The sequence below is a fragment of the Neltuma alba genome, unplaced genomic scaffold (genome assembly GCF_004799145.2).
Source record: "Neltuma alba isolate B1F8T4 unplaced genomic scaffold, ASM479914v2 tig00002907_pilon, whole genome shotgun sequence".
In the NCBI taxonomy this organism is placed as follows: Eukaryota; Viridiplantae; Streptophyta; class Magnoliopsida; order Fabales; family Fabaceae; genus Neltuma; species Neltuma alba.
The window spans coordinates 89,902-161,990 of record NW_021633066.1 but is presented as its reverse complement, the minus strand read 5'-3'; the positions used below and the strand labels follow the sequence as shown (position 1 = coordinate 161,990).

The 72,089-nt window shown below is 31.2% G+C and overlaps 3 protein-coding genes across 6 annotated transcripts; all 3 read left to right on the top strand.

Moving 5' to 3' along the window:
• The first annotated feature begins 5,046 nt into the window (after positions 1–5,046).
• LOC114739767 (MADS-box transcription factor ANR1-like) lies at positions 5,047–10,907 on the top strand. Its single transcript, XM_028927844.1, has 4 exons — positions 5,047–5,228; positions 8,371–8,449; positions 10,183–10,244; positions 10,802–10,907. Exons 1-4 carry the CDS (start codon positions 5,047–5,049, stop codon positions 10,905–10,907), a joined length of 429 nt encoding a protein of 142 aa, XP_028783677.1.
• A 27,766-nt stretch (positions 10,908–38,673) lies between these two features.
• LOC114739773 (agamous-like MADS-box protein AGL21) lies at positions 38,674–47,147 on the top strand. Of its 4 annotated transcripts, XM_028927847.1 has the most exons (9): positions 38,674–38,684; positions 38,834–39,059; positions 43,922–44,003; positions 45,783–45,844; positions 45,958–46,057; positions 46,155–46,196; positions 46,284–46,367; positions 46,587–46,741; positions 47,116–47,147. In XM_028927847.1, the coding sequence occupies exons 2-9, from the start codon at positions 38,878–38,880 to the stop codon at positions 47,129–47,131; spliced, it is 723 nt and encodes a 240-aa protein (XP_028783680.1). In that variant the 5' UTR covers positions 38,674–38,684; positions 38,834–38,877; the 3' UTR covers positions 47,132–47,147. The 4 variants fall into 4 exon arrangements, 2 of the variants coding, with proteins under 2 accessions (XP_028783680.1, XP_028783681.1); XR_003739639.1 differs by lacking the exon at positions 47,116–47,147 and having other exon boundaries at positions 46,284–46,498; positions 46,587–46,647; XR_003739638.1 differs by lacking the exon at positions 47,116–47,147 and having other exon boundaries at positions 46,284–46,490; positions 46,587–46,639.
• A 10,229-nt stretch (positions 47,148–57,376) lies between these two features.
• Positions 57,377–61,870, top strand: LOC114739774 (agamous-like MADS-box protein AGL21). The gene is made up of 4 exons (XM_028927849.1): positions 57,377–57,558; positions 59,730–59,811; positions 61,554–61,615; positions 61,765–61,870. Exons 1-4 carry the CDS (start codon positions 57,377–57,379, stop codon positions 61,868–61,870), a joined length of 432 nt encoding a protein of 143 aa, XP_028783682.1.
• Positions 61,871–72,089: the final 10,219 nt, after the last annotated feature.

The following is a 72,089-nucleotide window of genomic DNA, read 5'->3' as shown; positions in this document are numbered from 1 at the left end:
ACTTCATGTTAAAACTCGAAAACAAATTAATTTGGGATATTCTATTCACCAAAAGTAACAATCAATTTGGGAGAATCTATATCCGTTCTTTTGAGCTGCTGATAGATCCGCATCTTCTGCCAAATGGTGTGCAAGTGTGTCGTGTAAGAGGCCAATCAATTCAGTTGGAAAAAATCGAAAAATTATAAGGAATATTTATAATTTTATTATTATGTGAAAAAAATAATAGAAATTCTGAAATATAACTGAAAACGATGACTCCAATTTGAAAGAGAAAAATTTGGTAATTAATTTCCCATTTTGCATTTATTTTCTTTAGTATACTTATATCATAACCGTCATCCTGAACACATATATCCCAAGGGCTTATTTGAATTAACATTGATAAAAGTTACTTTTATTATCCCAGCTGACTTTTGTTTATTGAAGTTGGGATAAAATTAAAGTCAATTAATATAATGTAATTTATATTTGAGCAGAATTTTTTATTAAAAAAATATTAGTTTAAACAGGAACTTGTTTGATTGCTATATTGAAAAGTTACTTTTAGAAGGTTCAAATCTGAAAATTGCTTCAATTTTAAAGTAGCATTGGGAAAAAAGTCAGTTGCCCTTATACCCCCCAAAAAAAAAAATCCCCCCCCCCCCAAAAAAAAGTGATAATAAGTATACTATTTTGTCCAACTAATTTTTTTTGCTCCCAATTAATTTATAAGACTTCCTAGAGACATTCACTTAATCTACGTACATATAAACCACATGATATATTATTGAAATCCTAGTCAAGCATATAAACATGTACGTTAGACTAGGAACTCTGTCAAATTAATATACATGCTTGAAACTATTAGACACATTCATAATAAAGCATATATATAGGCTTTAACTCACTATAGACATGATTAGCTATAACATGGAGTTCATCTATTATCAAAGTCACACTTACTCAAACTGTGGCCATTGGCTATTAGAGCACTTGAGGAATACTCCTCCGATTCTATTTATAAATCACTTCATACATATTTTATCAAAATTAAAAAATAACTCATTAATTTTGTCTTAAAATTTAATAATTTTTCAATGTCATCACTATTTAATATATCACTTTTTAAGAAAATATTACCTCCGGTCTTCAATATAAGAACTAGTTAACTAATTTGATTAAATTAAGAAAATGAGTTAAATTAGTTATTTGTTATAAATAGGTATTGTCTTTTCTGAAATATCTTTGTTAATCAAGTTTATTAGTTAGAATTTTCATTATTAATAGAACTATCTTAAGAAATTATTAATAAGTATAAGAGATAAAATAGATTGAGGTTTTATATTTAGGACTAAAATAGAAGTCACATAAGGTCTTATATTAAGGATCGGAGGTGGTAACAATTTACATAATAACAAATGAATAGTAAAATAACACGTTTATGTTAAAAATTTAAAGATGTACTATCTGCTTGAGTACTACTTTAAATATTAAACCAAAAATATTCTAAAAATGACTGTTTTAAACACATCGTGTGCAATAACTTTTCAGAGTAAGATGCATGCCAAATTTATTGCAGAAGATTCAACCTATATACTCCTTTGGCTCTATTTAGAGGGCAGAGAGAGATTTTTTTTGTCCTATTTATAAGTCACTTCATTAAATTTTTAGTATGAACATACTATTTCGTTCTTCATTTATTATAGTATAGATAGTTATGTTTTTTGAAAGATATATATATTAAATAAAAATAAAGTTAAAAAGTTGTTATATTTTAATAAAAAATTAATGCATTTTAAAGTTTTTTTTTTAATCTGTGTGAAATATATTAGAAATGCTTTATAAATAGAATCGGAGTATTAGAGAATGGCCGATGATTACAAGTTCCAACACCAGCTTTATGATTTTGAAAATAATATGGCAGGCTCGTCATTGGGAACGGGGTTGTGTAATTTAATGTCAATCTCCATAAACAGGCCACTAGCCCTGGCTCGGAAAAAGCTTCCATTTTCGGAAACCTCATTCAATCCGAAAACCAGTGCTCTATAATTTTATCCAAATGGTACAAACTCTTCCAATTCATGGCCAACCAGCGAAAGGAATCCTCCCTGCTTGTCCAATCGATGGGTAGGAGTGCTCATCCCCCAAACGGTAGTGTTTGGGGATGGGATCCGGATACCTATTTTTTCCCCCGTTTTTTCATTAATTTTATTTTTTGTTTATTTTGGTTAAAATATACTCCCCGCTGTCTTTATTATCAACTTCAAATAACTAATTTTAGGATAACCAACAATTTGTTAAAATTAATTAAGAGCAACAAATAGGTTAGAAATATAGTTTTGTTTTCAAACATGTCTTTATGATAAATGCGAAAAAATGAAAGAGAATATATGGAAAAATGTATTAAGAAAGTATGACAAATGAGAGAGAACAAATAATTAAGGATAAATTTGAAAAAAATATATTAAATGTTTAGACAAACCCAAATTAAAGCTTATAAAATGGACTACACCCCTCTTCAAATTTAAAGCTTATAAATAAGAATGGAGGAAGTATCTAGTACTACAGATTCTAGAGTATTTTTCCAATAACATCCACTGTCATAAATTTATTGAGTGCTGCTAAAAAAAATTTCAAAGTGTTGTATACAACATAACACAAATAAACAAAAAATAAAATTTAATTAAAAAAAAAAGGGTACCACCCTCATCCCCTAAATGCTGCACTGAGCATGTTCTGTTCATAGATTTATGTGTAGAGTATGTAGACCCGTGCGAAAAGTTACTTTCTCAAATTTACTCTGCGGAGTATGCGAAAAGTCACTTTCTCAAATTAACTCGCTTGATCAATACTTTGCCATTTTCATTTGTGCTGACTTAATCTTGAATGGCCTTATCTTTGCCCAAGGCTATTAGGACGGAATGATATAGGTAAAAACAAAAAAAAAAACACAAAATTTACAAAATTTAATATGGAACTGATATGATAGGGATAGGCTATGCCCATCTCATCCGGTTCCGAATACATTTACACTTGCGTATACGTTATACACACACTTATTGGTTTTTAATTGTTCAAAATATTGCTACAAGAGAGAACAAGAGACTTGGGGATTAAAAGAAGCATATAGAAGAAGGGATATGTTACCTCTGGTCCTAATTATAAAATCTAGTTGACTAATTTGAGGAGACTAATGAAGTAAGTTAAGTTAATTATTTGTAATAAATAAGTGTTGTCATTCCTAAAATATCCTTACTAATTAAGTGTATTGGCTAGAACTATCATTATTAAAAGGACTATCTTGGAAAACAATACATAAATATGAGAGACAAAATAGATTGGGGTCTTAAAATTAGGACTAAACTAAAAGTCAAACGGGGTCTTATATTAAGGACCAGAGATAGTATTAACATAAAAGTAGCATAAAGTCTTTGGCTTTCACTGCCAAAGCTCTTATTTTGTGCTTATTTAGCAAAGTTCATAATTACTTGAATAAAACCCCTTATACATTTCATGGTATAAAATTTATTTATTTATTTAAAATAACTTAAAATGAGCTAATGCTATGAGACAATGAGACCAACAAGCCTGGTTACTTTAGAGCCAAATCCTTAACCAACGCTTGTCCTCTACTTTCATAAGTCCACGTGTCACCTCCCCACTTGTCTACTAATCCAAAAATTCATCGCTCTCCAAGCTCCATCGACTCCTGGATCCCACATACGAACTCCCCACCCTCACATATTTCACGCGCCCCATACTTGCTCTCTCCATTCGACATCTGTCACTCAGTTGGCTTCAGTTCCTTCTTCGATGCTTCCCCTCAGCAACACTCGAGCGTTTAAGCCGCATACCTAATTAATTTGAATAATAAATTGCATTCACCATGGTGAAATATTTTTTCAGGTGTATTTAGTATTTTGAAATATTTTTTAGATGTATTTAGTACCGTAAAATATTTTTCGGTGCATCAGCACTTTAAAATTTTTTCAGATACATTCAGCACCAAAAATATTTTTTGATGAATCCAGTGCCAAGGCAAAAATAAATACTTCAAGGTGCTAAACACATCTTAAAAATACTTTGAGATGTTGGATGAACCACAAAATATTTCGGGGTGTTGAATGCAACTGAAAAAATATTTCGAGACATTCAGCATTTTGAAAACTTTTTTTAGGTCCGTCCAGCACCGTAAAGTATCTTTCGGTTCATCCAGCACTTTAGAGTTTTTTTTGGACGCATCCGGCATCAAGGCAAAAATAAATATTTCAGGATACTAGACGCACCTTAAAAATATCTTGGGATGCTTGATACACTACAAAAATATTTCGGGGTGTTAAATGTAGGTGAGAAAATATTTTGAGATATTGGATGCACCTTAACCAATTAATTAATATGATTTTTTTAAATACTTTAAGCAACTTCCTTAATTACCTTTCTTCCCTTCTTACTTGATTATTATTAGGGAATATTAATAGTTAGTTTGAAAAAAAATTGATAAATATGTAAAATAAGTCTTTCATATATGACCAATATCAACTTCTCAATTAAATTCCACGTTAAGTACTAAAGGAGTTTTTTTTTTTTTATCCACAAACCGGTTTTCTTGCTGCCCAACCCGGTTTTCCCTTTTCCCCACTAAAAAAATATTTAAAGCCCAGAATTATGAAAATCGAGACAAACAAAATAATGCTACTTCAGGCTTTCCGTATAAAGTGTTCGAACTTCAACATCATTCATAGAAAGCCTCTGTCACTCGGACCTTCCAAAAGAGAGAGGAAAGAAAAGAAGAAGAAAAAAAAATCCTCTTCTTCAACTTCTTCGGCCAACTCTTAACATTTTTTGCCGTAAATTTCCGCTTCTGAGGCATATATGCACTACTGATTAAGATTCTCCCTTGTTTTTATTTCTCCATGTTCTATCTATATGGTATCAGTACAATTTATTTTGATTCCGCTTCTGGAACGGTGTTTTTGATTGTGAATTTGTTCGACGAGATACAATATTTGCTGATTGTTTGTGTGGTTGATCTGAAAGGCGAAGGCCTTATAAAGAGAAATTAAAATGGGGAGAGGGAAGATTGTGATTAAGAGGATTGAAGATTCAGCAAGCAGGCAAGTGACTTTCTCTAAGAGAAGAAATGGATTGCTCAAGAAAGCAAGAGAGCTTTCGATCCTCTGCGACGCGCAAGTTGGCGTGATTGTGTTCTCCAGCACTGGCAGGCTCTATGAATATGGAAGCTCCAGGTATGCATATGTGTATGTGTGTATATATTCCTTGTTCCCAATTCGTTTACATTTCTTTGTTTTACCAGAAACTAGCGCATCTTTTGATCTGGCTTTGACTTCTTCATTTTTCTTTTTACTGTGTCAAGTTTTCTTGAAATTAAAATATATATATATGTATAAAACACCCACTTGAACATATATTATTCACCAAGAGTATCAAGCTGTGAGCTTGTAATTGATGTTTAGTAGTACGTTTGGCTATTAGTTTTCTCCTTCTAAATGCGTGACGGATATCAAAATTTCCATGCATGCAAGCTCTGATGAATATGTGATATATAAGAAACTCTTCGCCCTTCTGCTAGCTGAGATCTTTGTTCTTTTTGTTCATGTTCTTTTCTCTTATCTTTGTTTTTTGTGCCCTTTTGTGGGTCATTCTTAATTTGAGCCAATAATATGTTGATTAGATTGCCTGATTAACCCAATGATTGACAGTTACACACTTTCTAAAATTCAGATATAGAAGATGCTAGGCAGTGAATTCGATGAAGAGGAATATTTGAAAGTATTCTAAGAATATTATCTAACTCTATCGATGTTTTATAGCCGGCTCCAAACTTGGGAAAAGAAGGAGGGTCATGTTATTCTAAGAATTCTATCTAACTCTATCTATGTTTTATAGCGAGTCCCAAATCTGGGAAAAAGAGAAGGGTTATGTTAGACTCTCGAAGTAAAGCTCTGTTGAATCTTTCTATGACAGCGATCGATGAAAAAAATTGTGCTACTCTTAGAATTCAATCTAGAGTTACTGTTTTGCTATAAAAAAAAATCTAGAGTTACTGTTGTAAAGATATTTAAAGTTCGAAAAGAAGAAATTTTAACACAATAATTGAAGCATGTTTAAGGTCCAATCATCACCTCTTTTTCTCTCTTCTTCTTTCAAACATTACAATGAAAAATAAAATTCTAAGAGATTCAGACTAATTGAACTACATAAGATGAATATTAGATTGTACACTGTAGATGCCTTTTCCGTACCTAAGCAGATAGTCTCTAAGCATTGATACTATGATACTTTGAAAAGTTATGCATGCATAAGATACTTTTAGATTTCAAAAAATATATATCTTCTGGTGAACTGCTGAATAATTCATTGATTTTATATATACGTGCATAAGCGATTTTGCACACTATTATGATGATTCACTTATTTTGATTGGTTTATTAACTTGTGATAAATATTTGGTGATATTGGGATCCAATAGAACTAGGCAATTTGTAATGTTTATGTTATAGCATATTAGTAAGGACTGGGTTTGTATACAACTGAGAGGTGTATGTACTTGTGCTATGGCTTGACCGTCTATTTTGAATCTTCAAACTATATATTCTTTTGTTCTTAAATGTAGAAGTTAGTTAAGGAGTTGATTTTAGTCTTAAATATAAAACCTTAATTTATTTATCTATCAAATTTTTCTTTTTTCTTGTCAAACTCACTTATTTAATCTATAGAAGGATATGTAGTAGAATGTTCTGTAGGAGTATTTGAAGGAGATTATGTCATATTTGTTAGAATTAAATAATTTATTTAGCTTCTTTAATCTACCTAAATTAATTGAGTAACTCTTACATTAAGAATGAAAGAAGTAGTTTTTCCCCTTACATAGCATAACTAATATTTATTATATATAGTCGTTTTCAAATCTTTTGGGTTAACGAATGCTAAATAAAATTTTGAGAAAACAAAACTAAGTTTTGCAAATTTAAAATGGTAAAGTAACATCCAATTTAGCATTCTAATTTTATTTATGATGCATTCAGCACCCAGATGTCATTTTCCTGATACATCCAACATCCCCTAATGTAATCCAACACTCCAATCTTATTTATGATTTGGGATGGCAGATGCACTATAAATAAATATTAAAGTACTAGAAGCACCATAAAAATAACATCAAGGTGTTGCATACACCATAAATAGGATTAGTGTACTAAATACAATTGGAAAATAATATCAAGCTGCTGGATGCTACTTTAATCTAACCAATTTAAAACGAGTTTTAATAAAACACGCACAGACAAGTACTCGAACATGTTTTAATTCTTCATCGGTCGTAGTTCATTCAATTCTAATAAAAATACATGGTTTGGATGCTAAATTGATTAGTACTCTATTTTGGACAATTACCTGTTCGTCTTTAGAGCTGGACAAGAATTGAAAATATATAGTTGATAAGTAACTATTTCTTCCAAGTTAGGGGGGGATTGATTAAGGCTGAAGTATTTTTTTTTAAAGATTTTAATTAGCATGTTATGGTGCTTTTTAATTTTTTACAAGGATAATTATATGTTAACTCATGTAAGTTAAAATACAACACCACATATTTGTGTTTGTGTAAATTCCTGGTAATTAAATGATTAGAAATAAAAGCTTAATTTTGTTACCAAATTGTCAATAATAATGTAATATATAGAAATACTTTTTAAAGAATATTTAATGACATAATGAACATTTATAAATATCGCATCGTTAAAATATAGTCAAAACGTAAGGTTTCAAAATTCTCAATTAGTACAGTATAACCATTTTAAGTTCAAGTCATTTTTCTGCCCCTGCAAAAGATCAGACGAGTATCAGCTTTTCTGAAACATAAGTAACTACTGGATACCATTGAAGTATAAGTAAGTGCTGTAATGACTGTACTTATATTAATCTCATTGCAAATTTAAAAAAGATTCATAATCGCGCATTAGGTTCTGATATTTGATTGCTCTTTTAATCATGACATTGTTTTATGATTTAAACAATTACAAAATTATTTTCAACATTAAAATTTGGATGCTACAGATATGTGTGTAACAGAAAATGATTAAATAATATCAGAACAAATCACTACTCTGTGTGTGTGTGTGTGTGTGTGTTTCTTTTCAGTTAGCAGCTACTTGAAATTTGCATAGCTTGGTGTCAAAAGGATATATTTTTGGGGCTTGCATCCTCATCAATATAGAGATAAATTTTATATTATGTATTCAATCTACCATGTCCAAATAAAAGGTGGAATGCATGATAACTAAGGTTATTTGGTTTACATTAGATTAAAGAAAAAGGAGGATCCTTTTGTTTTTTCATTTTAATTACTAATTGACTCTTCGTTTATGGCAGCATGAGATCTATTATTGAGCGCTACAACCAAGTAAAAGTTGAACAACATCAGCATGTGAATCCTGATTCGGAAGTCAAGGTACAACACACCAAATGCCATCCTCCAAATAATTTACATTAATGTTTTTTTCATATAAATCATACCTTGCTACTAGGCATTAACAAAGCATGGTCCTGATATTGGGCTTGTTTGGATTGACATTGTGAAATGTGACTTTTTTCCAAAATGATTATAGCAAACTGAAGTTTGAGTTATAGTAAATTAGTGCAACGTGATTTGTGTTCGAATAGATTTTTATGGAAAAAAGTTAGTTTAGCAGAAATTTGTTTGAATGGATATATTGAAAGGCAATTTAAGAAGGTTCAAAGTTGAAAAAAAGCCAAAAGCCAGAGAAAGTTTGTTCCAATTTTAAAGTAGTTTTTGTGTAAAAAGTCAATTGCGCTCCAGAGATATGTCAAACATCATTTGTCATCCAACTAGCTTTTTATGATTCTAATGAGGCTTTCTAATGCTATCGCAAAAGATGAACTAACATACACTAGTTTTCCAAGTAGAATTATAAAACATCAGGAACACACTATAAGGAACAGGAGATTTGGTTATGTTATTATTCTGGGCTTAACTATGGTTGAATTAAAACTATATATGGTTAATTGTCTTCCCAATAGTTTAAGCCCTTTGGGGATACATATTTAATTTAGCTAAAACATTACATATATATAGTTGTAAACTTACGTCTCTGAATGATAGGGTCAAAGTGCTATACGTTGTGCAGTAAGTTGCGGCATACCTTCTTAACAGAACACTAGGTCCTTGCTAAAAACCCATATATAATCACCTTTTTGCCCATCAGTATTCTTGACGTACATGCATTCAATAAACCCAAAGAAAGCTCAAAATTCTAATCTATACAACTAGGCATAGGAATGCCCAATAAAAACTTTACTCTCATCAATAAGAGTTGGAATCTTCATTGAAGGATTAGACTCAAATTCCACTGCCAAAATCTTTTCTCCCACAGTGCTTTCTAGCTCATCATAGTCACCCCTTGTCTTTTCTAGGGTCTTAGGCACAATTCCACATCCTCATATTTTCCTCAAAATGATCCTCATGAACACACGAGAGAGGTCTGTCATGAGTTTCACATCGCTTAGTGTTGTCACTTTACTGATAAAAATGAAATCTGTTAAGCAAACCTTGGTCTTGAAAGAACTCCAAAGAGAGATTAGAGATATAGTTTAAGTCCAATAGAACAAGTTAAGGGCACTAACTTTCAAACCCACGGCTGTTTATAATTTCTGCTTCTGAGGCACATCATTGAACCCAACTAGCATATGCCAACCTCGACTATCCTGAAATCCCTAGGGATCATTCTTGCTTACTCCTTCTGCCACTAAACTTCCATTCTTGTTGATATAGGGCTTCGTCCATGCATCCTTACTATCTTCTCTTCAATACTTTTTGGATAGGTTTTTATACTTGAAAACTGATCATCTCATGTTATCCCAGAGACTTGTTCATGTTCATCAACATTCTTGACCATGCACTCCATTCTGGCCATATATGCCTCGAGATTCATGTTGCTTTGATTTCCAAAATGATGATCCTACGATATATATACTTGTATTATTTCCATAAAATAATCCCACAACTTAACTTTACCAAATGAACAGTACGCAAGAGTAGTCAAAGTTATTTGATACTTTGAATTCTTACATTTGCATTGCTCTTTATTTGATACAATATTTATATCTTATGTTTATTTGATATATATATATATATATATCTATCTCTGTGTTTGCACTTCGTAGCTTTGGCAGAGAGAAGTGATTGTATTGAGGCAACAACTGCAACATTTGCAGGAATGCCACAGGTAACTGTTTCTAATTAACCACTCAATAGCAAGATAACTGTATAATAAAAGCATCGCAAACATTGGAATAATAAGCATTGTTAAGTTTTAGGTGGCAAAACACATGATGACACGGAGGAAAAAGAAAAGGCACTACAACACAGTACTGCCTTTGAACTCATCCAATTTGTATGCTTTCTCAAAGCAAAAATCAAAAAAGAAAAAAGAAGCAATTATTTCTACTTTTTCTGATTATAATAAACTGCAGATATTTAGTAAACCACAACTTATCAATAAATGATTATTTTAACTGAAAAATTGCATGTGTTCCCGGTAAATACAGTAGTACTAAACACCATAGCCACTGGATAAGTAACAAAAGAAATCTTGTGTTCAATTTCATACATCAATATATATATTTGTTTACTATTATATCAATTATATCATGATGACTAAGAATTCAAAGCATCAATTAAAAAGGATTATAAAGGTCAACAATTCCATCTTTATTGGTTTAACTAAAAAATTATATTGTTTCAAAAGTATATATGATTGCCTTTTGGTAAACATGCACGTAGGCAACTCATGGGTGCACAACTTTCTGGTTTGGGCATTAACGAACTGCAAAATTTGGAGAATCAACTGGAGATGAGTTTGAAGGGTGTCCGAATAAAAAAGGTATGATGGATTGATTAAGACCATCTTCATTAGTTAATTTTACATGACAGGATTAATGATATATTATCATAAATTGATAACTGATTTATTTAATTTGCAGAATCAAATGTTAACTGATGAGATTGAAGAGCTGCAACAAAAGGTATATAAAGATAATTTTGTTTTTGCTCCTTCCATATTAGAAAGGTCTTCCCTACAAACCTTAGCCAAACCATTGAAATACTATTGCAGGGAAATCAAATCCGACAAGAAAATGTACAGCTCCATAAAAGGATACACCTTATTACTAAAGAAAATGTAGAATTACAGAAGGTAAGTTGGAAAAAGAAACATTCCATTCATATACCTTATCTTGTCCTCAACAAGCACAAAAGAGGGGAGAGGGCAATCATTAAATGACAAAACACTTTAAGGTTATCACCAAAAGCCTAAATAGAGGATTTTATCTTAATCAGATTCATGAAGCAAGGATCAATATGAATGAAGAAAATGGGAATTCCGATCCTCCATACAATACCATCAACAAATATGGTTTGCAAGCTCCAAACCATCCACAGCTGAACCAGCCACAAGCAAAAGCTATGGAACTGAGGTACTCCCTCTTATCCTTATTATAAGACCCATATTAGAAGAAATTTTTTGTTCTTTTTGTAAGATCATATGATAGTTTCAATGAGCACTAAAGATTTTTTTGTCCCACACATGTCCATAGTTAATGAGGATAGTAAGAGAGTAGAAACCAATATGATGTTAGAATTTATTATAGTTAATGAGGATAATACTGGAAATCATTTGAATTTTATGACAAATTTAATGTATTTGATTTTTTTTGAGTAGATGTAAATTGGTTAATTGTCTCTTATAATCAAGACTAGAGGGAGTATATCACTTCAAACTGAACATATATGGCTCCTTTTGCTCACAAGACAGAGATAGAACGTCTTTTTGTTCTCTTTATAAGTTACGTTGTTAAATTCATAATGTGACTTACTATTGTATTACTTATTGTGTAAATTGTTATTTTCTTGAGAAAAGTATATTTATCAAATAAAGTCAAGGTTAAAAAAATTGTTAAATTTTAAGAGAAATTTAATGAACTTCAATTTTTTAATAAAACACATTGAAAGTGGCTTGTATATATATTTTGAATGTGTGTTTTCTATATGTATTAATATTCTGTACTTGTGTTGTTTAGTCTTAAAAGCTATAACTAAAGACCCAAAATTCTGTGACAGGCTCCATCTGCTCTAGCAATAACTCTGACAACCTAAAACTGTCAAACAGCAGGCTGCCAACAACTCTCCTGTAGAAAGATAAAGTTTTATGTGAGGGGGGGTATATATTTCTCTTCAACAAGTTAGAACCAGAACAGCATATCAATGCTTACATAGTACGGCATGTTCCGTCGTTAATTAATAATTTCTGCCAGGATCGGACATATATATTGGATATTGTTGTAAATTCATATATAATATAAGAACTTTAACAAGGTAAGGTACGTTGCTTATTAATCAAACTAAACGCGTCTCATATGGTGATCAAGTGGACGGAGTTTGGCCAAAAAAACAAGGGCATGAATCTGAACTCAGAAATTTTACCTTCACTGAAACAACCATCAAAAGGGAACTGATCTCGCATGGTCCTTATCTGTTTATGTCTTTGCTTAATCTTTGATGAAGAGTTCAAACCGAAGAGTTCACATTTCTAATTGTCTTCAGTATATTTTTATATTCATCTTAACCTTTTAGAGTTCCAAAGTCTTGACTTAATGAATAGACTATATTCTAACGCCCCCCATGCTCAAAAATTAAAACAAGCATAATGATGCAGAAATCAAATCTCTTGCATGGATGGCAGAAAAGTATAGCATATACAAGAATGATGAGTCATACATCACAAACAAGTTATGCTTCATTAAAAAAAAAAAAATCAAAACTGCACCATGTAAACATTGAGCCCGTATTGCTATCTCTACCCATAAAATATCAAAATGTTAATGATTTTATGTAGAATATAATAATAAAAAAGAAACAGAAAGAAACATTTGAGAAATGACAGAAATTAAGGGGCAGCAATTATACTAGCTAACACCCTAGATCCTAAAATCATAATCTCTATACTCAAAGTATCACTACAAAAAAATAGTAAAATAATGACGAAGTCTAATGGTAGAATTTCATCGCTAATTAATTAGTGATAATCTTTTTAATAAGAGAATTTGTAAATTAAACTCCTAAACAAAATGCATGCTACAAAGAGAAGAAGACAGTCAAGAGGATCCCTCAGAAGAGCTCTTGCATCATTCTCCAACTCCTCTAAAATAACACTCATTTGAGGCATAAAACTTGACAGGCAAATTTATTACTCAATCTGGAAAGCAGAAATCAGAAGCCCTAATATATCACTCATTCTCTGATCTCCCGAAGCACCATGTTGTTTCAGCTGAGATTCCCTAAAGATCCAACCAGTTCACTGAGTTTCTTGAATCTTGTTTCTTTCTCAAAGATACATGCGCATATTCGCCTTGGCTTGCCTTATAATGTGATCATACAAGAATAGTACTAGTTGGCGATTATTTTGTCTTAAATATAAGACCAAAATCTACTTGTCTCCCAAATTTATTATTTTTACCTCCAAAGTATATGATTAGTTTAGGAAAACTAACACATTATTGCAAATAATCAACTTAGCTAATTTTCTTAATATCCGCGAGTTAGTTATCTAACTGTTACATTAAGTATCAGAAGTGATCTCAATGAAACTTAAGTACGTAATTATTGGATGAAACTACCAGAAAAAAGCCCATAGAGAATTAGAGGTTTTGTTAGATGCGACTCAAATTAATAATGAATTCTCTCTCTGATAAAATGCTAGAATTAAGACCACATTTTGACTTTTTTTGTTCTTTGTAAATACGAATCTGAGAGGTTGTATTCATAGTACATTATGAAAACAAGTTGTTAAGGGATTTTAAATAATCAACAAGCACTAAAAAAACATGATTTCATTGTTAATCTTCGCCAAAAGGCTATGGCCAAGGATAGGGGTATGTTCAAAATAAAGAAAAATAGAGAGAATGAAAATTGAAATCCATATTAAATTAATATAAATGAAAAATTTTAATTAGTTTTAAAAAAAACTAAAAATAGAAAATTGAATTATAAATTTAATTTCTAACATGTTGCTTAGTTAACTATTTGCTTCTATTCTATCACATGTGGGGAAAGTAAACGACAAAAGTGGTTTGGGGAACAGCAATGATTCTTAAATAGATACTCTTTGTAAGAAGACAATCATGCGCAATGGGCACCTCTCCTAATAAAAATTTAAATCTTTATTTACCATGTTGTGGGTATTAATTTCTTTTGCTAAACCCAATCCTATTGGTATATCTCAACTAATTTTTGTAAATTACTGTTGAGGTAAAAGTCAATTATTATAATGTAATATCATTTGGGTAGATTTTTATATTAAAAAAAGTTAGTTTGATAGAAATTTATTTTCAAGATGCGTCAATTAACAAGTCAGTTTCAAAATGTACACATATAAAGAAGAGTCAAAAGTCAAAGCAAAAAAAAAAAGAAAAAAAACCCCTCATTTTTGAAGTGACTTAAAACATCGTTTAACCCCAAAAACCATGTGTGTAGGTGCATAAGGTACCGTTTGGATGTTTGCCCAAACTATGGTTTGGAGGCCCAAACCATGGTTTGGGTAAAAAACTGCCCAAACAGTCATCCTAAAAACCAAACCATGGTTTTGGGTCAAAACCATAGTTTTGGAAAAAGTAAAAATTTTTTGCTTTTGGAGAAAAGAGAGAGAGTGTGAGAGCCTATAGGATATGTATCTTGTTATTTTTTTTATAAATATATTTTTTTATAAACATATTTAATCTTATATTTTATAAATATATATACATATTAATTATTTATTAATTATATTATCTTATGTATTATTAATTATGTTGGTAAAAAATATATTATTAACAATTTTATTCCTTCAAATTAAAATATATCATAAAATCTATTTTTCTGTAATTATCATATTAACTTATGTCTTTTTTTTTAGTAATTTGTGTATACAAAAAGTGCTTCTGATAATAACTATCCAAACACTCTCACTTTTCAAAATCACTCCAGAATTTATTCTTCACAGAATCTATTCTCCAGAATCACTTTTCCAAACCACAGTTTGGTTTCATCCAAACACACCCCTTAGACGTCATGTCTAGTAGCAGCAACCAGGTTATGTCTGTGCTGTGACTTTATATGAACCGTGTCAGAATGAGCATCAAATCAACCAAAAGTTCTCAGCTTCTTTCTTAAGTGCTTCAGTTCGACGTGATCTATCGCAGACAGTTTTGAATCAGACTCGAGGGCCTTATGAGTTGAGAAGGCGAAGGACCTAGCAACCTCTATTTGGTTACGGAAATCAGGTAATCTGATCCTTCGGAGGACAGATAAATATCACATTTATACTTCAAATTTCTATGAACTGAACCCAATTTGTGATGGGTTCGGCCCTGTCTTGGCCCAAAAGATACCAAGCTGTATTGGGCTCACCCAACTAAAGAGATTGTTTTTAGCCCTTTCAAGCTACCACATTGCGCTCTACACACACCAGATCATTTTTTTTTTTTTAAAGTTCTAGTGCTTAATATAGATTTATTTAAATTAGTTTTTATTCAAAAAAAATGTGCTAAATTTTCTAAAATAACCTCTTAAATCATTTTCATGAAAACTACATTTAATGCAAACATTTTTAACATATACAATTAATAGGGATGATTTGGGAAAAAATGATAATTATGAAGGGAAAAATGGATTAATCTATTATATTTACAGCCAAATTCAACTCATATCTAACTCTTATATTAGAAATGGGGTAGTCACTAATTAGGGATGAATACTAATTATAGCTGGGAAATAGTTTTGCCCAAACCTAATGGGCCCCTACAAGATGTCCATTTTCCTAATAGGATGCAGATTGTCAAGCCTGGACCTTATTATTGGGACAAATAAAAAAATTAAAATATTCTAATATTGTGCTGGGGGGGGGGCAATTCACGGCGCGGAAGCTGCTAGTTCAGTAGTACTAACATGCCATATTCATAGTCTAAAATCAACATTTACTCCTTTATCCTATTTATAAAGCATTTTCTATATATTTCATACAGATCAACAAAAATCTTAAATTGTATTAACTTTCTACTACAATATAACAACTTTCCAACTTTACTCCTATGTAATAAATACACTTTTCAAAAAAGATACTTATTCACACTCTAATAAATGAAGGATAAAATATTAGATCCATGCTAAAATTTAATAAAGTGACTTATAAATAAGATAAAAAAAAATTTCGCTCTTTATCTATGGGGTCAAAGGAGTAATTATCAAATGAGTGAGTTCCTGGATCCTTTGTTACAATTTCCCAGATGCAAGCATAAAAATATAGTTGAAGAAGAATTTGAAATAAATGAAATTTAATGCAAATAAGAAGACAAATACATTATGGGTCAAGTAGCTTAAGATAAACTTACTTTCTTAAACTATGTGAAACAGTTAAAATTTGCTTATGTTTACAGAACTCCATTTAATATTTCTCCAATTATTTCAAAAATATTTTATTGGAATCAAGAAAAATTTTAAATTAAAATTTATTAACTCTATTTTAAAATTAATAACTTTTTAGCTTTATTCCTATTTAATACATATATAGTCTATACTTTAATAGCTTGTTCGTATAAATACTAAATAAAGGATACAATTATATATCTATATGAAAAATGTAATAATGTGATTTATATATAGAAGGGCAGCAATGAAAACTATTCTCGGCCTTATAAATATGAGCAGAAGAATTTGTAGTTCAAATCACTAATCATTTGCTAAACCTTTAAATTAAGAGGAATCACTCAAAATAACAAGGAAATTCGGGCCATATTTGTGTCAGCCTGAGACGTGATGAATAAGTATATTCCCACAAAATATTCCAAAACAGCAACTATTCCTATCTAGCTATCTTTCTTTCTTTGTTTTTGTTCTCCCCCCCCCCACCCCACCTCAACTTCTATCTACCTGTCCAAGGTAGAGTGAGTTGAGTGCTTCGCTAATTTTGAAGCTACCAAAGTCTTAAGTATAACTAAAATCAATAGCATACTCTTTCCGGTCTTATTGTTTAGTGGCTTTTAACCAACTAACTGAAATCCAGTTAATTAAAAGCCATCTATCATTGAAATAAAATACTCCTTCCAGTCATATTTATAAGCTTTTAAGTTAGAGAGGGTATAGTCCATTTTATAAGTTTCAATTATGTTTGTTTTAACACTTAATATATTCTTTCTCAATTTTTTTAATTATTTATTTTCTCTCATTTGCCATACATTATCTTATCACATTTTTCTACATATTCTCTTTGATATTTTTTCTTATTTATTATAAGAGCATATTTGAAAATAAAAGTATATTTCTGGCATATTTATTGCTTTTAACTAATTATTCGTTACTTATAAATTAGTTATTTGAAGTTTATAATAAAAATCGGAGGAAGTATGACGTAACGAAGTCTAAAAAATCAAAAGATGAACAAGAAAAGAAAAGCACCACAAAGACACCAACTCAGCTGACTTCCACATGTTCTTCTTCAGCCAAAACACTATTATCAACATCACTATTCGGAAAATTTAACAAAAAGGTGGTGAACAAAGAATCCAATGTGAAGGGCACACTTTAAGGGTAGCTTTGTTAAACCGATCAGTAATCAAGTTAGCCTCTCTAAAAATTACAGTACTTGCATTACTTTTTGTTTCTAGTCCCTTGACAAACTCAATTATTTTTATATATTTTGATATCTTTTATGAGTTTTGTCAACTTAATTAGTCTTTTTGGCTTTAATTGATTGTTAATTAAGTTAATATGTTTTATTTTGAATCATTATTTTATAGGAGCAAAATTGTAATATTTTGGTTTAATTGCGACTAATTGATTTTTAAGGACAATTAATGCTACCTTATTCTTGAATTTTAATTGCCGGTTTTTGGAAGGCTTAAAAATAAAATAAAATAAAATAAAAGAGAATAAAAAAAAGAAAAAAATATAATGATAAAAAGAGGGAACGAAACGCAACATTTTGCTCCCCTTTCCCTAATATTCGACTATTCATATTTATTATCTTCACTGGACGCGAGGGGTGCTTGGCGGCTACATGTGCGGCACTATTCATCATCTTCTTCCTCTCTGCATTGCGCAACAAAACCAGAGGAGTGGCGACCAACAGAGACAGAACGAAGGACCAAAAAACAGTGAGCTCACGCCAAAATCATACCTCTAGATTCCATCTTCATTGTTCTTCATGGCTGTACTGAATTGGAATTTTGGTGGAGCTATAGTGATGGTTAGGATCAGCTAAATACTTCCAATTCTCTAGAACAATAGTTATGGCTTGAACTTAGAGCTTCAAAGGGGAGTTTCAGCTCTTCCAATCTTTACTTCTTTCATTATAATTGTGATTTCTAGGTCTTAGAATAAATTTTGCAATGTTTGAATGTGCTGTGATGATTTATATTTGTATTGAGATTGGTTGTAACTGCTGGAATCTTTAATTAGCATTTGACATTATGCTGTGATTAACTTTAATTTCCTTACATCATACTTGGTTAGATAATGTTTTGAAATTATGGTGAATATTCAGTGGTAATTCAAAGTGGCTTGGTTATTGGACTAAAAATATTAATTGTTTTTCTTTGATTCTCTTTAGCTAATTATGCTAAAACAGTTTAATTGTGAGTAATTAATATGCAAGGTAGCTTGGTATTGATTATTCTAATTAAACTAAGTCTAAGAGGTAACCCTCAGAGTCTTTTGAATTTAGCTAACTCTCAAATTAATTGAAGTAATGATAGATTTAATCATTGTGCTAGAGGATTGCTTTTTTATTTGCTGTAACTTGTTAATTCTCTTTATTTATTTCATTCATATCCATTTTATAAACTAAAAATCCAAAAATTATTTACTTATTTTGCATCCTTTTAAATTTTGCCAATTAGTTAGTTAAAAATAAAATCAATCCCTTTCCAAGTCAATTCTTTATTTTTGATACTTAGTTCGCTTAGGATTTCAAATAAAGGCTCCTCAAAGTGAAACGACCCTAGTTTTACACTATATTACATTGCTTGGATTTATTTTTTATTAGGAAACCCAAGGCGAACGACAAAGGCTCCCATCAAATGGCACTATTGCCAGGGAGCTAAGAAATTAGTTTCCTAGTAACTGAGTGTCAAATTTTGGTCGATTTGGTCCTTGAGTCTTTTAGTTTTTGCATTTTTAAATAGTTTGTATCTGTTTTTGGTTTTTCATAGTATTTATTTCATTTGCATAGAAAATTTTTCAAAAATATAACTAAATATCTTGATTTTTCATTCATTTGCATTTTAGTTAGTATTGCATATTTTGAGCATTTGGCATCATATAATTGCATTGAAAACTCAAAGAAAGAAGTATATAGGTTCTTTCATTTATTGTATTTTTCATTTTCATTTTCATTTTACCTTTTGCATTTTCTTGGTGATTCTTGGTTATCTTTGAAATTTTGAAAGTGATTTTGCTACCGGCGTTTGGTTGATTTCTTCATCCTTGTATGCTTGAGCTTATCATGTTTGTGAATTTATTACTATCACAAGGTTGATTTTGCTTTCCAAAAAAAAAAAGTTTTATTTTCAAAATTGCTGTCAAATTTTCAAATTTTTTGCCCAAAAAATTTTGAGCTTCGGTTTCCTAAAGGTTTTGGCTATTCTAAGCAAGACCAATAGCTTTGCTATTGGGTGTGGTAAATTTTGGCCGAATTCCTTCATTTTGGGTAGTTTTTCAATTTTTCTTTATTTTCTGGAAATTTTTGAGATTGTTCTGTTTTTGTGTTAGTTTTCTGATTTTTCTAGCTTTTTAGGATTGTTTTGAGTTTCTTAAGGTTGGTTTTTGTTGGGAATTGATTGTATGACTCATGGCTTGATTTAATAGCAATCATGATCTACCCTCGCATTCTCACTTTTATACAGGAAATAGTACATGGAATGAAGCACTTTCTAATTCAGCAAGAGATTGAAGAGTTGTTATAACAGTTGGACTCCTTCCAAGCTCAACTAGAGTCTCAAATGCCTAATCACCTCTTTACCCATGACCCTTCTTGGATGAACCATCCTCCACATCAATCACCTAACCCATCACTCCAACCTCACCAACCATACTTTAATCATATATCTCTACCATATACATACCACCAAGAACAATGTCCTTTTCCATATGAATACTACCACCAACCCTTGTCCCAGTCCAAGTACCATTCTCTTCTCTAATCTCATGAACATCAATTCAATGAACCTGACCCATTTCTTACTATTCCTAAGAAGGACTAGATACGATTTTTAAAAGAAGCTTATGACCACTTAAATTCATACTACCATGGATTACTTGAAGAAGCATGGATATCTGGAATCTCAAAGGAATCAAAGGAAGAGTTAGGAGAATGTAAGAGCGCATTGGAGAAGATCTTGAGTGATATAGCTCAAATTGAATCTGGGAATGGGAAGGATGAACCAAAGTGCCCAGATGTACTCATACAAGAAGCTGAGATGAAACAAGAGCATCTACAAACTCATAAGGACTTGTGCCCTACATCAGGTAATATTTATTCTCTTCTTGAGGAGATTGATCCTTATGCTATAACTACTATTCCTGTTGAAGTTATTGATGATGTGAGTGATGATGAGGTAGATGAGGAAATCATAGTTGAATCCCCTCAAATGTTTAAAAATAAAAATTCTCACTTGAACACTTCTAATAGTAATTGTTTAGTTGATGATGTTACTTGCATTGTCATTGCTTCATTATGTGAAGAACATGCTTCTCTTTCTAGTACTAAATTGGATGGTACAATTGATTCTGATTTGAACGAACCTCTATCTTGTTCTTGCAATGCCCACACTATATGCATGGATTGTATTGATAACAAGTATGATATACTTATTGGGTCGCAAAAATAGAACTTTGATAAAGTATGTGCATTGCTTTCTGGTACTAAATGCTGACAATATAAAGCATGATATTGATGTGAATTGCTTGGATGTTGATCTTGTGGAGAAATGTGAATTTAACCATAGCCTTGGAAATTATCTTTCTAAAAATCCTATTGAGTTGCATGCTTCTAATGTATTAGTAGGGAAAGATTCAAAAACTTTGAAAGACAAAATTGTAAATAAAAATGAATCTTTTCATATAATTCTTTCTTGTGACTTGCCTCCTGATTTAAGTAGTTATGTAAATAATAATACTGCATTGCATAATCATATCCTGCATGAATCTTCTTCTTCCACTCTTTTTTTTTCCACCCACCTCTTGTGTTAGCAAAAGTGATGTGATGTACTCCAACAACTGTTAATTGGATTCTTCATCTTCTGCTTTGCATACACAAGACATTTTTGAAAATATTCCTGATTATTTGATTTCTATAGAAAGGAATCCTATTGATTTTCTTGGGTGTGATATTGACTTGGAAGATTTTGCTACTCACATATACTTATGCTACTCTAGATCTCTCCAAGTTTTTCTTTTTGGACTAGATACTGCTGCTAGTTCAATGTTTCTTTTGCAGGAACCCTCACTACCAAGAAATGTCAATAGAGAAGTGAGCACACTAAAGAGATATATGTTTCTCATCCGAGATGAGAACTTCTCCTACAAGAGTTTGAAGAGATTTCATTATAAAGGTTGTCCCTTTCCTTTCTTAACTCTTATCCTTTGAATTGCTTGTTTGTTTTGTGAGATAAGTGGGGGGAGGGACATAGCCAATAGTAAAAGGTAACTTGTGTTTTGTTTTATTGTTTGTTGTTAGTTGTATGCAGTACTTTTCCTACCTTGTCCTTGCATATTTTGAGCTTCTAATTGTTCATATCTTTAGTCTAAGCTTACATTGAGGACAATGTATTGATCAAGTGTGGGGGAGGGATTGTTGTTGAGTTGTTGAGCTATTTAAGGGGGGGAAAAACTTTGCCTTTGGATTTGCTCCTGTTTTCTAAGTATTGCTGCTATAATTGCTCTCTTCTTTGCCTTATCGGTTGATTTCTGAATTGCATCGCTGAGAGTGATTCTTGCTACTGATGGTTTCTATGTCCTCCTGTTTTCATTTGCCTCAATGTTTTGCACTGCTGTATGGGCGATTTGTTGTTTTCTCTGTTGCTGACTTGACTTTTGTAATCTTTAGGTATCTCTTTTAAAATCCTTTTGCATAATGCTTGTGAATGTTGCACGGCTGAGTTTGATTGTATTTGATTTGAGTGATCTCTGTTCTTAGTTGATTAGCATAGTAGAATATCTTTGGTGCAGTGTTATTAACCTTGTTTTATAGCTTGATCCTTAAGGAGGAAACATCTTGGAGAAAGCCTTGATGGAAGGATTTTTGAGCCATGTATTCTTTCTCATCTTGTGTGATTTTCACCTAGTTTTGGTTAACCTCTAGAACTTGTCTAGATTCTTTTTCAGGGCTGCATTAATACTTAGATTTGTGAGGATGATAGGGGCATTTATTTCTAAACCTTTTACCTAAACACAAGCTATTTTATTTAACCTTTGTTCACCCTTTTGAGCTTTCACTTTCATTTCACCCATTGCTTTTTAGCAAATGTTTTGCATGAGTTACATTTGGTTTTTCATTTTGAAAAGTACATCATTAAAGTCTATATCTTTGCTTTCTTGGGTTTGGATGCCAAAAAAAAAGAGGAAAAAAAAAAGAATACAAAAGAAGAAAAAGAAATAGAAAAAGACAATAAAGAAAAGAAAATGTATAGAAAAAGCCAAAGAAAGAAAGTCATAGAAAAAGAAAATAAGCTGCAACAAAAGAATAAAATTTGAAATAAGGCATTCAATAGTGGTTTGAAGAGCAAGGATTTCTACTTCAAAAGTTTAAGATCTGCACATTGGTGTTGTTTCATGATTGTACTTTAGCTCACTTTGAGTTGATATTTTATTACTCATGCATTTCTCTTGTTAGTTTATTTCATTCATTTGGCCTTGCTTTCCAACATTACAACCCTTCAAATCCCCTTGATCATGAGTCTAAGGTATGTTAGTGGTGGAGACATTAGAATCTCTATAAGCTTATGTTAGGTGCTAATCCAGGTGGATTGAGTGAAATTTTTCCCATTTGAGAGATGAGTGAAACACTTGTACCCTATGTGAGCTCCATTATGTTTCTCTTCCTTTATCCTAATATGTTTCTTGTGTTAATTCCTCTACACTGAAGTATTCTATGATTATTGATTGATTGGGAATAAAGGTTGCTTGAGTTGATTGCAATGAAATAGTAACACTATCATTAAATACTTCCCTTCAAAAATGTCATTAAATACTTTCATATTGCAATGAAATATACTCCAAAGCCATTTTCAAAATATTAGTTGTGCTACTAAATATAAGAGTTATATAATTAATTTGGGAATTAGTTAAGTCGATTATTTGTGGTGACAAATATTAATGTGTATTGACTTTCTTATACTACTAACATTTTTATTTATGTGCTTTGGAATTACCTTTTAGCATGAACCATCTAATACTTTCATAATACAATCAATAGGGATTGTTTGGGAAAAAATTATAAAATCGAGAGACAAAATGGATTGAGAGATATTTAGGACCAAATGTAATGTCTAACTAATTAACTCTGATAATATTATGCACAGGGGGTACTAACTCATTAAATACTACACTAAACAATGAAAAATAACTTATTTTCAACAAACAAGCTGTTGGTTTGTATAAGGAGGACAATACAAGTTCAAATCCCCAGAAGTACACTTGCTAGGAAGGCTTTATTCTTAAACACTCCTGGCCAGATAGGAATTAGTGAAGATAACTGCCATTAATTTGTCACTTTGGGGTTACTCCAAAAATTAACCGAATTAATGCAATATAGTGCACAATCCGGGTTGTATTCACTTTGAAGAGCCGAAAACGAAATTAAATCCTAGTAAACAAATACAAGTAACCTAAACTATAAAAAGGAGTTTTGATTTTGAAAATTGCTAGCTAAATGCCTTGAATTAAATTGAAAGTAAAATATTTTTTTTGGTTATTTTTATATAAAAATGATTGAAATAAATTGAAGATGAAAGAACTGAAAATGAAACAATAATTAATTCTCCAATTTAACAATGCAGGCAATCCTCACTCCAAAAGATACGGGAGTTAAAACAATGAATTAAGAATTATAATTAAACTTTTAATTCAACAATCGAGCCACCTCGAATTGTCACAAAATATTTTTTCAAAATCCCAATTTGCTAACTGTAACCAGAATAGTAAAATAGAATCAAGGATGCTAAAGACCAATGCTTAATTAAAATTCTTAAATCCAAAGCAATAAAATTAAAGCTAGCAAGAAACAATATGATCCAAAATTCCAAGCCACCTTAGAAAATCACAATATATTAACTCCAAAATCAATACAAATGTCATAACCACAACATTATAATTGAAATTAAAGTTATAAACAGCCCAATGTCAAATGCTAAACAATAATTCAGTCACAATAATCCCCAAATATAATCAGATTAAACAATACAAATATCCCAATAATCAGAAAAACTATCCTAAGACCTAGAAATTGTTAAACAATTATTGAGTAAGAAATTAAAGCAACTAAAACTCCCCTTTGAAGATCCGAGCTTCTGCCATTATTGTTGAATTAGAGAATTACAGAGCTCTAGCCACGCATAATTTCAGAATCTCCTTCAATCAGTTTCCTCCTACCCTCGGCCATGGCAGTGAAGAAGACGGTGGTGATGATGATCCTGTTCACGCTTCTGGTCTTGCCGTCAACTCGTGTTGCTGGTCGCTCCACTGGTCCTTGTGCGCGACTCTCTCGCCGTTGAGCTCCTCAGCTCGCTGGAGATGATGATGAATGCGTCACTCGTCTTCTGTCGCCGCCCAGCTTGTGTGTCCCTCCTCTCAATTTTTCTCACGCCGCCAGCTCTCTGTTTTGTTTTTTTCCTTCTGCCGCTCGTTCGTGCTCGTTCAGCGTGTCTCTGCCTCCAGCTCGTCCTCCCCCTGTGATGATGATTAATTGAATATTAGGTTGGGGGAATAGGGATGGGAGCAAAACGTCCTTTTGCTAATATATTTTTTTCTTTTATTTATTTATTTGTTTGTTTTTTCTTTTTTTTATTTTTAAATCTTCTAAAAATCTGCAATCAAAATTTAAGAATAAGGTAGTATTAATTGTCCTCAAAAATTAATTAGTCACAATTAAACCAAAATATGACAATTTTACCTATAAAATAATAACTCAAAATAAAATAAATTAAATCAAAGAACAATTAATTAAGGCAAAAAGGGACCAATTAAGTTGACAAAACACATATAAAAGATACCAAAATATATAAAAATAATTGAGTTTGTCAATTAGTCTCAAATCTAAAGTGACTTGAGTATACCTTGAATTATACCAAAAAAAAAAAAGGAAAAAATAACTTATTTTAAGAACCGTAATTTCATTCTAAAACACGCCCAATCTAACATGTCTAAAGCAAATTTAGTAAGCGATTGAGTTGCTGATGAAAGACTCCGCGGTTCTTTTTTGTTGACCCAGGATGATATTTTGCTAATGGCCAAAAGAAAAAAAGAAGAATCATGTGCTTTTGAACAGTTGAAATGTGAAGAACAAATCCAAAGACATCTTTACAGCCTACACCACAAATACACCCTGAAAAACAAATCACATCAATCTGACATCCTCGTACTGTTAAATCCATTAAAAATTCAAGCTCATTATTTAATTGTTAATTTATCTTCATAAATCAGTGTAATATATGAATTGTTTCGTTAATACAAATTTAAGTGATTGCGCCTTTGTACAGGCCATTTGTGTGATAAATTAATTAAAGTGCTGGATCAAGTGCCCTTTTGCAGAAAATCACTTCAGCGTGGGTAATGAGGTATTATAGTTGATGCTCTTCCAAGTCAAGCAAACACAGTATTTAAAGAGAGACCCTGGTATTAAAAATTTTATTTTAAAATAAAAATAAATTTTTAAACTGGATTAAGAACTTAAAAGCAGTTTAGAAAACTCATCACTTTCTAAACTGATTGCACCATCAATGTTTGAAAAAAATTATTTTTCAGACCTGTTCTTAGCTTAGAGACAGGTAGAAATCATCTAGAAGAAAAGGAGAATAAGAAAAAATTGAGTTTCTAAACCTGTTGTCATTAGCAACTGGTGTAATTCTTGCCACAACAGATCTACCAATATATATATATATATATATATATATATTACATGTCACTGATCACACTTTTTAAATTGTATCTTCCACACTTGGTTTAGAAATGATGCTTGCAAGCTGTTTTACACTTATGTCAAATGGTTACCTATATTCGAATTAGGTAATACTCCGCATGATCCTTATTACTACCTCCACTACTTAATATAAGAATAATTAACTAATTTGAGAAGATTAAAAAAAGTTACTAAGTTATTACCTTCAGTCCTTAATATAAGAATTAGTTTGACTTTCAATTTGGTTCTAAATATAAGACCCCAATATAATTTATCTCCCGTATTTATCTTTTTTTTAAAAAATAGTCTTTATAGTAGTTGCACATGTTAAAGAGTTCATCAAATAACAGTTCTAGCTAATATATATGATTAATAAAGATATTTTAAGAAATATAACACCTATTTATTACAAATAACTAACTTAATAAACTTTCTTAATATACTCAAATTAGTCAACTAGCTATTGTATTAAGGACAAGAGGCAGTACTTAATTATAGCATATGTTACATGATTTCTCTTAAAATACTTACATGGATCATTAAATTATATAGCAATTTATAAGTGAGGCAATTAGTTTGGATAAAAACAATAACTATAAATACTTTAAAGTAATATAGTAACTTTCTTGATTTCTCCAAATTAGTTAATTAGGTCTTATATTAAGAACCAAAAGTAGTGTATACTTCAATAACCGATTTGCATATAATGATAAACTAGTTAAAAGCGATAAATAAGTAAGAAATACATTTTTATTTTCAACTATTTCCTTATAATAAATAAGAAAAAGGATGAACATGTGGAATAATGTAATGAGAAAAATTATGACAAAAGAGAGAGAATAATAATTAAGGGCATAACAAAAAAAAATGCATTAAACAAAAAAAATGCATTAAATGTTGAGACACATATAAATTGAGCCTTATAAAATAGATCATGCCTCTTTTCAAATTTAAAGTTTATAAATAGAACTAGATGAAATATATGTACTCAGTAGTTTTTAGCATGGTTAATTTAGAGTCTAATTAGTAGTAATAAATTAAATGTTTTTCGGATCACCTACAACCCTATCTCAACGGGAACGCCAGTGCATGTGAAAGGAATAAGAAATTATATGTAGCAGTTAAGATAGTCTACATTTTTCCAATTAAATTAATTCAATTAAGTAATTGAAAATAGGCAAGTTGGCCAAGAACTTACAAAAGAGTAATTATAAAGAAAGTGTCGTTTTCCATTGTTGGAGTAATAAGATAATGTTAAGATAAATATGGCTACACTTTGATCCCTATGATCGATGCATCCCATCTACATATATTTGCTTCATGACTGACACTTGGCTAAACTTGGTTCGTAACATTATAAATAAAATGTTAAATGTCTGTTTTCTCTGTTCTTTTGATTAAAATAATTTAGGGTTTTGATTATTTAAGGAAATAAATCTTCGTCAAGATATGTACAAGAACAAGGTCACGTGGAGCGGACCATTTGCAGCCAATAAAATCCAAAAAAGACTGATATATTAAATTCAAATATATAAATTGAACGTTAATTGGCTAAGCACTTATCAACAACGAAACGGTACGGTCAGTTATCAGAATTTTTTTTTTTTCTGTTTCTTTTTTACGACTTAAAGTGAAAGTGAACCTTATTGTCATGGGCCAAAAAGAAAACAAAGGGAAAAAAGGAAGAAGTGAACCATATATTGTCTGAAAGTTGCAAGCCCCTACTTTTGGACCCCTCAAAATATACATGGATGAACTTTATGGTTTTTTTTTTCCGTGTCGATTCTCATAATTTTATGAAATTTTTAATCTTGTCTCTACGTATTTTTTTATCAAATCCTTACAACTTCACACTTTCACCTGATTTATGGTTATATCCTTGTATTTTTATTTTATTTTATTAGTCACCTGAAATTATAAAAATTTGTTTAAAATCATGTGAAATTGTAAGTACATGATGAAAAAAACTACAGAAATATAATTAAAATTAATGTAAACCGCCTATAAAGACATGATAAAAAAATATATATACAGGGATCTAAGTGAAAAATTAAGTGAAACTATTTGGGCTTAGAAATTAATTTTTTCCTAATTTAAAGAATCATTTACAGCCACAATAACATTTCTTGCCTTATCTTACCTCGCACTTTATTATTTTCTTATGGTTCAAAATACTTATAATTTCCCTTAACTTTAGCCCTGGTGCATATAACATCCCTCGCAAGCCCTCAACTTTCATATTTTGACATTTAACACCCTACTATTAAAGTACCATTAAATCTAACGGAGTGGATGGCATGTAATTTTTAATAATAAAATTATAGGTCACCTGCCACACAACTTTTGATAACATGATGTGGCACCTGTTATATTCTGATAGATTTAACGGTGATTTTAACGATAGGATGTCAAAATATAAAAATTGAAGGTTTTCTTTTTAAAGGCAGGGGAATTATATGCACTAGGGCTAGAGTTAAGAGGGGTTATGAATAGTTTGGCATTTCTTATATGAATAAACTGGCTTCTTAAATCCATCGCTATACTATGAATATTGTATTTAGTTTCTTCATCTCTATATTTGATTAGTTTTCGTATTGATCACCACATTTTCGTTTAGGTAGTCATCCTGCTACATTTTCACGGAAGATCAGATCTTTTTATTTATGTTTCTAATTTGTAGTTTATCACTTCGATCGTTTAATTATTAGAATTTTTTAAGTCTTGAAAATTGGTGCTCTCAATTCGTTGATTTTTTTTAGGGCCAGAGCTACTTGCTGAATAGGTATTAATCATCCGTTAGAAGTCATACTAACTAGAGACGATTGCAGGTCCTCTGCTGTTGTGTTAATGATTATAATAAAATAAAATAGGATTAAAAAAATCTGAATCATCCAGATCTATGAAAACATATAGTAGCAAAGGACCCATGTTTGCTTATTCATAATTCATATAAGCATTAATGTGCTAGATTGCGTCAAGACAACCGGTACATCGTGTTCATTTATTATACACTCCCAAGATTAAAATGTAGGAACTAGATAATTAATCTATACTATCTCCGGTCCTTAATATAAAACCTCGTTTGACTTTTGTTTTGGTCCTAAATATAAGATCCTAATCTATTTTGTCTCTTATATTTATTTATTTTTTCTCAATATAGTCTTTCTAATAATGATAGTTCTGGCCAATAAACTTGATTAATAAGGATATTTTAAGAAAAATAACACTTTTTTATTACAAATAACTAACTTAACTTATTTTTTTAATCTACTCAAATTAGTCAACTACCTCTTATATTTAAGACCGGAGGTAGTGTGTGTGTGTGTGTATATATTAAGAAAATCAGTTAAATTAATTATTTGAAAAATAAACGTGTGCTAATTTTTCTACAATATCTTCTTTTTTAATCATTTGTATTAAAAACTACCTCATTTATGGAAATCCTCCTTTAACATGCATAATCGATAAGGATAGTTTGAAGGGAAAAAATTATAAATTTAAAAACAAAGTAAATTGAGATCTTTTATTAAATTAAAAGGGGTAAGTAGGTACTAACAGCTTACGGTTATAACCAGAATTGAACTTGTGATCTACCATTTATCAAAGAGCTTTTATGCTACTCGGCTAGAAGAGGTTATTGAAATTATTGTATTACATTTAGAGCCAAAAAAAACTCTTCAACTAGCTTGTACATGCATCAGAGATGAGGGGACGGCAGTAATAGTTTGAGCTTACAAGCAAAATTAAACCGGTAAATTTTCACTTACTGTAGAGTTTTTATGCCACTAGGTTAGAAGGCTAACTATTGAAAAAATAAACTATAATTTTATACTTAAAAATCAAAACAAACCTATATACTTGATCGATTTCAAAATAGAATTCTTTTTTCTTTTTCTAGGATGAAATTCCGTATAGTTATTGTAAGTATCTTCGTACTAAACATTGGCTACTCAAGGCAGGCTTTTGCTAATTATACCTCGTTTCATGTAGAAGACAGCCATTTTTGGGGTCACATGTGCATGTTTAATATTGGAACAGAAAATGCGATGACATAGGTTGTGGGAAAACCACAGAGGCTTGTCTCCTTTTTTTCCCCCGATCAGACAGAGGCTTGTCTTTTTATTATATGATATACTACCTCCAGTTCTTGATACAAGATCTTATTTGATTTTTATTTTGGTCCTAAATATAAGATATCAATCCATGTTGTCTCTCGTACTTATTCATTTTTTTTCAAGATAGTCCTTCTAATAATAATAGTTTTAACCAACAGACTTGATTAGTAAGGATATTTTATAAAAGAAAATACCTATTTATTACAAATAATTAACTTAACTTATTTTTTTAATCTACTCAAATTAGTCAACTAGTTCTTATATTTAAAACCAGAGGTAGTACTGTGTTTTTGTAGGAAATTGTTCTTATTCTTTCCCAATAAGTATACTTTTCATTTTTTACTTTAAAAATAGAAACATTTAATTTTTTTTTAACTTCACCATCGCACCAAATTGCACATTGACTAAGAATTAAGAAAAGAAAGCATAACATGGATTCACATGCACGGCCTGCTATTTTGTTAAGATGAAATGCCGCAGTACTGATCCATCGAGGCTGTATATATAGATACACACACATATATAATATTAAAAAAAGGAGTTTTCCAGAAGAGTTGACAGTATTTAATGAATATTAATTTCTTCTGGATGCCGTATCTTTCGTCACTTATCACTCATATCAATCGGGAATGACCTGTGTGCTTTGGTCGGAGCTCAAGAAACTTATCGTATATGCAACTTGAGAATAAAAAAATTGTAAAAGAGCCGTAGTACTCAACTTCCTAAGCACTTTAATTGATATATAATTCTATACTCGATTTAGGTTTTAAATTTTTGTAAGTTGATGATGAACTCTTCTACGCTTATAAATTGGTGCGGATAGCCCTAATTATTAATTATATCCTCCTTATTTTTGTGTGTGCATATAATCCTTAAAACTCTGAGTTATATGTAGATAATCCTCTTAAATTTGAACTTATGGGGAGATAAACAATCAACAAATGCCTCCTCACTTTATTTTTGAACATTTTGGAGTTCATGTTAGTTTAGCTTATTTGCTATTTCTTCTTCATTGGCATTTTTCAACCCTTTTTTCCGTATTATTGTAGTTTTTTCTTCTATATAATTATTATTATCTGTTAAATATGCATGGTACACAGACGTGTGTTTATTTCCTTTTGAGTACTAGTGATTTCTATTTAGTAGCCATTAGTTTGGGCAGGGTTAATTAATAGGGAGGCAAGGATAGACTTTCAAAAAAGCCGTGTACGTGCTTTTTTTTTTTTTTTTAATTTTTGGGCATGCAAAGTCGTGTATGTACCTGAAACCTGTCATATTTGATAATTAAATCATCTTCACTACTACAAATTTGTTAATATTTAACATTTAATACTTGACAATTATAAAAAATCACCATCGAATATGATAGGTGAAGGTGATCAGAAGGAGTATATGATTAAAGAAGATAGTTTAAAAAATCAATACACTGATTAATTTTTTTTAATATCTTCAAATTAATTATCTAGCTTTTAAAGAATGCATGTAGTATGTTATAAACTTGGGAATTTTTTTTGGGTTTCTGTAAATTTGAAAAATTTTAGGCCGGGGAAAATTAGATGAAAGAGTCGTGGGTATGTAATGACATGTATACTAAACGTGAGGGCCATCACCCACTCTTGGAAGTAAAGCTTCCATTTTTGAAACTAATTAGTTCAATCGCCGATGAACCGAAAAACTCTAAGTTTGACCCAAATGGCACAAAGTAGTACCCCTGCCATTTAGTAATTTTTTTTGCTAAATTATACTATATCTGCTTATTAATATAAGAACTAGTTGAAAGATTGAATTTAGTCTTAAATATAATATCTTAATCAACTTTCTCTCAAAATCTATGATGTTTTATCTAAAATACCCTCTATTGAGTGTAAGATGTTCTCACTAAGAAATAGTTTCAATACATATGATTAAAAAATATAATTTAGGAAAGTTAACATTCATTTGTTATAATTAACTAACTTAACTGATGTATTTCATCTCTCCAAATTAGTTTTCTAACTCTTAGTACTAGGTAGGTAAGATTTCTTAAAATGTTTAATTTACGTAATGCTAAGCTATCATATATTTTTTTATATTTTAATTAAAAACGGAAAACATTAAAATTATATCAACGTCAATGTTACTTCTTTTCAGGCGAATTTGTAAAATGCAACTTGCCTATTGACGTTTGATATAGTTTTTATGTTTTCAGCTTTGAGTGGAAATAATACATTTAAGAAATTATAACAATGATAACTTTTATAAATTTACATAATTGAGGTTTAAGAATTTAAGCAGTTGAAACTTATAATCCTGTTTGATATGAAGCATTAAGAACAAAAGGTAAGATTAGATTTAGAATTGAAAAAACTCATTAAAAAAGTTTTTAGTATAAAAGATTGTTCGTTACTTGGGAGTAATCCATTCCTACATGCATAAATTAATTCAACTTCAAGTAAGAAGTAGTCCCTCGTATTAAATATTTTTTAATGGATTTTCTCATTTTCATTCTCAATTATTACCTCTCATTCTCACACACTTCTTACCAAAGGGGACCTAGTAACAGTAATAGGAATATTCTCATGGAAGAACCATGCTTTTAGTTTTTAGATTTTAGAATAAATGTTTATTTGGCCCTTTAAATTTATAAAGTTATTTTCATTTTCTTAACATTAAAAATATATTGTTAAGTTTCTTCGGCCAAAATATATTAAGTTTTTCAATGAAAATTTTTTACATGAAATTAAATTAATTTACCTATAATAATTTCTGGACAACCTTCCATGACAACAAAAATGAATGAAAAATAATATTTCTTCTAAGTCTCACATGAAGTTTAGAAAATGACTTACTATATGTTTTTTTATATATGTTTTAATCAATATTTATATTTATATTTATGATTTTATCTACAAGATGTGACTGGATGCACGTGGACACAGTTGAGAAAAAAGACCAAACAGAGAAATTTCTATAATATGGTGTGTTTTAATTTTTAATTCTTTCTCTAATTTTAATTCAAACTTTGACGTTGTCACTTTTGTCTTTTCCCAAATGACGTTGGTTTTGAAGGTATACATATTTCATTAAAGATTAAAAATGCCCTCCTCTATGAATTGTGTATTTTTCAAAGATTAGTTGCAATATTTGTCATTTTTAATTTTAATATTCTTATCTCTTATTTGGTCAAATTAAGACGAGAATGGTTAAAAACAGACGGCATCTCATTTTTTTTTTTTTTTCTTCAGTCGTAATATTTATAGTGGCCCAAAAGAGCGAGTAGTTGACAGGAGAGTTATCCACACGTGTGCCCAATATATATATATATTTGCTGTCTTTTTCCTTTTTTTCCCCTTCGCCTTTTTAAATTGGAAAAATTGGAAAATGATCCTCATTAAAAAATTTTATTAATGAGAAAGACTTAAATCAAGATACTGATAATCTTGTACAATATTGATATTTTTAATCTACAAAAATTTATCAGGTTCTTCTCACTGATAAAATTTTTTATGAGAGATTTTTTTCCAATTTTTTATTTTTAATTTCACCCGTTTTTTTTGTTTTCTTTTTTCCCCTCTTTTTTCCTTTTTTTTTTTGGGAAAGAATTGTGTTATGATATTATAAGGTGTATTTTCAATCTTCTAATTAGGGCTTGTTTGGGAAACATAGGAAACCATGGTTTGGGTCCCAGATTTACCAAACAGGAGGGAAAATTAACAAATCATGGTTTTGGATTTAAAACTATAGTTTCAGAAAAAGTGAATCTATTTTGCTTCTGACTCAAATTGGAAAGTATGATTGTGCCTATCAAAGTATATCTCAATAATAATATGACTTTAACATCCCTCAATTATTTTTTTATAAGCATATTGAATCTTATATTTTATAAATATATATACACATATTAATTAATTATTAATTATATTATCTTATATATTATTAATTATATTGGTAAAAATATATTATTAACAATTTTATTTCTTCAAATTAAAATATATTATAAAATCTATCTTTTATTTAATTATCATATTAACTTATGTTTTTTTAAAGTAATTTGTACATATAAAAAGTGCTTCTAATAACAACTATCCAAACACTCTTACTTTATCAAAATCACTTTTTCACAAATTTATTCTTCATAAAATCTATTCTCCCAAAAATCTATTCTCCAAAATCTATTCTTCAAATCATAGTTTGGTTTTATCCAAACATCCCCTAATCACTAATGAACTATCACACGGTACAAAATAAGGAAGGCTTAAAAAATCTAGATTCGTGTTGAAGATCATAACGCCTCTAAGAAGAAATGTTGCTTACAAGGAAGTGTTTCCTAAATTTTTCAATTAAATTACACTACTCATCATCATCATCATCTGTCCTTCTTGGCTTTAGCACGTATGTTTCCATTTTCATATAAATTAAGATAATAGCCCCATGTATTACACGGGTCCAATGCTAGTTCATAAATAATTTAAAACATTAATTTTCATTTAAAAAACATTAATTTTATTTCAATATCATGGATTTTTTTTTTTGGGTGCAAAACATACAACATCAAGTTACTGACTTACTAGTTATAAAAGAAAAGGATATTATATAAATATTGGTTGTTTTTCCTCATCTTATTTTTTTTCACAAGTGGATCCACATCATCCTTCTCTCTTAGGGACAACTTAAATTACTTGGTTAGACTTACTTATTGCTTAGATATCCTTAATTTATTTTATAACCATTAGATTAGATGTTTGGCTTTTCATTTTTCTACATATATGCATATCTTCTCCATTCTAACAAAAGTTCCGCTTTTTTTTATAATTATTTTATAATATATTCAAACTTAAACTAAATCTTCTTACATAAAAGGGTAATTATGTTGTAATTAAAAATAATATATTTAACTAGAAATAATTTTAATTTCCCAATAAGATAAAAAACGTTAAAAAATATTTTTTTAAAAAAAATATCTTTCTTTGCCCAAATCCTGAAAGCTTGAACCGGCCAGCCACTATTGCACAGTGGGGACAGGGATTTGGGGTCTCCAAAGAAAAATATAATTGTCACACAAAGTTACATTTTCTAAAATATGCGGTTTATGCGCAAGAATATACTAATTGTAAATTTTTATAATTAATTAATTTTCTTTCATAGGGTAAAGATCTAGAGTCGACACTTTTACCAATTTTTACAGTGATAAAATAATCTGCTATTTAATATCAGACAGTGTCTCAAATAGGATTGTCTTTAATTGGCCGGAGGATACCTATGCATAAAAAAAAAATCACGCTTTTGAATGATATTCACAACATGTTGTAGTCTTTACTTTTTTTTTCACAATAATATACAAGTAATCACTTCAAATTTACAAGCTGCAATATTTGAGATATGATACATAATACAAATATATTTTTTAGAACTAGAGATAAGATATAAATTTGATTATAATAATCCCTCGATAATTTTATCTCAATTATTGTTGTCCGTTTAAATGAAGTATATCAAATTGAGAAGTCAGACTTAACAAACAATAAACTACATTAGTTGAAGTATACTCTACTTTTTAAGGAATAAATTAAAATATTAATATTTGATAGACTAAATAAAAAAATGTAACACTATCTGAAGGGAAAAAAATCGAATTATTTATTTAATTTGCCTTTAAAAATTAGTTCATAAAAATTGATGTGGTTTAAAAATAAACCCCCTTACGATGACCGTTATTCTAATTATTATTACTTATATACAAAATTACATGTTTTTTCTTTAGTTTACACAAATTTTAATACAAGTTATATGATTTGTTTTATAAGTAAGGCTTACAACTTATGCACACCAAGTACGAAAGAGAATTTTAAAATGATATATAATCTGATCCAGAATATAAGTAATCTTCTTAAAAAATTCTTTACTTCATAATATAAGTTACTTGGCACATTAAATAATAAATGATTATTTTCCCTTTTTTCTAGATAATTATTGTTTAAATAAAAATCCTTGTATTTTCTTTTTCTTTCAGAAGCAATTTTTTTAAAAATTTAAGACAAATTAAATGAATTAATCACTTTTTCTTAATTTCAGTGAGATAATCGAAAGTAACTTATATGATAGAGAACAGAGAATATGTATGTATATATTTTCTTCCATTCACAATATAAGCCGCATTCATTAATTCATCATAATTAATAAATAATGGTTAACTCAATAAATCTGTTTTTAATTGAAATATTTTTCCAACTTTACCAACGTTAAATGAGATTGTGAAGGGGAAAGAAAAATACAAAAATAAATCAATAAATAAACATTAACTATTTTCCAAATAATTTATATTTTGAATGAAGTCATTTTTCTATATATTTGGAAAAGAACGGGTCACATGTAGTTTTCACTATTATTGGACTTTGGACACAGTGCATGTGCCATCGATTAGGTACACTGATCATTGAATTAGTTGCCTTCTTAGCTGTTTTGATTTTTGGGTCGCCCATTTAGGGCTGGGGTATTTTTATTCCTTTTTCCTATTTTGAATTTTTTTAAATTATTTTTCCAGCTAAAACAACATTATTTAATTTTTTTTAAAACTAAAGATTCTCGGTTTCTTATGACTTCACTTCATTACTCGAGGCGATAACCCAAAAAAGCACAAATCCTTGTAAAAGTTTTTTAATGGGGAATAGAGGCGGGGATATAGAGAGAGAGGGGTGTGAACTAATGAGCATCCGGCCATTGATAATTTTGGCCACTTATCAGTGAAGAGCAGGTGATCGCCGCATAAAAATATACTATCTCTTATTATAAGATTTTTTTAAGAAAACAGTTCAAATTAGCTAAAAGTAATTAATATTTAGCAAATATAATTTTTTTCAAATATACCCCTATAAATAAATGGGTAGATGTGAGAGATTAAGAGTGAGATATGCCTAGGAGTAAAATAGGTAATAATATATTAAATGTTTAGACAAACCCAAAAAGAATCTTATAAAAAAAGACAAACCTATTCAAAAAATTAAATCTTATAATAAGAGACCGAGGGGGTATGTATTTGAAAATAATAGTTAGTGGACAAAAATTAAGCACTAGCAGCTTAAATTGCTGCACAGCACATAATTTGCTGATCCAACTTTTTTGACTTTTCCTTTCTAACAGAAATATAAATTTCTTATTTTTCTTTTTACATTTTAATTTAAAATGGCAATATCACTTCTTTTTAATAAAGAGACAATATGTTTTCTTGATATAATTTAGAATATTCTAAAGTCATTTTATACTTGAGACTAATCTTTATCGAACTTGGAGTATAAAAGTTAAAGTTCTCCCAACAAATACGCTTTTCAGGATTTAAACTTATGTTTTCCTCTTTACAGAGGTGAGATTGTTTACTATCTCAACCAACAACTTGATGATGAGAAGACAATATTAAACTTGCCACATATCAATAAAGAGACAATGCTAAGCTCCATTTGGATTTTTTTAATGAGAAATGTTCAATAAATTTTATTAAAAAAATTAGTAAAATTAGTAATTCTCATTAAATATGTTTATTTTTTAATGATTTTTTAAGATTGTCCTACTTCAATAAAATTTATTAAAATTTTTCCACTCTTATTTCTCTGTGTATTTAAATTCTTAAATATACTTAAAAAAATAGATAATAATTTTATTTTAAAAATGTGTAAAATCTCTTATAAAAATTTCAATTTATCGCAAAATTAACCCAAAAAAAAGTTTGTCTGACGGCCGTTTTATTAGCTAAAATGGAGGCGCGTCGCCAAATAGTCATTCCCAATTCGCCACTTCTGACCAAATCCATCACCAAAAAGCAGCAACCATACGCTCCTCAGTTTTTATTATTCCACGTGTCACTTTCCCATTCGTAAGATGATCCAATTTATTCATCGCTTTTCGAACTCCCCAATTCCTGATCCCCGATTGTCCTAGGAAACGCATTTACTCACTCGCAGATGGTTTACTCGACGGACACTCGCTCTCTCCGGAAGACACCTGTCCGGTTTTGTCTCTCTCGTCAGCTTTAAGTCCCCGTCTGGTTCCCACCTAAGAAATGCTCGAGCGTCAGGGTAAATTTGGTCGATCCAAAGGAACTTTGAGAAAAAACCACTAGCGGTTTTTGACTGCTCGAAAACCGGTTTTCCGGTTTTTTTGTTTGTTTTTTGTTTTAAGGGATACGGGTTACTAGACAAACAAAACCATACCGAACCATTGAAGCTTTCCAAATAAAGTATTCAAAGTGCATCATTCATAAAAAGCACCTCTCTCATAAGGACCTTCCCAAAAGGAAGCCGTCTTCTTCTTCTTCTCCTTCATCTTCATCCTCACCGTCTTCTTCTTCTGGTTTTCTTTCTTCAGAAGCCCAAATTGTTCTGTAAGTTTCAGCTTCTTCTCGAGCATATACGCACTATTAATTATCATCACGATCTCATTTTTACGATTATTATAATAATTATTATTTTTGAGTTTTATTTTATCTGTGATTTTGGAACATTATTCTGATTCATTTGAGGATGATTGTAGTTTGGTTGATCTGGAAGGTGAAGGTGTTAAGAAGCCCTAGAAGAATGGGGAGAGGGAAGATTGCGATAAAGAGGATTGACAATTCAACAAACAGGCAAGTCACTTTCTCAAAGAGACGAAGTGGTTTGCTCAAGAAAGCCAAGGAGCTTGCCATCCTCTGTGACGCACAAGTTGGGGTCATCGTCTTCTCCAGCACCGGCAAGCTCTATGAATATGGAAGCTCCAGGTTCCTCTTCTTTCCACCTTCATTATTTATTTATTTATTTATTATTTTGTTTCTCCCCCCCCCCTCAAAAGCTACCACAGCATTTTTTCTTTTTGCTACTCTCTTTTGGTCTAGATAATATGCCTCTAGTCTACACTCCTTCCTTTGTTTTAAAGGCCAAAAAAAGAAGAAGAAAAAAATCTTGAATGTGATGACATTCATTCAGATTGATCTGAACGGTGGCAGAAGAAATTAGCAGTCTTTTTTTAAAACAATATAATCCCACTGGCATATATTGGAGAGCATCTGCGAGCTTGAAATTGATGCATTAAAGATTGCTGTATGTCGTCATCTCTGTTTTTTCTCTCTCTTGTGGTTTTGCAGTGATCACTTTCCATTAAAATATGTTTTTTGATGCTTTAATTAGTTTTGGATATTGAGCTATTCTTTTTTCCTTTTTACCTGTTATATGCTTGCTTAGGTTAACAATTAACAGGTGTTAGAATTTTGGGTTGAATCATTCATTAAAAAATATGGCACGCTAGCTGCATAAGAAAATTTTACTGAGAGATTATAATCATATTTGGACACTAAACAAAATCTTAGGTTTTAAAGCCACAAAAATAACCCGAATTATTACGAGATATTCAATCCAAAAAAGACAACAAAAAAGCAATATAAGTACAAGAAACTGAATAGCACTCTTTATTCAACTTCTTTTATGCTAATTATGTTACCCCCACTAGTACTTCACGGATCTTCATGCTTTGCTGTGTACTCAAATGATCTTTCAAGCCTCTTGATACTTTTCCTCTTTACTGGACTTCTAGTGGTTGGGCTTTCAATGCCATGTAGAAGATCTTGGGATTGAACCAACCGCTTTTGGATGACATGGACACCACTCTGATGACTGTGAATGCCACATATGACATGGCTGCCATGTAGGACTTGGCTACCAACTTGAATATCTTTATTGGATGCCACACAGGACACCATCTATGCTTATATTAAGTGCTATTGTTTGTTAGTAGTCTTCTTGTTCTGATCAATGCAATGTAAATTTGCTACTAAGCTTAAAAAACCAAAAGAAACGACACAAAAAAATATGAAAAGAGGATATGTGTGTGTGTTTGTGTTGGAGTATTATCCACATGCATGCGTAAGCTAGGTGTGGGAATCGTAATGTCATCAGTATAGCAAGGCTAGATAGAATATCAGAAACTCCTCCTTCCTCATTACATATATATACACTACTTCCGGTTCTAATTATAAGACATCATTTGTAGTCTATAAATGAGGTCTTATAATTAAGATCAGAAGTAGTATATTCTTAATAGTAAGACCTATCCTGTAAAGTGTACACTAGCCACATAGGCAGACTGGCAAACTCATTTACAATTACTCTTTCTAAAGTTCAAAGATATATAGAAGACGTTAAGCATTGGCAGTGACATATTCTGAAAAGGAATCTGAAAAGTTGAAGTTGCTGCGTTAACAAATTTTTTTGTATTTAGAGAGCGTCAATGACCTTATAACCAAATAGCATGAATATTCTGCTGTAAGCAGAAACATTGTAAGTTTAAGTTTAATCGTATTTGAAAACTAAAGAAAAGGGAATTTAGGAGGGTGTTATACAAAAAAAATGGAGTGGGCCTGAAATTTGCCCTCTGTCCATCTCTCTATAGTTTTCCCCCAATCATTTTTGTTTTCTCTATTCTCTCATGGTAATATGTTATTAGAAGATCACAGATACCCTTTCCCTATACAAACTCAAAAAGCTGTGCATGCGCATATTGTAGTACATTCCGTGCTTTTTTTTTTTTTTTAATGAGCACGGAATGCTCAAGTTAGTTTGGATCACTTAGATTAATTTTGAATGGTCCATATTTAATTTAATTTTTTTTCTTATTTTAGATTTTTTTAAAAAAATTATAATGTTATAATAAACAATCTTTTTTAAAAAAATAAATTTATTATTAAAAAAAGTGTAAATTAAAAATTTTAAATCGAAATCATTCATACCATGTTTTGGATGGTTTAGATTTCATTACAACAATGAAATCTAAACCATCCTTGTACTGCATATTACATTAGGCACATTTTTTTTTTTTACTAATGATTTACTTAGTGGAATATGTACTTGAACATGGACTTTTCTTTTCATTTTTTTATTCAACTAGTAAAGATTGAAATGCTGGAAGATCTTTTTTCCAAAACCTTACCTATTTAATTCTAATATCCTTTTTTTTCTAGAGGGAAAAACAATTTTCCAAAGACGGGTGTTTGTGGGGACAATAAAAGTAATGATCTAGGCATTTTGCAATATGACTTATATTGAAAAGGAAACCTCCCTACGCTCTTATCATCCACTTGTTTTTTTTCTTTTTTCATTCTCACTATTAGATCAACTTTGGACGGTTGATATTTAATACTATATAAAAATATTATTTTGATATCAACTAACAAAAAAATTATATAAATAAGTTTAAATTATTAAATTTTGAGCTAAATAGTTCACATCTTTATAATTTTATTAAAATATCTTATATATATTTTTATTTTTTATAAGATATTAAATATCAACAGTGGTTTTTGAACTGAAATTAAATATCGACAGTTAGTATTATTTATATTACAAAAGTGTAAGCCATATTGATGCTACCTCCTATCCTTGATATAAGAGTTAAATAACTAATTTGTGGATATTCAAAAAATTAATTGTTTGAGCTATATATTTGTAATAAATGGATGTTGTTTTCTCTAAAATATCCTTGTTAGTTATGTGCATCAAAACTATTTCTTGGTAGAAACTCCTTAACATGTATAATTACTATAGGAATTGCTTGGTGAAAAAATTGATAAACATTGAAGACAAAACAGATTGAGATCTTGGGATCTTATATTAGGGAACAAATTGAATCTCCAACTAGCTCTGTTTTTTTTCCTCCTTTCAGTTAGCTCTTATATCAAGTAGTAGAGGTAGTATTATGTACATGAATAGTTAAAAATACAATACATATTACACATATATGTGTTTATATATATATATATATTCATCTAACTAGCTAGATCTTAATCAACTATAGATCCTATAGCGCATCAAGAAACATCTTATGTGGATGTATGGGCACAATGATAGTTATCTCAGTAAGGGCCTATTTGTTTTAGATTTTTTAATTAAAAAATCGGTACTTTTGAGAAATTTTCAGATGTTTGTTTAAATGTTTAAACAATTTAAAGAATTTTTTTTATTTTTAAATGCTATTTTAAATAGCTCCTAATTATATTTTAAGAAGCTACTTTCAAGTAAAAATTGCTCTTTTATATTCGTAACAAACATAAATAACTTTCAATGTTCATAAAATATCAAAATAATAAATCACTTTTTTATCAGAAAATTTGAAAATCACTTATTTTTTAAAACTCAAACAAACAGTGCATACGCTTGTTTTTTCGGAGAAACTCTTGTTTAGGAATCGCTTCCATTTCAGACAATTTGTTATTTATACCCTCACTAATAAACTCATTCAACTCTCCATAATTTTTCAGATCAATATGAAGCTGGCTAGAGTGCTTGTGCCTCCTGGCTAGCCGACCTTCCCATCTATATTAAGTTGTTATTTGGTGATTGGTGATGTAGGACCCTCTCAAATCATGACTATGAAGTGAAGTTGAAATACTCTCTCTGATTCTTATTATGCGCGTTAAATAACTAATTTGTGGATAATGAACAATTAGTTATAATTAATTAAAAGTAATAAATAAGTGAGAAATATATTTTTATTTTCAAATATGCCTTTATGATAAATGACAAAAAATATGAAAGAGAATAAATAGGGAAATGTGATGAGAAAGAGTATGATAAATGAGAAGGAATAAATAATTAAGGATAAATTTGAAAAAAAAATTAAATGTTAAGACAAACCTTAATTGAATCTTATAAAATGGACCACACCCCTCTCAAAATTTGTAACTTATAAATAGGAACAGAGGGAGTATATATTATGTCCACTATAAAATGGTTATGGTTGTTATGCAATACGCTTGCTTCTTTAATTTGTTAGTTTGATTTTACATCCTATTCCAATTATTGAATGAAGTATGATTTGCATATTCATATTCTCATATCTTAAATCTAAGAGCTAGTTAGGGATTTGTTTTGCTCTTAAATATAATTAAGACCTCAGTCTATTTTGTTTCAAAAATTTATAACTTTTTTCAAACTAACTATATTAATTGTACATGTTAGGGTGATTTTCATTAAAAGGTAGTTACAATACCAATAATTAAAGGGGATATTTTAGGACAAAAATATTATATCAAATTTCTTATATCCATTATATGAGGTTCTCCAATTACATATGGTCATGTGGCCTCCTTTTTGTATGTAGGTTTATAGTTTAAATAATGATAATATTTTAAAAAATGACACATGACCATGTGTGATTGAAAAACTAGAGGTCGTATGTGAATGAATAATTCATGTTGTTGTTAGTTATTTGAGCCAGGAAGTACGTTATAGGCTTATTAGGCTAAGTGGAATTATATTGGCTTAGTTTAAGCACCAATCATAGATCATGCATTGCCAAGTGTGACCTCCGTTAGCTTCCCTTTTCCTTTTTATTAAGGCAAGGGCATAGATATGAAGCGTTGCAATAAAATCATATTCCTTTCCATTGTTTCATAAAGTTTTACCCCCATCATGTGCTTAGGGATCTAAATGTGTAGGAAGAAAAAATGATAAACACTCAGAAAAATCAATCATTTGCACCAAAAAAGTATTAATACTAACATGATCTCTTATATAATTAAATTGCATTATATAGATTTACATAAACTTAACTTTCATCTTATTGATTGAATTCTCTGCTTAATTATGACAGCATGAAGTCAACTATTGACCGCTACAATAAACAAAAAGATCAGGAACACCACCCGCTTATGAATCCAGCTTCAGAAGCCAAGGTACTAAGTTCATAAAAGTCATGTCTAGTATTTGCAATTGTCAGTGTGCTTTATATTTAACTCCAAGCAACTAGATAAAATGGAAACATCAATTCCAATATAGAGAATGATATATAAGACTTAGAAATTATTGGTGAAGCAAAAAGTGAATACATTATCTAAGTAGGACCTAATTGGGGAGTTCATGTTGGTCCTATATATAAGACCTACTTTATATATTTATTAATTTTTTTTCAAGTTAACCCTATTGATATTTTCTCAACAATAATTAAGTAGGAGAGGTAGGGAGAGAATTAGGATGATGTTTATGGAATTTAGAAAAAATATATCATATTAACTAATTTAATTAACATTTTTAATCTACTCAAATTAATTAACTAGGTGTTACATTTAGGATCAAATCAGTACTACTACAGAAATTGAAGTGGCACAAATTAAAGAGAAACAGAGATCAAGGAGAGATGGGAGAAGAGACGAAGAACACACACAACTCAGACATCTCAATGGCAACTAATTTAACCAACATAACTATTAGTGCTCTCTGAAGGAGAAAAAGGACCCCAAGTGATACATAACTAATTGATTTTTATCCAAACTTACCTTTTTAGCATATGCGTCTAATAAGAGTAAATTAGAAAGTTTAACTCCTTTAGACAAAAGCAATGATTTAACTACATTTTCTTAGTTCTGGTTAAGCATTTAGATACATAGGATGAGGCAGTATTTGGATAAGAAGGTCTTCAAAACATATATTGAGATCATTACAATCATATATATGCTTCTAACATTTTTTTAACAGTGCACAACCCAAAACGTAACACAAACTACTGCACACCCTTCAATCGATTCACCTAATTCATGTAACTTAGTTACTTTTTTTTCCCCCCAGTTCTCCCCTTATTTAATGCTCACTTTATTTTTTGAGAAAGGTAACATTTGTCGCAAGTCATTTTATACATCCAATAGGGGTATATTAAGAAAAGAAACTTTACATACGTCTTAAATTTTGTAATTTGTCTTATAAATGGAAACAAATCTCCCTACAAAGTTTCCTACTAATAGAAACTGAGGGAGCATTATTATAAGTTATATTCTAGAATGATTTTATGGTCCTTTAATGCATACAAGTTACTTCTGTCATACATGCTTCTCAATAAGAAAAGTAGTTTAAAGATTAGTTAAAGCATTAGATTTGTTTTAAAACCTTAATTAGTTCTCATAGGAAAAAGTGCAAATTTCATTTTGGTCCTTTAATTTTTCAAGTTGTTTAAATAATGACATATATGACAGAAAGAAAAAATCATTTGATACTAATGATTTTAGGGTTAGATGACTAAAAAGATAGTTTTTAAAAATTATGAGACCAACTAAAATCTTGTAAAAAGTTAGAGAACTAAAAGTAAATTTTAACTTTTTTCAATATTACCCTTGTTATTTACACTAAATCCCACTATCAAATACTCCCTCCATCCCTAAATATAAGCAACAAATAACTACCTTCCCTAGTACAGAAGAAAATTTATTTTTGTTGGTTCAATGCTTTAAATATTCTACAAAAATACCCGTAATGAAGTCATTAAAGAGAGTCATTAATGGAGTTTCCTAAATTTATACTGGAAAAGAATGTAATGCTTTTGAGAAGTAATTGTACAATGTTATAAAGAGATTTGGACCTAAAGGCATCTTCATGCTTGTATCATTAGTTACAACTCGTACCTTCTTACAATTGCATCACTCTTGATTCAATGTAATAGTTATATCTGTTGTTGCACTTGTTAGTTTTGGCAGAGAGAAGCAACGGTCTTGAGACAACAGCTGCAACACTTGCAGGAATTGCACAGGTACAAGATATTGATCTCCACATGGAAAATGCTATGTGCTGTTTTTTCCCCCAAGAATATTTGGAACAAATTAGTGAACCAGAAGCAACTTACTTCCTTTGGGAAATGTGTAGGCAATTCATGGGTGAACAACTTTCTGGTTTGGGAATTAACGAATTGAAAAATTTGGAAAATCAACTGGAGATGAGTTTGAAAAATGTTCAGATCAAGAAGGTATGATAGATCATTTCAATTTATATCCACATTCAAGATAATTTAATAACATGTGGCAAATATGATAACCTGAGCTTTATCATTAATTGGTCTGCAGGATCAAATTTTGACAGATGAGATTAAAGAGTTACAACACAAGGTATATATTCAAGAATTCTGTTTCTGATCTTGCCATGTAAGAAAGGACTTCCCGCAAATTCTGATTAATTTATTGATTCTATTGCAGGGACATCAAATTCGTCAAGAAAATGTGCAACTCCACAAAACAGTAGAAGTCATTAGTAAAGAAAATGCAGAATTACAGACCAAGGTAAGTTGACTAAAAAAAGAACATTTTATGATTTAGGTCATGTAAAGTGCTACAGACGAACAAGCTTGCCCTCAATTATTATTACACAAGAACATAGGAGGCAAGAGGAAGACATCAACTATAGTGAGCCTGTACTATTTATTTAAAAGCTACATGTTTTCAAGGTTTCTTTCAAGGTTTTCATAGACTTGGTTTGCTTTGTTTTGCCACTTTCCTTAGATTTCTGAAGCAAGCGTTGTGAATGAGGGAAATGGGAATTCTAATCCTACACAGTCTGTCAGCAACAAATATGGATCACATCCACCTATTCATCTCCAGCTGAGCCAGCCACAGTCTCAATCTAGTGAATCACCAGCGAAAACAATGGAGCTGGGGTATGTACCTTCAAACTGGTGAAATAAACATACAGCTTGAACACCCGGTTAATTCTCACCATAGGAGTTAATCGATGGGGTTAGATTTGATCATAAATATAAGACTTCAATTTAATTTATCTTTGATATTTATCATTTTTCATCAAATTGATTTACTAAACTTATAAATTGATATATAATGTAATGTTACAGGGATATTTTAGCTAGGAAGATCAAGTCACATTTGTTATAATTAACTAATTTATCTCGTTTCATTAATTTACTCAAATTAGTTAAATAGCTCCTATATTAAAAGATGGAGAAAATATATATTTGCATGTGTATATGTTGCTTATTCTCATAAATTCCTACTAAGAACTTGATTTTTATGACAGATTACAGCTGCTTTAGCACTAGCTAGCCCTTTGATAGTCTAGGATTCTCAATGCCAAGCTACCAACCAACTTTCCTGTGAGAGATGTTTCATAAGGAATCATATCTCTCTTTTCACTTCGATCAGCAAGATAGTTAGAATCAGAATAGCGCAATGCATATATATGGTATGGGTTGATGTTTCATCGGGAATCACTTCTGTTGTTGGTTAAATATTGGATATGTCTCTGTAAATTTTAGACAATAAAGCTATCAAATGTGCCAAAGTGTTGAATTATTTAGTCTTTAAGATCTGTACGTTGTGATCAAATGAAAGGAATTTGGTCTGTTTAGGTCCTTTTGAGATGACATAACCATCGATGTGTAAACCTCCCATTTTCAATAATTTTGTTGCTGATATTTTCTTGAGGAAGAGTGAAGACATTAACAAGTATAAGTCTGGGGCATGAAGTACACAACCTTCATGCCCAAAAACTGAGCACTTATATTTATAATTTTCAGTTAATTAAAACAATCTCTCAGAGAGTTTCTTCACTCTTACCCTTGTCTTACAGTGAGTAAGACAATAATCATACAAGAATGATGTTTCTGAAAGAGAGTATCTCAAGAAACATACTCAAACCAGATGAAATAATGGAGATTTCATTAGTTTTGGCTCAAAAAATGATTTGCTATCTTTGAAACTCATGAACTCATCAGATCACTTTTTAACTTTTTTGTTATATGTAAATACAAATTTGGAAGGTCATTTTTTTTTTTTGGATAAAAGGAAGGTCATATTTATAACCAACCTATAACACTCTAAATTTTGAATCACTGGTCAAATAAGCTAATTTGGGCCAAAAGTTGAAAAATGTAATAAGTTTAGGGGCAAAAGTATAAATAAACAAAACTGTTGGGCAATGTATAATTATAAAAAATGCTCAGAAATTAAAGAAAAATCTTAAAAGATCCAAAAGAGATTCCTATGGCATTTTGAGGCCTAGAGAAATTCTCATTTTTTCCAATGAGGCCTAGAAAAATTACTTAAGGTAATGACGCCTCAAAAACAATTAATTTAGCCAAAAAAAAACTTATTTTCAGATGAAATTTTAACGGGTTTAATGGGAATATAATTATTAAAATCATGTAAAGGCCTACAAAAATTAAGAAAATTTTATAGAGTTTTAATTGAGACTTTATGAAGTTTATGAGGAATTTAATTTCCCACAAGTGACTTAAATTATTTTTAAATTTATTATTAGGAATTTAGGGCCTCCTGCAAATCCAATGAAAAATAATTAGATGTTATCGTTTGGCTTGAAAATTTTAAATAAATTATTTTATAATGTAATGAAGTTAATTAAGACAGAGAATTATTAAACAGTGGCTGAATTGATTTCAAAAAATAGTAACGATAGAGGGTACAATGGTCAATTTACCACCCTAAGCCCGAAAAGGAAATTGGCCCGTGCCCAAGCCCATTTTATAGAGCCCAAAGCGTATATAGTCTGATCCAAATGGGGGGAAGAAAGCCTGATCCATTATTTCGGAAAAAGAATATATACAAGAACGCCCCGGGGGGGTGGGGATAAGAATGGGTTATTTGATGGGGGACGTAGTCCGATCCGTTATAGAACTAAACTTGTGATGCTTGTTTTCATTACATTCACGTTGATTTGAGTTGAGTTGTTGAATCTGGAATTTTTTGCGTGGGGAGTGTCGTTTGACTTTTTTTTTTTTTAAATGGTTTGCCAAGGGTGTTTAAATGCTATAATGGATAAGCTATGAAGATGTATTGTGGTGATGCGTGCGCGTTGATCGATTTTTAGGAACTGTAACTTGGATGGGATGCTGTGTTGCTCCGCTGTTTTGATGTTTTAAAATATTGAATAAGTACCAATAAGTGGTTGATTGGGGTGGTAGTAGGCCCGCAAAAAGAAGAACACAAGTTAGAATATCGAAAGCACATTTGTTGGGAGTGTTAGACTAGTTGGTTGCGTGGACAAAATACAAGGCCAAAGAAGCCCAACGTTCAGATATTACGCCAGATATTAATGGTTTAAAAAACAAAAATGCTGAATAAGTATTCTAAATTGTTAAACTATCTTTGGAGACGCCAATATGATGGTTAAAACCGTTTTCTTGAAGCTCCAAAATTTTCAACTGTTCGAAATTTTTAAAAGGCTAAATTGATTAAAAGCAAGGGAAGTGGTGTAATAAGATAATTATTAGAAGTTTGATGTTGGAGAGCATGGTGAGTTCGAAAATTGGAAGCTTAAAGTGCTAGGAATTAGTGCCAAAGGAATTTCCAATATTCCCTTGTTTTTGTTCAGCCTCTGTTTGGGTAAGAAGGAGCTGGAATTTTGCAATTCAAAGCTTAAAAACGAATTATTTGTGCCAAATTGTATAGGGTGAGCATGAGAGAGGAATTACCAAGTAAGAGAATAGAGAAGTCACGTTAACAGTTGAAGTAAGAAGGGACAAAGTTACAATTGGCCAAAAAAAAAAAAAGAAGGGACAAGGTTATAGAGTTAAACGAAAAATAAGAATTTGGCGCTTAGAGAGAGATTAACTATGTTATTAAAATATACCAATTTGTGCGAATTAATCTATATCCCTATCAAGCAAGGAAGAGGAAGTAAGTTGGAAGTTGGTACATGACAAACTCAATTATTTTTATATATTTTGATATCTTTTATATGGGTTTTGTCAACTTAATTAGTCTTTTTGGCCTTAATTGATTGTTAATGGATTTAATATATTTTATTTTGAATATTATTTTATAGGGGTAAAATTGTCATATTTTGGTTTAATTGTGAGTAATTGATTTTTGAGGACAATTAATGCTACCTTATTTTTAAATTTTGTTTGCAGGTTTTTGGAAAATTTAAAAATTAAAAAAAAGAAAAAGAAAAAAAAAGAAAACAAATATATATAATAACGTTTTGCCCCAACCTAATAATATACTAGTCATCATCATCTTCACAATCCGGAGAAGCAGAGACGGGGACACGCAGAGAGAGCGAGCTGGGTGGCGGCGGTGAAAAGAAAAAAATAAAAAGAAACACACACCCACGAGCTGAAGGAGGCACAGTAAGAGAGAGCGACGGCACTATTCATCATCATCTCCATTCATCTTCTCTGCGTCTTCTCACTGGTGGCAGAGAGAAGACGGCGAGTGACAGAACCAGAGGGAGCAAAGCAGAGAACGCGAAGCTGCAGTCAGATCCCAATAACTCACTGTCACTAATATCTTTTCCTCTTCGACGTTCCTCCATGGTAGCTTGCAGCAGAATGTTGATTGTGGCATTCACTATGACAAACTGTGGCTGACTTCTAATTCTCTAGAGCAATGGTTATGGCTTGAACTTAGAGCTTCAAAGGGGAGTTTCGACTCTTCTAATCTTTACTTCTTTCATTATAATTGTGATTTTTAGGTCTTAGAATGAATTTTATAATGTTTGAATGGACTGTAATGATTTATATTTGTATTGAGATTGGTTGTAGTTGTTGGAATCTTTGATTAGCATTTAACATTATGCTGTAATTAGCTTTAATTTCTTTACATTGTACTGGGTCAGACTATGTTTTGAAATTATTGTGAACATTTAGTGGTAATTCAAGATGGCTTGGTTATTGGACTAAAAATGTTAATTGCTTTTCTTTGATTTTTTTTTACTAATTATGCTGAAACAGTTTAATTGTGAATAATTAATATGCAAGGTAGCTTGGTGTTGATTATTCTAATTAAACCGAGTCTAGGGGGTGGCCCTTAGAGTCTTTTGAATTTAGCTAACTCCCAAATTAATTGAAGTAATGATAGCCTTAATCATTGTGCTAGAGGATTGCTTTTCCATTTGCTGTCACTTGTTTACTCACTTTGCTTATTTTATTCATATCCATTTTATAAATTAAAAATCCAAAAATTATTTACTCATTTTGCATCCTTTTAAATTTTGCCAATTAGTCAGTTAAAAAGAAAATCAATCCCTCTTTAAGTCAATTCTTTATTTTTGATACTTAGTTTGCTTAGGATTTCAAATAAAGGCTCCTCAAAGTAAAACGACTCGAGTTTTGCACTATATTGTATTGCTTGGATTTATTTTTGATTGGGAACTCCAAGGCGAACGACAAAGGCTCTCATCAGTACAAGAGGTCGTCAACCTTTTACTTCTCATATTTTCATGCATAGTTTGTTGCATGGTTGTTTGTGCCATATTTGCTGTTAGGGACATGCAAAGACCAAGTTGGATCGGGTTATACCTGATGTCCAGTCTAAATAGCATCAGGTTAGAAAAAGTAGTCCATATCCAATCTGACCTGGGCAAAGTCCAGTCCTTACCCAGAGTAGACCTGGTTATATGGGGCTTTCGAGCTGCTCTCCATTAAAAAACCTAAGGAAAAATTCAAAAAATAATCCAACCCAAATCAAAGAACCCACGTCCTTGTTTAGATGCAAAAACCCATCTCCTTTCTCCAACAAAATCCAGACCTGAGATGAAGTTGAAGACAGTCTTGAAGTCCAAATCTAAGAACCCAAGATGGAAGATGCACGAAGGACTAAGGAATTTTGAGGCGAACATCAAGAAAAAGCAGCAACAGCAAATTAATAAGAATGAACAAAGCTGGAAGACGAACAAGAACTTTATGAAGCTATGGAAGAGAAGTGAGAATGAAACCAAGCCACTTTAGATCTGAACACAAATTAGCATAATGTTCACATGATGGAAGAGAAGCAGCACTTTTTTTTTTTACTTTGTATTCTTTGAATAATTTTCTTTATTCATCAAGGGAGAAAGAAATAGTTTCAAAGAGCTAATGAGACTGGGGAGTGATGATGAGAGAAGGTGAAAGAACTGGGTGGGGTAGAGTTGATGGGAAAGGGGAAGTGAGGAAGAGAGGTGAGACAAGAGAGTGGGTCAAGATGGGAATAATTTTCTTTATTTACCTGCGAGGTTTCTTTTCTCTCTGTTTTTTAATTAAAATATACTAAGTTGGACTAGACCTAGTGGTCAAAAGGATTAACTCAAATCTTGGTTTGAGCTGACCAGTCAGCCCGACTTGGTTAGTCTAGTATCCTTATATCAAGTTGATTTTTTTTTCTTGATTAGTTTGGACAGGAACGAATCAGGTTAGGTTAAGTCAGACCGGGTTCCAGGTTATATTTGATTTTTTTTCTTGATTAGTTTGGATAGGAACGAATCAGGTTAGGTTAAGTCAGACCGAGTTCTAGGTTATATTTGATTTTTTTCTTGATTAGTTTAGAGAGGAACAAATCAGGTTAGGTTAAGTCAGACCGGGTTCCAGGTTATATGCGCAACCCTACTTGCTGTAGTTAATAAGCATGAGAATATGTAAATTTCTGGCTCAATTTGTTGCCGTGGCCATGTGCATTACTTAGTTCATCAAAGTAAGGTATTGTTCTTTGTGTGACTTATCAGCATGAATGACATTGAGAAATTGATTGCTATTAAGATTCTCCCAAATTATCACCCCTAATTTCTTCCATGTGCCTAGAATAGGAGCAAGTACTTTTAAAGGGAAGAGCAAGCTAGTGGAGGAAGTTTGAAGGTGGAAGTTCTTAAAAAGTTTGCTTTGATTTTGTTAATGTTGATTATATTAAGTGGCCGTTTTATATATTCGTTTAAGTTGTTGTGACTGAATTTATGTAATGGTATGTATCTAACCTCCATAATGAGGAGAAGGAAGGCTAGCATTAGCCAAATGATGAGAACATGGCAAATGATCCTTCAGAATTAGTGGGGGTAGCTCGTATATGCGCTTGATTAGAATCACTTATAAGCACATTTCACGTAAGTCAAGATAAAACTTCTCTCATATACTTATCTCATATTTTGTAAATCATGATTGAAAAACTGCTATTCCAAATGGGTCCTAAAGAGATGAGTTTTCAAACTTGACCTGGAAATCAGAAAAATTCCGCAAAAATGCGCTGTCCAGATTTGAGTAATGGGAGTCTTTTGGCAGAAACGGGTCAAAAGTTTAATTGAGAATTATTTTTCTTTGAAAGTGCTTTTCAAAATCTAAATAAAGACCTATGAACCACTAAATTTGGAACTAAATTGAATTAGTTATGGATTCTCAGTGTTTCTCAGAAAATCCCATTCTAATACAGTGAATAGTAACCAACGTATTAATCAAAGGTTTAAAATTTTTCAGTTTTCAAAGGTACTTCTTAAATGGCTAAACAATAATAAGTGGCATGAGAGTCAGTTTTTTCATAGCTCATTATAAAATCTTGTTGTTGGGGATTAAAACTGTTCAGCTGAATCTATAGAAGTCATCTTGAGCATGCCCAGTCGATTGTCCAAGAATAGATACTAAATATGCACATTGAATATCTACTGCCATAAAACGCTCAGCAAGTGAGAAAATAATGTCAGTGGTAATCACATCATAAGCAGTGCGTCAAGACTTGTGTATAAACAGTAAATTTCATGGATCAATAAAGCCCTTGTAATACTTCCAAAACACAAATTTTCTTATATAATCAAACTAAAAACCCCAAATTTGCCGGCATGATTTAGCCCATTTAAACATCTACAATGTAGAATCAATGGGTTACATCAATATAGCCTTGATTCTGTAAGCACGCAGGCTGAATCAGGCAGTGTAATTATATATTGAGCCAACCGAGCAGCACAAAGCTCTCATTTTTTCTCAAGTTCGTTAAGCAAAACGCAATATCAGATGAAGAAAAGAAAAAGAAATCTGCCTAAGAGGAAGAAATAAACATAGCTCAGCAAACAGACAAGTTCAAGTTTCTGAAAGCTAGTTTGGTCGATTAATAATTATTATTTTAGCGAGGTTAATACATTATGTTATAAATTGAGCATCATTTGGTAAAATGACTAGGTCTATACATATGGTCCTTCCTTTCTTAAAATAGGCCACAGTTTTATCTTCGGGAATCTGGCCTTGGATATTAGTTTTTATAAATTTTGGATTTATGTTGGAATTTTTCGACTATTTCTTGATATATATGGAATTAAATTTTATAATTACTTTTCTAACAAATAAAATCCATGTATCTCTTCCAAAAATTCATTCTCCTCATAAAAAGAATTTATCTAGTTTTTTTCAGCTTAAAATTTGACCCCTGCCTATTTTTGTTTTAATTTTTGGGAAATTGCATTTTAAATTCCAAAAATAAGTTAAACTTCGAATATAATATTCCACTCTTGGGAAACAATTCTCCCCCAAAATTAATTATTGCAAATTTTTTCTAATTATTCGGGGACCTTTACATGATTTTAAAAATTATGAATTTTGGCTAAGTACTACTTAATTAGCCAAGAATGGGCTTTTTATTCACTTTCCCACTTTGTGGAACATTCTCATTATCGATACCCCTTTTAAATCTCAAAATTATCTTGAAAACCTCTTTACTAATTTTCTTAAGTTCCTGATTTTTTTCCTAAATTTTTGAGCAAACTTTCTATACTTATTTTGTTTGCAAATTTTTTTTAAAATTATGTTTTTTTATCTCAACTAGACTTTTCTCTCATACTTGGATTCACTTGAACTCTAGTATCTCATTTAGCTCATGTATATGCCTCAACTTTTCATGTTTGACCCATATTTGAAACATATATTATTTGACACACCGGATATGACTACCAGCCATAATAATACAAAACATAATGAAATGAAGAGGAAAGAAAGAGATCGAAAACTAGCCACTCTTAATATTTCTTATTTAAAATGAGTAAAATGGAGAAACTCTTTAAACCATATATGGCCAAAACCAACATAAAGCTGTGTGTTTCTGCTATGAAACTCGCTTTAACGGGTTCTGATTCTATTCTTCACAGTTCCATCATGGCGGATCTCTTAAATTATGTTTTTACTAGAGATGCACGAGAAATTTAGATAACAAAGATTAATCTAGGATTGTTTAAACCGAGAAACAAATTGTCAGATTCTCAATGTGAACGCAAACGAACGAATAATATATTATTTGTAGCAGGCAAGTTGTTGTCAGTCTACTTTTTGCTAATTACTAATTAAAAAGGGGGATGAGGCAAGTTGGACAACAACATGCAACAGTAACTACTGTCTCCCGTACTTTTATTTAAAAATAATTAGAATCAATAAATATGTTATAAATTTAAATTCCTTTGTGGAAAAAAATACCACGTTAATAATTGGAAAAATTTCCAAAAAAATACTTCTAAAATTTTAAAATCTCAAATTAGTAATGACTAAAAAAATATGTTGTGATATTATTAAAGTGCACTAAACAAGACTGATTTGATATTTTGAAATTCAAAAGTTTTGTGTTTGAAATTCTCCCTTAATAATGTGTAATATAATAAACACTTTGGTGTTGCTTATAAATATTCCCACTAACAAGGATAGAAAAAACTATAATAAATAATTTAAATAAAAGATTGTTGTTTCCTCCTAAAATTCTCTTAAGAACTAGAGGGAGGGTATATAGAATGTGTGAATCTCCGTTGTTGGAATAATATAAAAGATATTAGTCTTACGAAACTAGGACGACACATTTTAACCATATGTCCATCATTTGTTGATGATTGACACTTGGCTATTCATAACGAATAGCCAAGTAATTCCAAACCTCCCCCTTGGGTATTTATATTGTGACCTCGTGAAATATAATGAATATTTCATTATCTTCTTGATTAGTTTTTAAATTGCCACTCTTTCGTTTAGGTAGTCTAGCTACTAAATATTCAAAGCTAGGGTATGAGATTCCATTATTTTTTATGTTATGATGATTTGAATTTTGAACATTTATTTACGCTAGCTCCGTACGTACGTAGCTGAACTTTTGATTTGATTTTTTTTTTAATTGATAGGTTTGGAGAAGTTAATGTTGATGTTGATGTTTCTGTTGAGATATATAGAAAATCTTACGGTGACCATGTTGTCTAAATTTCGTTGGCAAAGAGCATATCATATTTGCTTCATACAGAAAAATAAAAAATTGAATCCCTAACCGTTTGCTTTAAGAACCCAAACTCTTACTACTCATCATTTAATTGTCAGAGTTTTCCTTGATGTTAGGCTTATATATAAGACTTAAAATTCAGTAGTTACTGAATAGATAAGATTATCTTATTAGAAGCCATAGCGGACATGATTATTCATAGGCTTAAAAGGATTAGTAATATTAATCAATGAATTAATGCCATATATATTCGTGAAATAATCGAATGCTTAAAAGGATTAAATTGCAATTTTTCGGGTCTTATTTTGAGGATTTGTTATGTTAAAGGACCTAAGAAGCATTTGTTAACATTTAATCTACAGCGGGTTGACTGTGCTGACTTGAGAATGGAAATATGGCTTTTTTATTTTCTTCTGATTATGGTTGATATAATTTTTAATCCGTAAATTTAGACCTATTTAAGGTTTAGTTCATTAAATTTTAAATCTATGATTTTAATCTGTTTTAAAACGTTAGTCGTCATAGGTGTAATGGTATTAAAATCTACTAATGTTATAAATAGTATTAAAGTGATGACATGGACTCACCGGATGGCAAATAACTAGATCTTATGTAGATAACAAAAAGAAAAAAAAGAACCGATCCTCAAACACAATTTTTGGGCCCCCATTTTTTCTTCCTCGCTGTTTGTTTCAGGAGCTATTCACTATGTTACATTCCATTGTCCATACAAAATCCAATTAAGTGCCATCTAGTAAGCACAGATTACCACTTTTAACATCATGGATGAGTTGCATTTTCAGTGACTAACATTTTAAGACAAACTAAATTTAATAAAACCATGAGTTTAAATTTAAGTAACCAAAATCAAAAAACGCCTGTTATATAAAAGAATATAAAAAAATCCACTTTTGGGGATTTCTCTGACGGTCAACCTAATCCAAACTTGAACGCGTTTGGTTTGGGACCAATGGCCAATTCCTTTAAAAGAAAACCACTAGCGGTTTTTTCATTTACCGAAAAACCAGAAACCGTTTTTGTTTTTTTTAACCCACATGACGCTTTGCAAATATAAGAATTCAAAGGGCACCGCTCATCAAAAAGCCTCTCTCATTAGGACATTACCAAAGAACCTAGTCTCCTCCTCCTTCTGTTTCTTCGTCTTCCTCAATTGCTCTGTGAGTTCCGGCTTGCCGACTGCACACACATATGCGCTGTTTATTACAATTTTTATTATTTTTCTCATTATTTATTTATTTTTGCAGTTTTATCTATGGTTAAGAATGCCATTAATTTGATGAATATTGTTTTGTGTGGCTGATCTGACAGGCCAAGTTGTAGTAATGGGGAAAGCAAAGATTGAGATTAAGAGGATAGAGGATTCAGCAAACAGGCAAGTCACTTTCTCAAAGAGACGAAGTGGGTTGCTTAAGAAAGCAAGAGAGCTCGCGATCCTCTGCGACGCACAAGTTGGGGTGCTTGTGTTCTCTAGCACTGGCAGACTCTATGAATATGGGAGCTCCAGGTTCCTCTTATGCTCATCATCATCATCATATCACCAAGAGCATTAGTTTTTTTTTTTTTGGGGGGGTATCATTAGAGGTTCCAAACCCTACGTTCCTCTTTGTTCCCACCTTCTTAATAATAATAATAATACCATCATCATCACCACCACCATAAAGAGTATTAGAGGGAGGTATATTCGAGGCCTCAAATCCTAGGTTGCAATTGTTCCCACCTTAGTAGTACTAAGAATATCTGTGCTTCTGTCTCCTTTTGATCGAAGTAATTGATCTGCCTTTAGATCTGCTTCTTTTCTTTTTTTCTTTTTTTCCCTTTTTGAATCATCCCAACATAAAATGTGATGATATCCGGTCAGATATACAGTGTGGTTCTTGGTACTATAGAAGAAATATACTTTATCCATTTTCTTATATCTTCCTGCTTGCGTGTACACACACACACTACCTCCTATTCTAATTATAAGACTTCATTTGTAGATTACAAACAAGGTCTTATAATTAGGATCAGAGATAGTATAAGAGTATCTACAAGCTTTTAAATGATGCTCTAGATTTGTCTGTTTAACTATTCTTTTTCTCCTCTCAATTATATGGTTGCCTATAGGTTTGATAGAATAATATCAGAAACTACTCGTTCTGCTGGTTGATCTTTCATTAATTCTTGTTTGTCGCCTTTTCTCTCGCTTGTGTTCTTTTTACAGGTCATTAATAAAACCTAGCTTCGGTTATAAATAAAACTTTAAAAAGCTGTGCATGAGATAGTATATATGCAACATATGATAAATAAAAGATTTCAAACTACAATCTTCTGATTGAACATGGCCTGGGTTAGCGGTACTTAGAGATAATTGAAGCTAAATTTACAAATGGATAAAAACAATGCAGTATTTGGTAGTTTCTTCCAATCAATCAGAGCATCAAAGTTTTGAATGAACCTTTAATAACTAATTCTTATTCAATACTGCCTCCAGGCTTAAAGATAAAATCTAGTTTGTAATCCACGTCAAACACAAATGGAACAATTCCATATGAACATCTATCTAAGCTATGGACAGCTCATATCTCATGCTCAAAAGGTTGCCCTAAAAATTTGCCGAGATGATAAAATAAACCACCAACTAGCTAAAGAATAAGCCCAAAAAAGGAAAGATTTAGGATCTTCTGTGAACAATTTGGATTTCTACCCTACGAAAAGCATAAGCCCAAACTTGAAATACATAAAAAGAGTCATCATCTTAGCCAACAGAAAAGTCTTTTCTTGGCATTACAAGTACAAGTGCGAATTACCCCACAAACTAGATCTTTTATTTAGAGCTAGATATCATAAGAAATTATAACGACAATCTTTACAAATATGCCCTAATTACCTTTGGGCTAACTAATTTGTATTTAATTAACTTTGAGTTTAGTCTTGCCAGATGATGGTGATACATCTAAAAATGCTCTAGATATTTTGTAGCACGAGATACACGTTGGACTATAGAAACTGATAGAATGTGACTTATAATAGGAATAGGGTTAGTATTATTTATATTATGAACAATATCTTATGCGGATATATGTGTTGTGCACAATAATACTTATCCCAATAGGGGTCTATTTGTTTCAGCTCATTTAGTGAAAAGAACAGCTTATTTTTCTCAACCAAAAAAAAAACTTTTTAAGAAATTTTAGGATGTTTGTTTAAATGTTTAAATGTTTGAGAAGCGCTTCCTATGCGTAACATCCAACTTTTAGAAAAAGTTTTAAAATTTTTGGTCTTTTCAGGGTACACTAAATAATGGGCCACAAGTGATTCTTAAATGGCCGAATAGCTCTGATAAGTGACCTTAGAGTAAAACGTTGTATTATACAAGTGTATGGGCACAATGATCTCGTTGTTTGATTTAACACAGTCTTCTAATATTATTGAATGAATTATGATGCATACATATACATATGTATATACATATCTGAATGAATATTTATTCATGTTGTTTTTTGTTATTTTGGGTCAAAAAGTATGTTTAAGGCTTGTTAGGCTAAGTGGATCTAAATGTATAGGAAGGAAATAAAGTTTTTTCAGAGTCAAATCACTTAAAATGTTATCTGAAACATATATTCAGGGTACAATAAAGGATTGCATTACAGATATTTACATAAACTTGATATCCATCTGCTTGATTTATGGCAGCGTGGAGTCAATTATTGACCGCTATAATAAACAGAAAGATCACGAACACAATCCGCTTGTGAATCCAGCTTCAGAAGCCAAGGTATACTGAGTGTTTTTGAGGTCAAATTTCTGCATAAAAGTCATGTGTAGTTACTAGAAATTCATAAATCATATATAATTCTCATTGTTAGTTTATATATATATATATATTTGCAATTGTCAGCACATTTTATATTTAACTCCAAGCATGATTACACAACAGAAAGAGAGAAATAAAAGGGAGGGGAGGATTTAGAAGCAAGAGAAAAACTATAGAAAAATGGAAACATTAATTCTACCATAGAGGGAAAAAATATGAGACTTAGAAACTATAAGGGAAGCACCAAATCAAATACATGATCTAATGATATTACCATAGAAACTGAAGTGGTTTAGAGAGAAACAGAGGTAAAGGAAACATGAGAGAAGAGACAAAGAACTGCATTCTATGTATTGAATTTTCAAGTTACACATCCATACTCATTGGCCACACTTGTAAACACACAAACGTCTCAGCAAAGCAACTGACTAAACCAACATGTGTTCCCAACTGACTTAAACAACATATGATTGTTGTTAGAGATATGATGCATTTAATAGAGTAAACTGGAAAGTATAGTTTACATTTTTTTAAGCAATACTGATGATCTAACTACCTTTTCTTAGTTTTGATTAGGAAGTTAGAAGTGGTTTATTCATAGAACCAGTCCTTTTTTATGTACTCTGTCTGGCCTTTCTTTATAAGAAACATTTTCTCACATAGGGTGGGTCTTATGTATAAGTAACAATTTGGGTTTGTCTAACAATTTAATGCAATTTTTTCATTTCTACATCCAGTTAATTGCATGTTTATCTCATTTCTTTTTTCCACTCATTTTCTCTGATGAAGGTGTTCTTGAACAAAAATTATACTCCTCTAATCCTATTTATAAGTAACTTCCAACATATGTTATACAGACCAAGAAAAATCTTAAATTTCATTAACTATCATTTAAAATTCAATAACTTTTTAACTTTATTCCTATTTAATGTACATTATACCTCATGTGAACAAAGTTAACACAATAATAAATGAAGAGTAAAATTATACACTCATACAAAAAATTTCTCTTAATGCCCTAGAAATATTATCAAAAAATGTCTTCTCTCTTTACCCTTTAAATAGGATCAGAGGAGTATCCCTTACACATTTTTGGCTTCTAATCATGTCTAACTAGCATTTTTATTTGTGTGATTTGGGTGGTTGTTACTTATAAGAGGACCGAAGGGAGTAATACACAATCCGAAACACAAACCTCTGCGCCCTCTGTTATGACCTTTCATACAACCTCCTATTTTGTTCTTTTGGTATCTATTACTCCCTCCATTTCTATTGATTAAAGGATAAAATTACCTAATTCTCAGACACAAGTTAAGCTAAATTAATTCATGTCTTAAACTTCTATTTTTCTAGTTCTACACTGGTACAAGCCCTACGAAATCTTATCTTGTAGATAGAAATTGAGGGAGTGTCATAAGTTACATCCTACAAAGGTCTTTATGGTCCTTTAATACACTCCTTTTTAAATCTTAAATATATGTGTCATGTCTAACTAATTTTCATGTATTAATAAAAGTAATCGAACAGTCGTTAAAGAATCAAAGTTGTCATAAAACTACCCCTATTAGTTCCACTAAATCCCCCTATCACATACTCCATCCATCTCCAAATATAATAAACGAATTACTACTTTTCTCATACCTTCTTCCATTGCATCACTCCTTATTGAATGTAACAGTTATTTCTGTGGCTGCACTTGTTAGTTTTGGCAGAGAGAAGCAACGATCTTGAGGCAAGAACTTCAACAGTTGCAGGAATTGCACAGGTACAAAATGTTGAACTCGCTCAACTATCATACAATCTCTTCAAAATTAAATGCAATATGTTCCGATTTTTTCCCCCTATAATGTATTCTGAAAATAAATGAAACAATTTAGTAAACCAGAAGGAACTTACTTCCTTTTCGACATGTAGGCGAGTTGCGGGAGAAGAACTTTCTGGTTTGGGAGTTAATGAATTGAAAACTTTGGAAAATCAACTAGAGATGAGGTTAAAAAATGTCCAGATCAAGAAGGTATGATAGATAATTTCGATTCATATCTGCATTCAATTTAGCATGTAGCAAATATATATGATAATAACCTGAACTTGATCATTAATTTGTCTGTAGGAGCAAATTTTAACCGATGAGATTAAAGAGTTACAACACAATGTATTCAAGAATTCTGGTTCTGATCTTGCCACCATGTAAGAAAGGACTCCCCACAATTTCTGAATAACTTATTTATTCTATTTCAGGGACATGAAATTCGCCAACAAAATGTTCAACTCCACAAAACAATAGAAGCCATTAGTAAAGAAAATGCAGAATTACAGACAAAGGTGAGTTGATAAAACACATTTATCGAATTAAATCATGTAATAAAATGTACTACAGATCAAGAAGGTTGCCTTCAATTCCACAACAACAAAGGAGGCAAGAGGAAGACATCATCTATATAGTGAGCGTGTATTACTTATTTAAAAGCTAAATGTTTCAAGTTTTCCTTCAAAGTTTTCACAGACTTCGTCCCCGCCCCTTTCCTTAGATTTCTGAAGCAAGGGTTGTGAATGAGGAATATGGGAATCCTAATCCCACATGCACTATCCATCTTCAGCTAAGCCAGCCACAATCTGAATCTGATGAATCACCAGCCAAAGCAATGGAGCTGGGGTATATCACATCCCTTAAATTGTATGTGTATATATTACGCATTCTTTAGAATTACAACAACTTAAGCACTTAATTTTTATGACAGATTAAGGCTGCTTTAGCACAAACTCTGACAATCTAGGATTCTCAACGCCATGCTGCCACCAACTTTCCCATAAGAGATGTTTCATCATTGTTAAGGAGATCAAACATAATATATTAAGGATATGTCTCTGTAAATTTTAGACAATGACACTATCAAATGTGACCAATGTTGAATTATTTAGTTTTCAGATTTGTTGTGATCAAATTAATAGATTTGATCTGTTTATTACCCTTTGATGAAATAGCCATCATCATAAACCTCCCGCCTTCAATAATATTGTTGCTGATATTTTCTTCATGAGGAGTGAAGACATTAACAATTATGGCAATCTAGGGGAAAATAAACTTTTACATTAACATATCGGGCGCGAAGTATACAACTTCTATGCCAAAAAAAAAAAAACAGAGCACTTATATTAATACGAAGTTGAACTTGGTGCAAAAGATTAATATTAAGGTAAGTAAAATAATCTCTCAAAAGTGTTTATTCACTCTCATTCCCTTGCAATAATCATTTAATCATACATGTTTTTTTTTAATAACCTTTTCTCCTTCCTTTGTTTTTTCTACTGTAGGTCACTCTTTCCTATAACATTCCCTTTGTATTAAGATTCGTGTGTGTGTGTGTTTATATTCTTGTCACCAAAAAGCATATATATATATATATATATATTCTCCATAGGTGAAGTGAGAGATATTGTGAAATTAGCTATCAAAATTAATCCCTCACCAGACTGGCAAATTCGCTTTATAAAATTCGCTGTAAAAGAATTTGAAAAGTTAAAGTTCCATGCCTAATATTTTACTCTGTAAAGTTTTTAAAGAACTTAGTGAGAGCGTTTCACAAAGAATGGGGCGGTGAATTTGAAATGTACTCTATCTTTTCTCTCATTTTCCATTTTCTCTATATTCTCTCTTGGTACTTTGTAATAAAGAGGGTAATTAGATCATATGTAATATCCCAAATTTTATGGATTTAATTAAAGCATGATTGAGAGAAATTTTTGAGATTAAAATCCTCAAAATACAGTCTGAATAATTACAAAGCTAGTTTTAGGAATTTAGGACCTATTTTCTTGAAAAATTCAAGAAAGATAGTGAGAGGATTATTTTTGAGCTAAAAATTTTAGGATTATTATTTTATGGACTAAAGAAGCTAATGGAAGAAGAAAATTCGCATAAAATATCCAGGTTTGATTTCTGGAATTATTTGATTATCCTAGAAAAATAGAGAAGGATCAAATTGAAGACAAATAAAGACCAAAGGGCATAATGGTCATTTCACATCCCTCACCTATTTAATCTGTCCTAACACCTTCTCCCTTCTCATTTTTTCCTCTGCGGTTCAAAGTGAAAACAGAGAGAGCTGAGAGAGTTCGAGAGAGATCAAGAAGTGGAAAGGTAGTCGGAGGAGGAAATCGGGTCATACAAAGGTGGAAATCAAGCAAGGTGAGTCTCCTGAATCTTCTTCCATCTTTGTTTTCTATTATTTGGGCATGTATTGCAGGATGATGATGAAGTAAAATCTGGTTTTTGAGAGAGAAAGTGAAGAGCATGAGTGCCAAGCTATAGAAATCGTGTTTAATGGTTAGAATGGAGATTGTGGTTGGGATTTCTGTCCTTGCTTTTATGGTTGACTGCTCTGGTTTATGGTTACCGAAACAAGAGTTTAACGATTTAAGGAAATGGCTTCTGTTTTGGGTAATAGATGTTTAACGAGGTCTAAATATAAATAATTATTTTCTGGCTGCATGCTTATAATATGTTGATTTTATAAGCTCCATGTGCTTATTAAGGGATTGGAGAGTGTGTGCTTTGAATAAGGAAAATTCCAGAATTGATGATGGAAGGAAGCTGTTCGATTTTTGTTGGTCAAGAAGCACTCGAATGCTAAATGCATAAGCTATATATATATATATATATATATATATATATATATATATATATATATATATATTAAACAAGTTAGCCTGTTGAGACCGAAGCATTGGGGGAAAGAAGTTGACTTGCAATTGAGCTGTTTATGTTCTCTTTTAGTTTTGGTTCCATGTTCTGAATTAAAGTGAACAGATTTTCTTGGGTTTAGAAATGGAAAAGTGATGCCAAAATCTGGAATTTTCATAAGAGAAGAAATTGTTGAGATTGGGAACTAATTAAAGCATGATATGTATGTATATGTTTGATGCTTATTTCAGCAACGTTGATGTTAGAATGTGAGGGCTGAAACTAAATCACATGGTATTAATTATGTATATATGATTGATAAAGCAATTTGGAAGTTTTGAAGGAAAGATGTAGAGGCCAGAGGGTGAATATATATAATGAGGAGTCAAAAATAATATTTTAGTTGAAGGTTGATGCTGGAAAAATTTAGAAACAGTGGCAGAATGGGGCTGTTCGAATTATAGTAGGTGTTTGAGGTGTCTAAATGCAAAATGCTTAAATGGGAAGTTTATAGACTTATACAAATGTTTATATTATAGATATGTATGTAAAGGAAAAAAAAAAAAGTCTTAAGAGGATGGAAGTTAAATGTAATGCCCTTGTTAAAATGATCGTAAAGGATTTAAATTATAAGGAATGTGTTAATGTAACACTCTAGATGAATATTTAGATATGTATGTGTGTGTATATATATATCTGTCCTTGCTTAAATAATTTATAGGATTTGATATTTGTTTGAGTCCATTAAGAAAGGAGCCAAGAAGGAAACAAGGGGAAGGGAGCATGGAAGAAAAAACAAGAGGTAGTAATTTTTTTTTCCTTTCATGTGATTGTGCATTGATTGCCACATGCTTAGATGTACTGTTATGCTAATTGTGCATGAAAACATGTAAGTTGCCTTTGCATGATATTATTTGTCATGACAATATGTGCTGGTTTCATTTATTTTGGAATGTGGGCGCGATAGTTAGCAACTGGCTCTATGGGTGTATGGTGTATGTGCATCTTTGATTATATTCGGATGCAAGGTATTGTTCTCTTTGGCCTGTGTAGCATGTTGTTTGTAATCTTATATGATTACATAAAGGAAATTTGTTACTACTGAGATTCTTTATAATCTCACCTCTTCTTCCATGTAATACAGCAAGAGCAAGTACTTCTAAGGGCAAGAGATTAGTGATTGTTGAAGCTTGAATGTGAAGGAAGCTGAAGATCTTTGTATATATATTTTGCCTAAAATGCATCTTATTTTAGAGTGAAGATATAATATATATATTTTGATACATAAATGTTCCTCCATAAGGAGGTGGCTAAGGGCAGATAAATTATAATAGTTTTTATTGAAGGAAATGGCCAATATTTTGATATATAGTTATTATTATGTCTAGAATTGTGTGTGTCTGTATATGTACCCTATTGTATGAGCCAATGGCCAGGGTATTGAATGTTAAACTCTACTGGCTATAGTTGACTCAATACAGAATTCAAATGGTTGGATGGAAAAAGAATGGGTTTGGTGGTTGAATGCGAACCCTGAGTCTTAAACTGTTTTTGCCGTTTTTGTAAAAAGAGTTAAATGGAGTACTTGAACCACTAGACATATTATTTTGAAAGTGAGTTTTTGAAAAGTTTGAACTTTTTTAGAAAATCCCATTCCTTAAACCGGATCAAACCTTGTGTTTGGGAATGGTTAAAAAAAAAATTGTCTTTTCTCAGGATGAAACCTGACTTCTAGTGGTTCAAGATTAAATAGAATAACTCTACTAATATAAGGGATAGGTGTTACATCATGTGCCTGTGCTGTTAACATTTTCACTCATATAACTTATCAGTCTCACAATCACACAATAACAAAGGAGGGAAGATGGCGATACCATCTGTTGTGCATGTGCTACGACCTGACAAAGCCTAAAATATTTGATGCAGATAATTAGGCACTATTTAGGATTTAGTTTAGTTATTTTAATTATTTATTTATTTTGTAGTTAGTAGACAGTTACCTTAACCCCACTCCCCACTCCTCTTTCTTTGTTTTTTATTTTGGAAAATATAAAATAAAATGAAAAGTCAAACAAATAGGACATAATAAAATATTTATAGCAAAAGAGTGACCAGCAACAATTATAGAAACAAAAGTAGTAACCTCCAGTATGCCGAACGGTCACAATAATTAAAATAGAGGAACGGTTGGGCCTTAGTGACTTGACTTAAAGAGGCTGGAAAAGAAATATTGCCCCATTGGTGTTATGATGATTCTTCTTGGTTTCCAAAGGTCTACGGTTGAAGAAACCGCACGAAAAAGAGTCATAATTGCACCCAAAAAAAAAAAATCGTCTGGGACGTTCACAGTGATGGCAGTACGTGGACCCGTGCGCAGACGCTTTTAAAATATGCTTACTTAAAATATAGGCCTTTAAATAGACTTAAAATCTAAAGCTTACATTATATTTCATATAGGCATTGGAAAAGATTAAGCATGATTTATTTAAGTAAATTTGATTTGAATTTATATTGAAATAACAAAATTTGATTCATTATAATATCTCATAAAATCTCAATATAGTTACAAGTTTATAAAAATACAAATAAGAAAATGTGCACTGTACAGCTTGCAGGGGGGAGTTAGACAATGAGCTTCACGCCCTTAGAGATTGCAGTGAAGTACGTAAGCTCTGGGAAGATACCATCAAGCCACAATACTATACGGCTTTCTTCTCTAGTAACCCGCAGAATTGGAAGCAGGGACTGTCGACCTCATGGCCAAACAAGCATTGGAAATTGATGGTGCCTTTTCCCATCACACAGGAACTGTAACTTGCGGAGGTGTTCTAAAAAATCACAATGGTGAGCTGTTAGAGGGCTTTCAACTCAGACTTGAAGGGGGAGACGCCCTTCCTGCTGAATTGTGGGCGCCTAATGGGATTGAAGCGTGCTTGGGACAATGGAGTTAGAAGATTGGTTTTGAGAAATGACTCTGTTGAAGCTGTCAATCTTTTATGCGGTAACACACCGGACTCACATAACAACTGGAATGTAATAACTGAAGTACACCATATGATTGAGAGGGACTGGCAAGTTGAATTCCAAATCGTTGATAGACGACACACTTCGATGGCTGACATCCTGGCGAAGCAAGCTTCAAGATACATGTGGTTTGCAAGTCTTCCATCCTGACATTCCTAAAGAGATGCTCCATTGGGACCTGAAGACTAATTTTTTTAGCTTCTTCCCGCAGTTTTTCTTTTCCAGTGTATCACAAAATAACAACAACAACAACAAAAACAATCCCAAGAATTCATCACGATAATTAAGGAGCATATTCTATACACATCGAAAGTAGATTTTGGCTAGCAATTGGGTTAGTTTTCTTATTCCTATTTGTAACACCTACTTTAACTATACCATAAAGGTTAATTGATTAGCCATTGAACCACTAAGCCAAATTTGATCCTGGGAGAAAAGAATAGTTTTCTTAAACTCTATTAAAACTTCTCCCAAACACAAGGATTGATCCCATATCAAGAATGCAATTTTCTGAAAAATTTTAAACTTTTTGAAATAACTTACAGAATTACTGTTTAGTGGTTCAAACGTCTAATTAATTTCCTGGCTCAAATATCGATGAGTTGCTTCTACTAAACTATTAATATTTAACGCCATAGCAATAGCTAAATATTTATGTACCATTATGCATCCATCGAAGGTGATGGCACTTACCTATTGGCAACATAGCTATCACTTTCCTCTTTATAGAGGTAAATATCGCCCATAAGTACTTTACATAATCACATATAATAATATACAAAAGCATAGCCTCACATGGCTAGCAAAATATAACTAGAACATCCAAAATAAACTTGATGACCAATAAATTAACTTCTCTAGCTTCCCAACCTTCTTAATTCTCAGCAAACATTATGCTCTTGCCTTTTGAACCACTAGCCTTTGCTGTACGTCATGGATGAAAAGGGTGAGATTCTAGGAATCTCAATAGTGACAATAGTTCATCCTACAATTATACAGAGTTCATAAACGCATGCAAAACAAGCCATATTAATAGTACTTGCATCCAAGCATAAACAGTGATGCTCAAACATTATAAGCTTTGCAAACAGATATAATCAATGATGCTCACGCATCCCACGCTTTGCAAACAGATATAATCAACGATGTTCATGCATCTCACGCTTTGCAAACAGATATAATCAATGATGCTCATACATCCCATGCTTTGTAAACAGATATAATCAATGATGCTTATGCATCCCATGCTTTGCAACGCACATGGCCATGGCAATTAAATCAACATCACATACTCATAATTAAGTACAGCTCTATGAGCTCAATGCAAACAAGCTCAATGCAAAATAACTTCCACATACTCATACCTGAGTACAACTCTACGAGCTCAATGTAAAGCAACTTCCACATACTCATTCCTGAGTACAGTTCTATGAGCTCAATGCAAAGCCACTTCCGCATACTCATATCTAAGTACAGCTCCATGAGCTCACAATCGTTCGTCACAGAACATATCCACTATATATTCATTAAAAAATATAGGCACCATGGCACAAACAGACATGCAAAACGATTACATAAGTATATGAGGGTAAGAGTCACTACCTGGAGTCTCTTCTTTCGGTTTATCTTGTCCAGATTTCTTCTTTATTGGCTTTTTAGGTAGGCTCAGGCAAATATCAAATCCTATGATATAGTTTCATAGATAAAAGGATCAATGCTTAGTCCATTAAAATTTTATTATCAAAATATAACTTCTCTTGACCCATTAATGAACTCTATTCCTTCTATTTAATAGTTAGTCATCCTGAACAATATTTCTTACTCAATCTATTCTCTTTGGAGGGTTTTCTTCCTTATCCAAACCCATACCGTTACTTTACTTAGTAACAGGTTAACTTGATTAGAAATATTATATATAATCACAACAATTTATTTTATTTCATTTTCCCAAAATAATTCTATAAGCTCTCTTAGCTTTTATTCCCGATTAACTTAATATTTATCATTTACATTCAAGCCAAGCCAATGTCAATTTCTAACCATCTAATAATCTTCTTAATCTTTAGTCTAACATTCCTCCAACAACCTTTCCAATAACTTCTATCAATTATCAATTTTTACCCCACACCTTAATCATTAACTGTACCATTGAGAATTTCCCACATGAATATCTAAAAATAATTTTCAAATGTCATAAACATTAATCCATTTACAATATAATGTCCATTCACCATTTGGAAACCTCAACAATGAATTTCAAATCAATTCCTAGCTTAATTTCTTTGATCCCCAAAATAGCAACCAATTTTAGTTCTAAGTTCAATCATTAAATCTCCAAAACTTCGCATTGTTTTCATTTTATAACTATTAGCATATTCCTTACTTTTCTCTTAATCCTTTCCCTAATACTTTTTTAATTTTTTTATTTTACAATACCTCCAAAATACTTTTGAGCTATCATTTTGAAATCTCATTCAATCTTATCATCAATTCAAAACCCCAAACTTCAACATTTGTATCAATTCTTAACTTCCTTTATTTCCTATATGCTTCAGCCAAACATTTTGAATATCCATTGACATTATATTCCAATTAAGCAGTTACCCTTTAATAACTTCTAAGAACCTCCAATAACTTAAAGCCAATGACTTTCTAACTTCATTTAGGAAAACTCTAAACTCTTGATTTTATGATCCTTAATACAACTTGATAACTCAATGAATCATTCTAAATAACTATATAACATCAAGTAGTGAATTCCTTATCTTCACTAATCCACAAACAATTACCGTTTTAGCGTCCTTATATTTATTTAATCACCTACAACATCAAATTCTATTTAATTTCACTCCTCAACTATACTATCCACTTGAATCCCTTAGCCTCTCATTCAACTAAGGAGTTCCATTTCCTATCCAACAGCAACATGCGTGTGTATAATCCTACATTTGAACATCATACATGCCTCTTAGCCTCTAAAAATTTCCAAACAGCTATACACATTAAATCTGGAATTTTCCAGGTTTAAACATACCTTTCATAGGTTCAAAACTCCATATGCAATCACTTAAACCCAATACTATAGACTTGATCGTTGCTTTGCACTTCCAATCAGATGTTTAGCTTCCAAACTCACCCCTCCCGGCACACACAAACATAATTATATGTGTATGTATATCTTTCTAATTTAGTTTCAGATTCAAGTGCAAACACATAAACTATCAATTATGCATATAAACACATATATATACACATACTCTTAATTTCCTCTCATTAAACTAGAACCAACAGCATCCATCCAAAGAAAGTAAACTTAGATCATCAAAATCAATCAACAAAATCTTCCCTGTTTCAGCCTTGAAGAACCAGAGCAAAAATCGACATATGCAACCAGAAATTTTAAGCTAGATTCCCTCCTTAAAAATTCAGAGAATCCAACACCAATCTCTGAAACTTTTAACCATGTTTTGACAGTGAATATCTCTAAACAATTAAGCAACATGCAACGAAAGATTGCAGTAACCCAAAACCATAAAATTCGAAACATGAAGCCCCTGTTTCAGTGTCACAATCAGTCAGTCCTCAACATGCAGAAATCATTTACAACATACAACATCACAAATCACCCGAACATGCATCCATCAACGATCATCTACCCTTAATTCATTAAGATACCCATTTTCCTCCATAACTAAAAACTTTTATCTATCTTCAACTCTTCAACATCGTGAAGAATAGAAGAAAGAAGGGTATGAGGGTGATATCCAAACCTACCTTGGTCTGAAACAATGGTTGCATGCACCAAAATCCTTCTCCAATCACTTCTGCGGTGTTGCTCCTTTCGGGTTCTCAAGCTCTCTTTCTCTCAACTTTCTCTCTGACTGCAGGTGAAAAATGAAGAGGGAAATGGCTTCTGATGGGTTATCATGCGAGGGAACACGTGTGGCAGGTACAGGAGTAAGAGAAATGACTATTATGCCCTTTATTTCTTTTCTTTCTTTCCTTTCCACCCTTCCTCCTCTTTTTCTGAAACATAAGATAAACCCAGAAATTAATCAATAATATTTTATATGGATTTTACTTATCCAATAGCTTTTGTGACTCTTAAAATAATTTTCATAAAAATTTTGGGTCAAAAATCATGACCGAAGCTATTTTTCTGAAATTTTTCAAGAAAATAGCCCTTAATTCCAGAAATTAATCCTTAACCCATTTTCAAGATTTTATGCCTCAAATAACTTTTTTACCTTATAAAATAATTTTCCTAAAATTTCCAATTTAATTAGAAACCTCTAAGTATTTTTCTTAGAATTTTCTAAGAAAATAACCCATTTTGCTCTGAAAATAGCTCTAAAATTATTTAAGCCACTTTTTGGGGAATAAACTTCTCCATAAAATTCCCAAGTTCTTAAAACTAATATTTCATAATTTTTCCCCATTGTACTTAGGCACTAAATAATTTTAATAATTTTCCTTTTATACTTTACCTAAGTGAGAAAATTCGGGGTGTTATAATATGATTTATTCTCATCTA

What these genes read in the sequence shown, in the direction of transcription:
- LOC114739767 (XM_028927844.1), top strand. Translation starts at nt 5,047, where the DNA reads ATGGGGAGAGGGAAGATTGTGATTAAGAGGATTGAAGATTCAGCAAGC. An exon ending in ATCCTGATTCGGAAGTCAAG is followed by an intron (nt 8,450 to 10,182) that starts GTACAACACACC and finishes TGCACTTCGTAG; the next exon opens with CTTTGGCAGAGAGAAGTGAT. An exon ending in CATTTGCAGGAATGCCACAG is followed by an intron (nt 10,245 to 10,801) that starts GTAACTGTTTCT and finishes ACATGCACGTAG; the next exon opens with GCAACTCATGGGTGCACAAC.
- LOC114739773 (XM_028927847.1), top strand. Translation starts at nt 38,878, where the DNA reads ATGGGGAGAGGGAAGATTGCGATAAAGAGGATTGACAATTCAACAAAC. An exon ending in TTAAAGAGTTACAACACAAG is followed by an intron (nt 46,197 to 46,283) that starts GTATATATTCAA and finishes ATTCTATTGCAG; the next exon opens with GGACATCAAATTCGTCAAGA. An exon ending in ATGCAGAATTACAGACCAAG is followed by an intron (nt 46,368 to 46,586) that starts GTAAGTTGACTA and finishes CACTTTCCTTAG; the next exon opens with ATTTCTGAAGCAAGCGTTGT.
- LOC114739774 (XM_028927849.1), top strand. Translation starts at nt 57,377, where the DNA reads ATGGGGAAAGCAAAGATTGAGATTAAGAGGATAGAGGATTCAGCAAAC. An exon ending in ATCCAGCTTCAGAAGCCAAG is followed by an intron (nt 59,812 to 61,553) that starts GTATACTGAGTG and finishes TGCACTTGTTAG; the next exon opens with TTTTGGCAGAGAGAAGCAAC. An exon ending in CAGTTGCAGGAATTGCACAG is followed by an intron (nt 61,616 to 61,764) that starts GTACAAAATGTT and finishes TTCGACATGTAG; the next exon opens with GCGAGTTGCGGGAGAAGAAC.